Consider the following 72,089-nt stretch of genomic DNA (forward strand, 5'->3'; position numbering starts at 1 on the left):
TCGTTTTTTCCCTTTCGATAGTTACTGAGAGCCGGCTTCTTTTCCATCGCCGTCATCCAATAAGTCCTCTCCGCCTCTCTGACCTTCCGCTTAACGCTCCTTGTTGCCATATCGCCCGCAGTGCTAGCCGTATATTTACTGGTGAGCCCCCTAGTTCTTTTTCTCCACTGCGTCTCAACACTTTTTCTATACAAATACCTGAAAACCTTCTCTGCCCATCTACTCTTCTTCATATTCCTCAGCCTCTCTTCGAATCTCATTTTGCACTGAGCTTCCCTCACTTCAAAGCCTGTCCATCCCATATCACTCTTTACAGCCTCATTTATCGTCTTCCCGTGAGGGCCCAACGCGAGGCGGCCCACCGTCCTTTGATTTACATCCATTCCTGATTGTACCTCTGACTGCAAGCACATCACTGAGTTCCAAAATATAAGCCCCGGGACCATCACACCCTTCCACAGCCCTCGAAGCACCTCGTACCTATTGTATCCCCATAAAGCTCTGTGCTTCATAATTGCAGCATTCCTCTTTCCCTTTGCTACCGATGCTTTCTCTTGTACCTCCATATATCTATCCCCCTCATTTACCCATACTTCGAGGTACTTGTACTCGCTTACCCTCGGTATTTTTAGCCTGTATTAAAACCGCATGGTCTTCGTGATCATTGAATACCATCAATCCACATTTCGTTGCACTAAATTCTAGTCCTAGAGCCTCACATTCCCTTCCGCATATATCTGTCAGTCGCTGTATATCATCTTGACTGCCCGCAAATAAGACAATATCATCAGCATAAAATACACCTGGAAGCTTCTGCTCAACCATCGTGCCGACCTGTTTGTCTGGCAAATTAAATCCAATGTTGCTACCTTCTAGCGCTTTTTCCATCACCATGTAGAGCATGAATAGGACATCCCTGTCTCACCCCTTGCTAATTTCAACGCGGTCCTTGCTACTTATTCCTTCCCATGCTATACAAACTGTATTTTCTCGGTATATTTCCCTCAAAAGCTGTATACAGTCGTCACCTATGCCCACTTCTTTCACTATATCCCACAAAATTTCCTGATTAACGTTGTCATACGCCTCGGTGATATCCAGATAAGCTACGTATAAGGGCCTGTTTTCTATTTTCGGTATTTCTATACACTGGGTAAGAACAAACAGATTATCGTCTAACCGCCTGTCGATTCGAAATTCATTCTGAAGTTCTCCCAAAATATCATTTTGTTCTACCCACGTTTCTATTTTTAATTTCAGTGCATGCATCGCCAACCTGTATAGCACCGATGTAATGGTTAGCGGTCTATACGAGTGAATGTTATCCTTTTCTCCCCTGCCTTTATAGATTAAGTTCATTCTAATGCAACTTCAGATCATGCAGTTGGGGAATATGGCATCGGCTCTAGAAATGCCAGAGGGGAGCTACTAGTAGAGTTCGCAGAACGCAATAATTTACGGATCTTGAATACCTTCTACAGAAAACGGACTACTCGTAAGTGGACGTGGAGGAGTCCTAATGGCGAAAATAAAATGAAATAGACTTCATAATGTGCGACCACCCGGGCATTATACAGGATGTGGAAGTAGTTAACAAGATCCGATGCAGTGACCATAGAATGGTAAGATCTAGAATTCAACTAGACGTGAGGAAGGAACGGCAGAAACTGATACGCAAGAAGAAGCCGATTAATGAACTAGCTCTGCGAGGGAAAGTACAAGAATTCAGAGTTTCACTTCAGAATAGGTACGCGGCTTTAACCGAGGAAACCGACCTTAGCGTTGGCGCAATGAATGATAATCTGACTAGTATCATTAAGGAGTGTGCAGTGGAAGTCGGGGGTACAGTCGTTAGAGAGGACACTGGTAAGCTATCCCAAGAGACGAAAAACCTCATTAAGAAACGTCAAGCTATGAAAGCCTCAAATGCAACAGACAAAATAGAGCTGGCGGAGCTTTCGAAGTTGATCAATAGGCGTAAAGTAGCCGACATAAGAAAGTATAATATGGAGAGAATTGAGCATGCTCTAAAGAACGGAAGAAGCCTCAAAGCTACGAAGACAAAACTGTGCATAGGCAAAAATCAGATGTATGCATTAAGGGACAAGGATGGCAAGGTCACAACCAATATGGATAGAATAGTTGAGGTAGCGGAAGAGTTCTACAGAGATCTGTACAGCAGCCGAGACAGTCAGGATGATAATGTAAGAAGCAGTAATATCCCAGAGGAATCAGACATCCCACCAGTATTAACAGGAGAAGTAAAGAAAGCCCTAAAGGGAATGCAAAGAGGCAAAGCCGCTGGTGAGGATCAGGTAACATCAGACCTGCTGAAAGACGGTGGAGAGATTATGTTAGAGAAACTGGCCACCCTGTATACGAATTGTCTCTCGACAGGGAGGATACCAGAATCTTGGAGGAATGCCAATATCATCTTGATCCATAAGAAAGGGGACGTCAAGGACCTGAAAAATTACAGGCCCATCAGCTTACTGTCCGTTGTCTACAAGCTATTCACAAAAGTAATTGCTAACAGAATTAATAGGACATTAGAGTTTAATCAACCAAGGGACCAGGCAGGATTTCGTACAGGCTTCTCAACAATAGACCATATTCATACTATCAATCAGGTGATAGAGAAATGCTCGGAATACAACCAACCCCTATACATAGCCTTCATAGATTACGAGAAGGCATTTGATTCGGTGGAGACATCAGCAGTCATGCAAGCACTGCGGAATCAGGGCATCGAAGAAGCCTATATAAACATAATGGAAGACATCTACAGCGCATCCACAGCCACTATAGTCCTTCATAAAGAAAGCGACAGAATCCCAATAAAGAAGGGCGTACGACAGGGAGACACGATCTCTCCAATGCTATTCACCGCGTGTTTACAGGAGGTTTTCAGGGCCCTAGATTGGGAAGAATTAGGGATAAGAGTTAATGGAGAGTATCTCAGTAACCTGCGATTCGCGGATGACATTGCATTGATGAGTAACGCGGAAGACGAATTACAGCTCATGATTACTGAACTGGATACGGAAAGTAGAAGAGTAGGTCTGAAAATTAATATGCATAAAACTAAAGTAATGTGGAACAATCTTGGCAGAGAACAGCGCTTTGCGATAGGTGGCGAGACGCTGGAAGTTGTAAAGGAGTACGTCTACTTAGGACAGGTAGTAACCGCGGAGCCGAACCATGAGAGTGAAATAACTAGGAGAATAAGGATGGGATGGGGCTCATTCAGCAAGCACTATCAAATCATGAATGGTAGTCTACCACTATCCCTCAAGAGGAAGGTATATAACAGCTGCATCTTACCGGTACTTACCTACGGAGCAGAAACCTGGAGACTTACAAAGAGGGTTCAACTTAAATTGAGGAAGACGCAGCGAGCGATGGAAAGGAAAATGATAGGTGTAACCTTAAGAGACAGGAAGAGAGCAGAGTGGGTCAGGGAACAAACGGGGGTTAAGGATATCATAGTTGAAATTAAGAAGAAGAAATGGATATGAGCCGGCCACGTAGCACGTCGGCAGGATAACCGGTGGTCATTAAGGGTAACTGACTGGATTCCAAGAGATGGCAAACGCGTGAGGGGGAGACAAAAAATTAGGTGGGTAGATGAGATTAAGAAGTTTGCAGGTATAACGTGGCAGCAGAAAGCACAGGACCGAGTTGATTGGCGGAACATGGGAGAGGCCTTTGCCCTGCAGTGGGCGTAGACAGGCTGATGATGATGATGATGATGATGATGATGACTTTTTCGCCAACTGTCTGGTATTTCCCTCTCCTGTAAGCACTTTTCTACGGCTTTCAGCAGTGCTTCTTTAGTGTTATGTGCGAGCTCGTTAATGAGGCTGGCGGGAACCCCATCTAAGCCCGGAGCAGTGCGCTTAGGAATTTTTCCTTCGGCCTTCTTCCACTTGAAATTCTCTAGGACTACATCTTCGTTGGTTGCACTCCTTTGTCAGCTAACCGGCCGTACTTTGGCGTTATACGGCGTAGCTTCAAGGTCTCAAATGTGCGGCAATGCTTGATGACGTCAGCGACCAAAGCGAGACTGTCCTTGCCGATGAAGCAGTTGTACACATCCTCGGCAACGCCTCTCAGAAGGTGCCCAACTTGGTCCTCTTCAGACATTTGATGACTCATTGACTTGCATAACTTGAGGATCACCTCTATGTACGTAGTACAGGTCTTATCTAGCATTTGAGCACGCTGAAGCAATGTCTGCTCTGCCCGCTTTCTTTACGTGGTCGAATCTACGAAGCACTCTGTGATTTCAGAAGCGAAGGGATCTCAGGTCATTAGTCATTCTTCGCGGTTTTCGAACCACAACAGCGCAGTGTCTGTGAGGAAGAGAGAGACATACTCTAGCTGAGCCGTGGGATTGCAGCTGTTCCAATTGCTCACACGCTTGTAGTGGGTGAGCCATTCCTCCACGTTCTCGCCGGGGTTTCTTGAGAAACACCATGGCTACACCTGGCGCATCCAGGCGCCGGTTGTCCGTGACAGAAGAGTCGAAGATGACTTTGGGTCACCGTTAATGGACATCGGGATCTCCGATAGTGTTGGAGGCAGTCGAACGAGGCGTCGGCTTCGGCGTAGACATAGCGGTACCTGCTCCGTCGTCTTGGTCGCACTACCCAGCCCTCCAACCAGAAAACTGTTGCGGTTAAGGTTTAAGTATGGTTATTTACAGGAGAGGTTGATGGTCGGGTAATGATGGCGTCGGCAGACTGCACCAACTCACGTCTTCTTCCTCTCCTCCTTGCCTGGTTTATACTCGTTGCAAATATATATATATATAATGTGAGCATGTGCGTGCGTAGTGAAGTTCGAATGGCGCACACTTTTCTGCGTGCACTGCGAAGTTATTTCCTTTCCGCCGGCCTTGTCCAGAGCTTGGATCCAAGATGCTACGCGCCAGATATCACATCCTCAGTGCGCGGTGATTGAAATATTTTTTTCGACGAATGGCGAGAAAGACACGGACAGGCGCAAACTTCAAGTGAACTCGTTAGCAAGGATTTTTTTGTTTTTTGCGCTTGTGTGGCTTTTTACATCGCCGCAACTCTGATCTTCTGGCAGACTGTTAAGGCTATCACGCGCTTCGGCTGTCATAACGTGTGGTGCTAGGAACAATAATAATTCTTGGTGTTTAACGTCCCAAAATCATGGCATGAGTTTCAGGTACGCCGTAGTGGAGGGCTTCCGAAATTTTTAAACACCTGGGGTTCTTTAACGTGTACATAAATGTGACGCTAACAGGAGTATCTAGATTGAGAACCGCTTTAAACTAGGGCAGCTATCCATACACGTCTGAGTACGGCCTCACACCAGTAGACGTCTGCAGCGGTGTATTGACTGCAATGCCAGCTGCCGGAAAGTAGACGTCCCGATCGTCCTCTCCTTTCTGCTCTACTGCATCATATGGAGCGAGTCTTCCCTGGATACTCGGATTAGTTCGCTGGGTAAGGTCGTTTGTCTGGGTATGGAACGCGAATTCGTAGTGGTGCTGGACACATTCTTGTGTAGGTTCCTTCCTAGTTTCAGGCTGCAAAATGTTGCTCACATCAGAAATGCTGTTCAGATCAGATAGATGTTGATCGGATATCAATGCCTTAGGCAAGCGATGTCTTCGCTTTTCTCTGCTGTGAGGGTTCGCTTTTCCCTGCTGTGTCTTGTGACCCGGCCGTTGGTGAGCAAGTCAAATGCATTTTGTAATTCTACCTTAGGAGTGATACAGAATAATGAAGTGGTTTTCAGAGATTGTACGAATAGTTACAATATTACGTTGCATTAACAATCATTGTTGTCAGCCCAAAAACGCCAAAATTCGCTTTTCTGAAAATCTTTGTGCTGATCACAGTGGACGATTGGGCCAGTAGGTGATTCATGATCGACTTTGTCCTTGCTGGAGTGCAAAGTTGAAAGAGGCTGCGCCTACAGCACACGAATGGAGAGCTTCACGAGAGCATCCAGGCCATTAGAGTAACCTGTTGGTGTACCTGTGCCAACAAGATTCAAGACAATCAGCTCCAGCATATGAGTCAGTCGAGTGTGGAAAAAAAAGAAAGAAAGAAAAAGAAGAAATGCAATAGGTTAGATAGGTGCCTTTTTTTGCGCGGAATAGACGGCAGATCTAGAGGTTATTGCACAACACGTCGCTCGTATGTGTTCTACTATACGTTCATTTCTAACAAAAAAAACTAACCAAGTGCACATTTCCCGGTGTACAAGATCATATTTGAACGACGCTATCATTTTTGCACACCCGCTTCGACGGCGCCAAGCTTGCGGTGGCAGCCACATTTCATTAGGAACGAAATGAAAACAGATAAACACTATCTTTAACTTCGTTGTTTTTTTACTGTCATTCCTAGCGTTCTCAAACTTATCTAGTTTTAATTTGAGGTAACGCAAGGAGCAAACGAGCAACACCTAAGTGGTACACCAAAGGAAATTCGCTTATTATGCAACGACAATATCCTGTTCGTACCCAAGCATAATGCTTCCCGCTAGCTGGAAAAGAAACACGGAAAGCAGCATGCTGCTCCACAAGCTCACCGGTACGGCAGCGCAAGAAACTAAACAAACGAACGAATAAAAAAACACGATTCTCTTTATGCATCGCCGGCCCTGATCGCGGGTGCATCTATAGCGGCCAGACTTTTGGCACGGTACGTCTAGAAAAACTGCCGATTCATTGCCAGTTGTCGCCGTCGAGATAACGCCGACACACAGCGCTCTCTTTTCTGCGCACTGAGGTGAAGCGACAGTCTCGGGGTGTTGGTACCGTTTCTTTTGATTCTCTTTTATTTAGTGCCGCGTCACTACATACGTCTTGGTGGGACTTTTGAATTCTTTAAGGTCGATACGCCACGTGGTGTCGTTCACGCGAACTAGGCCGCCGGATTTTGCATTGAAACACTCTTTCTGGCTGCTGGCGAACAACAAATAGTTCATTTGACGCTGTTTTAAATGGTAACTTCAAGAACCGTGTTCGATTGCTATCAGTGTCCCTTCAGTTGACATAAAGCAAATAAATAACCCTCGCATTTTGCACTTTTATGCGCCTGTGGCCGAGAACGCGAGGCTTACAAAAAGGGGTTCAACTTAAGTAGAGGATGATACAGCGAGCCATGGAAAGAAAGAGTGACAGATGTAACCTCAAGGGATAACAACCGAACATATATATAGAGGGTCAGGAAAAAAAACGGCTGCTCGGGACCTCGTATAAGCCGAAATCAAGAAAAATTCGGCAGATCCCACGTACCGTGAGAGTCGATGTTATGCGAAGCATGCGGCGGGAAGGTGACTGTGGCGTATTTTTTACAGAGCGAAACGTTACGATGTGACGCTAAAGATTTGTATAAATTTGTATAAATACGCACACATATACGTTGCGAGCCGCATGTGTTATATAACCAGTTTACAGTTATTGGGTAACGCTGCCAACGGCAATGTGCGCATTACCAACACCAGAAGCAGTGAGCTGATATGTAGTGCTTGTCCTTATGATGGAGAACGTAAGTACGTTTCACGAACCCGTGAGCACGTGTGGAAGGGGTTCCTAACAGTTCTTCAACAAGGTCATCATCACCGCAGTCAGTGAACACCAGCAGATGGTCATGACTTGTTATTGATCAGGTCGTGATCGCGGTGACGAGGGGTCCATGTGCAGTGAAGTATGACGCATAGTACAGCTGTTGGAAATCGAGGATGCCTCGGTCATTTTGTCGACAAATTGTCTGTCGATAGAGCCGGCGACATGTCAGAACCTGAAGCCTGAAGTCTCCCTTCGCGTTGGTGAGGTATAGGCCGTCGAGGCTGGTAGGCCTGGATAGTGCTACGTAGACCAACATCAGTGGATGGCGCTTGTCGTATACGTAGACTACCTGGGCGTATGTGGCCTACGGAGCCTACTCTACAAAGCGGCTGTCAGTCAATCTGGCATCATCCTCGGTCAGCATGAGGCCATCGCCCAGCCACGCAAGAAATGAAGAGGACACTGTGTCGTTCTGGCGGCCTAAGTGCACTTTCCGGTGCGATGATGTGAATAGCATACGTAACTTTCGTTAATGTATTCCTCCGGTGTCGAGCAGTGATTCAGTATAGCTTGCTGAATCATATGAATACAAATGTAGTCTTTATTAGACTGCTATAAAAGCGGAGCCGACTCTGGAACAACAGACGTTAATCTGATATGAGGCCTGTATCGTAGGAGTACACATCATAGGAGTATCATGTAGTGTTTATTGCTTTCTTGCAAATTAGATAGCCGGCACCATAACCACAATTGACGTTGCACCTACATTACGCCTGCATGGGCAGTGTTTCCAAACCAGTTTATATACCTGGAGTGGCTCTGTGGTAGAATACCTGATTGCGACGCAGAACGCATGCTTGGGTTCGATTCCTGCTAGGATCCTAATTTTCATTCTTTCCATTCGTCGGGTCAACGCTGCCGACGTCGGTTTTTCTTAACGCTCCCCCATTCAAGTTACTAATGTCTGTTCTCGCCGTTCCTGGGTAGATAGAAACTGTCAATCACCTGTGGTGCATACCCGTACACCGCGGCCCATGGTAAACGGGTATGTGCCACACGTGTCGAGAGGAAAGGGTTTCACGACGTAAGCGACAGGATTATCGAGTTATTCGTGTCATGATCCGACAGTCATATTCGTCAAATCTTCTTACCCTCCCATGCCAATTTTGGTCTACACCAAGTTAAGGAGGCGATCATGAGAGCACCCAGACGTCGGCGGCTAGATAGATAGATAGATAGATAGATAGATAGATAGATAGATAGATAGATAGATAGATAGATAGATAGATAGATAGATAGATAGATAGATAGATAGATAGATAGATAGATAGATAGATAGATAGATAGATAGATAGATAGATAGATAGATAGATAGATAGATAGATAGATAGATAGATAGATAGATAGATAGATAGATAGATAGATAGATAGAAGTGGGCGTAGTCAAGCTGATCAGCATGGTGATTTTGATGATGTGCGTTACATATTGTGCAATCACGAAAAAATATCCAACTACATTAATCACATTTTGTATCCCCTTTTAAATTTGTAGATAACTTTAGCGTGGCTGTATACAGGCCTAAAATTGCGCGCTCTAAGGCGGTTAAAACATACAAGTAGTAAGATCATGGGGGCGACGTGAACAGTGTGTAAATGGAATGGATGGCTCTGCTCGTAATGATAAAACTATGGTGGAGATACATGGCATAGGCACGAGTGTCTCGTCAACGCCTTTCAGTCCAAGGGCCGCGATGCAGGTACTTTTTGTTTGTAACTCCCGCAGCAGCGACCTCTATTGAGAGGTCGTGCTGTGGATTTCCTGGGTATATCACGTAAAAACTACGCACGTCGTTAAAAAACGCGAGCAATGAATCATATTTAAAAAGCGGATCCCTTCCGATGAACATGGAAGGACGCAGTGGAAATTGCTGTCCGTAGGGTAATTAAAAGTGCTTCTTTCTCATAGCGTCTAATTTTTTTGCACTGAATGAGGATGTGAAACACCGTAAGTGGCTCTCCACATTTCTCACACTTGGGCGGATCCCCACCGGACAAAAGGTGTACATGTGTGCTGTGTGTGTGACCGATACGTAGCCGACAGAGTGTTACATCTGTGCGGCATGTTTTTGATGTCGGTGGCCAGTCACCGAGGTAAGGCTTGAATACATGTAATTTATTATGCCGTTGGTCCGATGTACGCTGCCAGTAATCCGTCAGCTTTTTTTCGCAGGAAGGGTTTCAGGTCAATTGCGGGGAGATCTATAGATGATTGCGGAGAGTTTGCATGCAATAATGTTGCAAATGTATCTGCCAATTCGTTTCCCTAGATTTCACAGTGCCCTGGCACCCAGCATAAAACTACATGCTGTTTGGAAGAGTAAATGGCGCACAGGAGGGAGTATAGCAAGCAATGAGAGGGCTGTGTACTTTCTGATAGTTTTTAAAGTTTTCACGACGCTTAACGAATCCGTGTATATGACTGCATTACATATTCCCATTTCTTTAATGTGCTTTGCTGCCGCCAGTATTGCGTAAGCCTCCGCTGTGAAGACGCTTGTGCTTGAGGGAAGAACACCAGCATCCGAAAAAGATGGGCCTATCGCTGCGTAGGACACACCTGCGTGAGACTTGGACGCGTCAGTGAAAAATTCGAGACAGGTGTATTTGTGTGTCAGTTCACGGAAGTACATCTGAATGTGTACAGGTGGGGCATACTTTGTGACATCTACGGAAGATGTGTCACAATCTACAACCTGCCATTTCCATGGCTGGGTGTGTGAAGATGGAGCCATTAAGTGGTGATCGAGCAATCAGACGCCTTTTTCTTCAGCTAGTGCTCGCACATGCAGCCAGAAGAGCTTTTTCACAGCGGATTGGTTATGAAAGAGCTGGCAGGTGGATATGTCATTTACGACAGGATATGTGGGATGGTCTGTGCTTGCATTTGTTTCAAAGAATACGTAAAAGATAGGTACGATCTTTGTATATGTGGCGACCATTCGTCCGATTCCGCGTAAAAGCTTTCCAAGAGGCTTGTTCTAAAGGCACCCGTAGCAAGGCGAATGCCTAAATGGTGGACAGGATCCAGCGTCTTCAAGGCTGTTGGTGTCGCAGACTAGTATGCTATCGCCCCATAGTCTAGACGAGTGCGTATGAGGCTTTTATGGAGGCTCATGAGACATTTTCTGTCGCTTCCCCAAGCTGTGCGGGACAGCACCTTTAAGATGTTCATGACCTTCAGGCATTTCTCCTTATTGTACTCAATGTGTTGTAAAGCGTGAGCTTCGTGTCTAAAATTAGACCTAAAAATTTGTGTTCTCTTTTAACATCTATATGGGGATCGGGGTGGAGGCCTCTCTTCCTAGAGAACAAAACGCAGGAGGTCTTTTGTGGATTCAGATGGAAACCGTTCTCGTCTGCCCATTTGCAGACCTCCTTGACACAGAGCTGAACCTGTCGCTCGCATAATGAGAGATTACAGGATTTAAAACCTATTTGTAAATGATCAACGTATGTTTAATAAAACATGTTACGTGGGACGTACGAACACAGGGAATTCATTTTACTAATAAAAAGTGTGCGAATGAGGGCACCGTCCTGTGGCACTCCAGTTTCTTGCACAAACGGTCGAGACAAAACATTGCCCACTCGAACACGGAATGTGCGATTGGACAGACAGCTCTCGGTCATATTTAGCTTATTACCACGTATACCTAAGTGTTACAGGCCTCTCAATATTCATAACCGCCCCGTGGTATGGTATGCCTTCTCCATGTCAAGGGACAGACATAGAAAAAAGTGCTTATGAACAAAAGCCTCGCGGATTTGTGCCTCTATGCGAATGAGATGGTCGGTGGTGGACCGACCCTCTCGGAATCCGCCCTGATATGGGTCAAGGAGTTTGTTTGATTCAAGGAAATGTATAGTCGGCAGTTTATCACGTTTTGAAATAGTTTGCAGAGGCAGCTAGTCAGGGCTATAGGCCTGAAACTCAAAACGCAAGATGGATCCTTGCCCTCTTTCAGGATAGGTATTATTATGGCCTCTTTCCACGCGGAGGGAATCTCGCCGGAAGACGATACAGCGTTGTACAGGCAGACGAGAGTTTTTTGTGTTTCATGGAGTTAGTGTTTCAGCCTTTGATATATAACACGGTCAGAGCCTGGGGCACATTTGCTGCAGCAGTTTAGCGCTGCCTGCAGCTCAGCTAAGTGGAATGGTTCGCTGTATGGTTCTTGTTTTGCACATTTCACTTCTAGTTTTTGTCTTTCTATTCTCTCTTTGTACCGTTTGATTGTATCTGAATAGTGCGATGAGCTGGATGCGTGCTCAAAGTGACCACCCAGGAAGTTTGCTTGGTTTGCTCCTGGGCTTTCTTGATCGACCGGAAAAAATGAGCGCGCAATTAGCACGTTGTTGAAAGTAGCGCAGTTAGATGTCATTTCAACACGCCTACATACGCCTCAATGACATTTTCACAATTAGGTGAGTACTCGTTGAGGTACAAATATAATTATGACTAATTAATTAAACGTTATTAACGAAAGAAGTAGCAGTGGCTACTCCAGTGCCCTAGGAACAATATGCAGTAGGTTTTCTTCGAGTAACGCGGCACCTCTTTAAATCGCGCTGCTTGCTGGCTTAGACACCCTGTGTGTGTGTGTGTGTGTGTGTGTGTGTGTGTGTGTGTGTGTGCGTGTGTGTGTGTGTGTGTGTGTGTGTGTGTGTGTGTGTGTGTGTGTGTGTGTGTGTGTGTGTGTGTGTGTGTGTGTGTGCGTGCGTGCGTGTGTGTGTGTGTGCGCGCGCGCGCGCGCGCGCGCGCGTGTGTGTGTGTGTGTGTGTGTGTGTGTGTGTGTGTGTGTGTGTGTGCGTGTGTGTGTGTGTGTGTGTGTGTGTGTGTGTGTGTGTGTGTGTGTGTGTGTGTGTGTGTGTGTGTGTGTGTCTGTGTCTGTGTCTGTGTGTGTAGACTGATTCCGCTGCAAAGTTGGGGCATCGAGCAGCACAAAAACCCGATGAAGTAATGTCGCAGACAAATAGCGTGACCCGCGTGCAAGGAAGGGCATCGGCAAGCTTGGTACACATATATCCTAGTTATATATCGCGCACAAGACAACACGTGTAAAATAAAGACGTGTAATGATCATAGCAAGACTTTTGCTTAGTGCGCTACAAAAGCTAAAATGCAGAAAATATTCTAGTACTCGATAGACAACGCCAGAGTGTTGAGATGCACGCGGCAACAATGGTAATTCGCGATCGGTGCATCTTATGTGATTCGGTTTCAAGTGTATTTTCTATGCATCATTTCTTGTCCATGAACTTATACAATTTATTTTGCCTTGCGCTCTTCTTGAGCGTGGGTGCATTCACACCTGATACCACAATTAAGGCCACAGGATAAGATTGGCGGTCAGAGAAAACGCGGCATTGGTACGCAAGGGAAAGCGAGCGGCAAAACTCATGTGCTCAGTCCACTGAGCTTATGACACAGCGTCGTGTACATTTTTTCAGAGGATCTAAGCACTATATTGTAACATAGTGATATCTCCCTTCATTGAGCATAATCTCAGTTACTACTGGGCGTGCTGCCTGCAAATAGCAGGCGACATAAAACTTAAGTTAAACGCGGCCGGTAGTTCAAAGCTTTTCAACTGTACCCAGTGCGTTTTTTCATTGCCAAGTTGCCGTTTTTAATTTTCTGCCCAGCTTCAGCCTTGACTAGAAATCTATTTTACGACTGATATGTACATCAAAGCTCCTATCACAGATTGATGTTTTACACAGGCAAGATTGAAAGTGCGTTCGCGGTATATAAAGAGCACAAGATGTATAAAACGTCATTTTTTAGAGGTTGTATAGCTCACAAATTTGGGTAAGAGAATTCATTCGTGTGAAGACATCTTTTCATTAAGGCATTCTAACGCATGCCGCTAAAAACTGCTCAATCATTTTAGCGAACAACACCAAGGTACTTAGTTAACCCCTCAAGGGCGCAATAAACAAAAAAAAAATGTTCCGGAATTGTCAATCTTTTTATGACGCGAAATGTTTCAGCAACGTGTTCAAAAGCGAAACATATTTGCGCCAACAGTTCACGGCAGATAATATTCCTTTATTGGTCATTCCTCAATCGGTCATGTATTATCCGATACCTATGGCATTTAAGGTGTATTCTGCTATAAATTCCGGCAATTACAGAAAGTAACGACTGCGTTTGAATTGCCGTGCACAAAATCCACTATTCCTCGAATGTTCACTTGAAACTTGATGAGGCTATCATTTGTGTGCTAGCACGAGAACTCCATGAGAACGCCGGACGGATGTGGCCATGTTTGTTTATAATGAGTGGGAAACACAAGGCACTCATTCCCCCCTCTAGTGCGCAAACTCTCATTGAATAAAAGCGCCACTGACGGAATCCGTGCCGCCATCTATGTTTTAACAGAAAAGCTACATTTGACAAGCTAGGTTCGCCAATAGCCAATAGTACACTGCGGAAGATCCATGAAATCCTATTGTCGTCATAAGCAATATAGTGGCGAGTGGTCATGACGACCTTAGGTCGTCATAAGCCCTTAAAGAGAGCACGACACAGTCACCCGACAATTTGCAGTTATCAACGCAGAATAGAAGTAGAGGGCCTATTGCGCCTATATATACATGAATAATACACTGTGCATGTTTTTCACTGCGAAATAAGCTCTAGGAGTCACCACCTATGAACCCCGCCCACCGCTGGCGACCGCGATTTTGCCATTGCGTGTGTGACGTCATGAGCTGCATGCAGCGGAGCCGTCGTCTTCTACGAAAGTTTCAGCCGCTGAAAATTGTTCACTTTCAATGCAAAGCTGAAAAAAGCTGAACTAACTCGATTTCACGCAGAGCTGGCCGCAGTAAACATCGTTCGCCGAATGCAGACGCTCGCACCGCAAGCAGATTGTACCGTCACGGCTCCCGAATGCGCCAGTGTTAGCGCACTCTCAGGGGGTGAACGCAGGATGTCGTAGATGTCTACAGCAGAATCATCGCACATTGAAGGAGGATTCCAAGAATCAAGTTAATACGTTCAGCCCATCATGAAAAGCTAATTTTGTATTCAGTGTATTTAGGTAATGGCACAACCCACTAGAGAGTCACACGTTGGACTGCTGGAATGCTGAGCGTCCGATAATCGCACCATCAGTCGATGTAGTGTTGACACCGCTGATTTATATGGTTTTGCTTTGGTGCTACTCTATCGTACAGTGAATACATTAAGAGCGCTGTATCTGACTCAAGGGGAATGTTTAATCAGTATTGCTTGTTTTGGATGAAACTTCTTTTCCAATAAGACAGATATTTCATGGATTGCATAATTACCAACGTTGTGTTATTTGCACTTTGAGGGCTTTATTGCTTTATGACACTAATAATGACAAGTTTTTACAATGCACGAAGGCGGCTTCAGAAGACCATCAAGAAACAACACAAGAAACCACATTCTCTTATCTAATATATGAAACATTTGAGGCTGGTCCTGATCACCTTAAGCAGCCACGGAAGCATTGTATGTGTTGTCGCAACTGCGATTCCAAATGGTGTACATCGGCATACCCATTGTCAAATATTTAAAGGAAAAGTAGCAACACGCTGGTACATAGTTAACAAATTGCTCCGTCACCCATAGTTCATAGCCTGCAATATGAAGATCGTTCAGATTAGTTCGGTAGTCTCAATAATGTCTTTCAAATGTCAAGACTGTTAGAAGGATTAGTCAAAGGCATGTTTTGTAGTGCACAAATTATAAAGCACACGTGAGCCAATGTGCAATTCACACGATTTGCTATCTTTTCTCTGTGTCGACGGAATGGGTGAAATGTGTTGCATGATTGATTTATATTGACAGAAGCTCAATGGTGCATCTTGACGCTATGAGGCAGCACTTAATTAGAGCAGCGATACCAGAATTTGTAAGAGACATGTACGTATGAATTCAACTAAATCACTTCGTAATGAGGTCAATTATTTCAAGAAAGAGATAGATTGCCCCCATTCATGAGTATCCATGACATTGCTCGTAAAAACGCTTACTTAATCCTATGTACTATTTTACAGACAACAGATATCCTTTCAATACGCTACCTCCAAGTCGCCGTCACTATTAGAAAAAAATCTGGCACAATTATTATCAGCACCTGGTCTTAAGAATGTGGCTCAAAAATTGTCACGCTCCTGTATAAGTAAATTTATTGAATTAGATGCACATGTTTGGTGCACTATTGTTGCGCTAGCGACTAAATTGAGCCTGCTAAACTGCTATTTTTTTTTATTGTGCGAAACAGCAACATAGGTTTTGCATGCGCTCCATTCTATCGAAGAGTGGACATTCAGACTGAATAGCGTATCGGAACAAGGCATGAGTTAATTCACTTCCACAAGCTGTTTATTTAGATTTGCACTGTCAGATTTCGTTTTCCAATATTGAACGAGAATATTAAAATATATAGGTCTGTATAAAAATGTCCATGTACATTTTTGGGTGAGCGCAATTATGCATGCTAAAACATGCATATTCAACCACTGTGTTAGCTAGTTCTACTCCCAATAAAAGAAAGTGTGAGCACCTACCTCCAGTAATATTCCCGTTTGAGCCAATGGCTTTGGGAGCATAGAATATATTGCAAGCGTTTTCAGCAGAGAATACAAGGGCGTCTACAAAACTTTCGTTCGTTTCACCTGTGAACATAAAAAAGTTTAGTGCCTTCGTAACATCAAAAAAATGTTACAGATCATCAGGGCATATTTTGTAAAAATTTTTCTACATTGTAGATAGTTGAACGATTTTTCATTCTTGAGCCATATTTCACGTTCTTGATGCTTTGAAAGTTGGTGAGGTTGTTTAATATTTCCGCCGTTTCTTTGAGAAATCTGCTTCATTCGCCTTTTTTTTTTCAAATACTGTTGCCTGCATTCCGAAAAAGGGGGAACTTATTTGTGGTATGCCCATCTTTCTTCCCTTGCTTTTCGTATGATTCTCGTAGCAACCAGTTATCAGCACAGATTATGTAAATTAAAAAACTGAAGCACTCTAACATTCCCAGCACATTATCCCTTTGTTGGATGCATTGCGGGTCGGCACAGTTAATTTTACCAGCATGTTCTTTTTCGCGTGGTCGTTCTTAATTTTATCTAATGCATAGTATTTCCAGCTGAATTTATGTGAGGACATCCTGCTGAGGCACACAGCTTCACTGCGTGCACATTGTACCAAATATCCGGCTTTGAGCTCTTCGGTTGCCAATATATGAAAATGATGCTCATTCTAATCACTGTAGTCTCCTCTTCTTTTTATATGTAGAAGCGCACAATGATGATTTTTTGTTTCGTCTTGCGCATGGCCTAAATAAGCACTGCATTATCACCATTCACTTATTAAGACTCACAGTAATAAACCAAAAGATGTGGTTACACCTATTAGGTTGTATGCAGCATATATATATATATATATATATATATATATGTGTGTGTGTGTGTGTGTGTGTGTGTGTGTGTGTGTGTGTGTGTGTGTGTGTGTGTGTGTGTGTGTGTGTGTGTGTGTGTGTGTGTGTATGGGTCATTCTATGCCAAATTATTCAGCGTTTTTCGGACCATCGCCAATATTGCTGAAAAAATTTCCACTTTTCTCTTGAAGTTCGCAACTCGTTCTGCTCGTTTATTTTTGTTGCCAAAAATTTTCCCGCCTATTTGTGAAAATCTATAGTTTTGCGCTGACTGAGCTAAAGGGCATCAAACAACAATTTTTTTCAAAGGACGTATAGGGGATGCACTCGATAAAGTGGTATTTCCGGCAAGCTAATGAAGTGATGTAACTGTAAAAAGAATGACTTATTTATGTACATACATTCTTCGAGAGCTTTTCGCACGAGCAAAATTGAATAAAGTCGCAAAGTTTGATATTTCTTTTGCCAGGAACAAGGCAAACTCAAAGGGTAGAAATGAATTCTATACTGGTGGCCTGTTCGACATACTACAAAAGAGAAATAATTTAGACGCTGAAGGTGTAGCAGATCGTCTGAAAAAAATTGCGAATATCACTTTTTTTAATAAAAGCTCTGTATTCAGCGTTAAAAAACTTGCCTTGGTGTTCAGACTAAAACTATGCTCTATACTTCATTTGAAAGCTCTATGTATTAGTTAAACATAGGGAAAGTTACAAAAGGGTATTGTTTTTTTCAACTTGAGAAATAATATTTTGAAAATTTGTATCTCCGCCAGCTTTTCGCTGACGTAACTGAAGCGGCATGAAGCATTCGCAACAGCAATCTTCAGCCCATGCCCACTGACCTGGGATGCAGACATCAAACATGGTGCTGTCTATAAAGCAACCCCATTTCCTTTTCCATTTCACGCTATCTTAATCCTTTAACCTGTAGAAACCAGTTCGGGCATCTATGCTACTGCTGATATATATGTACAGCAAGTATACTTTTGAGATCGCGTTGTGCGAACGCATTCAGCAGATTACAAGATGCTGCGCAGATGCATACCATGTGTATATAACTGAATAAGTCTTATGGAGTGCAGATATTCAACATTTCATTCAAGAGTGATATTGGGATTTTATGGCACTTGTGAAATGGCTGAATGCATTTTTTCCCTGCTTTCCTGTTATATTTCCTGGTTCTTCTTTTGTTATGTTTTCCTGTTCCTGTTCCTGTTATTGTTTTTCTGTTATGTTTCACCACTGACTGTTGAGTATTGGGCTATGCAGTGAAGGCACATGTCTCAGAGTTTAGGACATGGGCTTTCAAAAAGAATGGACCAAGTGGTACATATGACACACCAGTATTCTCTCATGATGCGTCAGCCAAGTATTCAGAGCACAAGCACCTTGCCTGTAGTCAAATGAAGCAATATCTGGCGTTTATGAGGAAGTGTGGCTTGTGATGTCCACAAGCAACAGCATCGACTCTATGAGCCACCGTGCCATGATGGCAACGGTGTCGTTCCAGAGCCATAAGCGCATATTAAAAAGCGTCTGATGATTATTTCCAGATGCCAAACGAAAGGTTGACATGCAGTAGGTCTGCCTGAACCCATGTCACTTACTATTGAATGATAATTACAATCATTCTGCTCGCTTACCCTTAGAAAATGTACAACAAATGAGTATAACTAGTGCTCATCAAGTGACCCAATTTAAGTGGCTATGGTGTCACAGCGGCAACATGAAGGCATATCTAGTGACGCTGATGTGATTCCAAGTATAGGCTCGCAGTCGTATTTATTGTGAAAGCACTGGGTGCGAGAGGGGTGCTGGTGTTGGACGCAATCGAGCCTCTTCAGGACACCAGGTGTAGCTGAGATATGCACTGGGGCACTATGTGAAATCGTGTGCGTGTGAGCCTGTTGCACAGATTTATGCGGCTATTATTTTCGCTACCCCATGTCGAATGTTACAGAAGCTTTCATACGGACGTGTACAATTTTTGCATTGTTGCTCAAAAAGTGGCCGATATCTTGTGTTTCTGCCTGCCCTGGTCCGCCAACTAGAACATAAAGTGCTTTTTCTTTCATTCAGAAGACTTTGTTGCTTTAGAAAATGCGACTCATCGAAGCGCCTATCAACTTGTTCGGAGGAAACAAAATTAATCCAAAATAAAGAGCAACTCTCATTGGTAATAGATATCGTGTACCAGAGCATAAACTGCACGAGAGCAACATTATTACCTATGAAGGTGGTGCCATATCTTGAGTTTACAATGAGTAACAGAAACGTCCTTACCTTGCGTCTCGTACTTCACGGCATTTTCTATCGTGTAATTGTACATCTTAACTGCAGTCAAGGTTTCTAATGAAGTGCGCCTGAAAATATATAGTAGTACAGATGAAATGCCACTTCCCCATGAAGACCAGGGAGTGATTCTCCAAAATATCTAAATTCATCCCAGGTGTGGCATTTTGTAATAACCCACGCACGTTCTAGAAAGTGGTCAGCCTGGAAACCGTGTAATATAATTGCAGGTTATCTGCTACTCAATCAGAAGGGAAATTTCTCCTGGAAGAATGCAGATGATGGCAGGCGGTTCGAAAGATTCTTCAATGGTATTCTATTTTTATTTTGTGACCTCTTTGCAATTTGGCCAATAGATAATACTTAAACGTTGGTATTTTGTGGGAGTCAGAAGAAGGCTGCGAGCTTTGAAGAAAGCGCAAACGTTTTACAGCGAAACCTGTTCCGAGATCACAAGGGCCGTTTTTGGCGCCGTAGTCTGCCACCGCCGCCGCCGCCGCCACCGCTGGTGTCCGTAACCACTCTCACGCGAAATGAGAAAAAAAGAATAACAAAAATATCTAGGATGGAACGAGGTTCTAACTTGAGCGCTGTGCGTGGGAGCCCAGTATCCTACCTCAGAGCAATGCCGGTGCTTCAAACTGCTTTGCAAAAAGACTCTATACAGGCTTCATATAGTGACGGAACCACATTAACATTTGTAATGTAGTGTGGTAGAAGAGTAAAATAAAACCCAGGCGTTACACAATGTGAATTCTGTAACCTGGTGTCACCCAATGCGAATTGCGCAACGCTTTGGCTGTTGAATGCTTCCAACCCATTACAGAGGGCTCTGCCATAATTCTTCAGCGTCATCAGCCACAGCATCAACAAAGTGCACATAATGTCTTACAGGTGTTCAGCGGGTACCACGGTTCTCCACAAAATGACGAAAAATGGCATAGTGGCTGCTTCCCTATTTCACAAAAATTATCATGATTTATAGCGTAGTGGGTTCCTCGCAAGCGCACTTCTATTTGTTGCCAAGGAAGCCCATAAGGCTCCCATGATCACTTTTCTCAGGGTCTCAATAAAGTTATTTCTCTCTCTCTCTCTCTCTTTATCATGTTAACGTATGTTATTAAACGTGGTGGGATTGTTAACAATGCGAATTACGTAACCAGTGAGTCGTTTAGAGCTTCCAATCCATTACAAAGAGCTCAGCCATAATTCTTCATCATCATCAAGCGTCGCATCAACAAAGTGAACATAATACCTTACAGATGGTACCTCGCTTCTCCGCAGAATGACGAATAATCTCGTGGTGGGTGCTTCCCAACTTCATCAAAATTATGATTTGTGGCGTAGTGGATACTCGAGCAAGACTTTGATTCGGGCGATGTGGTACATGCTTAGCTGGGAAAAAACAGCGCAATAAAGGACGAGGACGCAGGAACACAGTAGACTGGACGAGCGCTGAATAGTGAGCGCTGTTAGTACGCTGAATAGTGTACGCTGGATACGCTGTTAGTGTACTTGTATTATTAGCCACAAGAGAATTCATAACGGGCTCTAGAAATGCCGCTTTTCCAGCTTTCAGTGTGACTATGTTCCGCTTTCCGCGCTGGCATGGGTTTTTTTTCTTGCATGTGGACAAGTGCGCAAAGATACCGCCAGAAAAACCGGGAAAAGATGTCGCCAATACATTGAGCTCTACGGTGTGAGGCACACGTGCCGTTGTGAAATCTTGGTTTCTTATAATCATGCAGTGCGTGAGCTGATACAAGGAAGTGCAGGCCAGGATCAATTGGAGACCATTAGAACAGACATTCTTCCAGCAGGAGGAGGAGGAAGAAAGGAAAGGAAGCGAAGGCAGGGACGTCAACCAGACGGGCGTCCGGTTTGCTACCCTACACTGGGGAAAGGAATGAAGGGATGAAAAAAGTCACAGTTTCGCCGCAACGGCGAAGCAATGAATGCGATAGCAATACATTGTAATTTAACGCGAAGAACGGAAAGCAGCTCGAAATTGCCAGCGCGTCGCTCGAGCCCAAAGGACGCACGGAAAGAACGCACACAGGACGAGCGCGAACTAATGCGTCACAGCTCGACATTTGAAGCGCACTGCTCAAACATAAAGCAGGACGCATGAAACGAACGAACAGGTACACACAAGACGAGCGCGAACTAATTGTCACAGTTGCTACTTATTTCTGTTTGAACAGCGCGCTCCTTTCGCAAACGCGGCCGCGGCAGCGATCGAAGCGAAGCACCCCACCGGCCGCCCCTTCTTTCCTCGAGATAAGCGCACGAAAGCGACCACGCCCTGTAGAGCAAAGAGCAACAGCGTTCGCAGGAGCGGGGCGACGATCTTTACAGCACGCCACACGCGCGCACATCGCGCCATCTATGTGACCACTAAGAAATCATGCTGAATTACATGGTGTATATAAATAGCTCGCCGTTAGAAGGCTGAAAGACTGTGCTGTCGTGGCATAACATGTAACGCGGCGGGCTGCAAAGCGAGAGGTCGCCCGTTCGATTCCGCGCGTCAGAAAGAATTTCTGAATTATTTTTGCTTTATGGCTTTTCTCTACATATACATACTGATACATATACGGTGAATGACGGCGACGGGGACGAAAGAACATTGAAGAAAGCACTGTCAGCGTACATATGCGCCTGTCCACTGCACACCTACAAGCAGTCGCTTAAATTGGTCGATTTTAAAAATAGTAGCAATGCTCGCGTCACTTTGCAGGCCTGCGACGCGTAGGGCCACAATACGAGGATCTTCTCTTCGGAAAACGGCCTGTCGTCTTGATTGTTCAGCGCACTACGCAGAACGTTTCGTTCGTTCACAAAACGTCCACAAAAACACAGTAGATGTTCTATGGTTTCGTCGCTATTACACGAGTCGCGTCTGGAGGTGCCTTCTATTCCTATGCGACATCTAACCACAGGTAGCACAGTAAAGTTGCGCCACGGCGGGAAAGATGCGATGGAACTTGGAGTTTCCTCGATAGGTCTAGTTTATGCAGGCGCCGGTTCCAGACACTGGGGTCGCTCAACCAAGTTTGCGACATTGTGTCAGCGAACGAATGAGTACCCCTTGCAGCGTCTTTCATCGACAAGGGTATTGGGGCTGTCTGGGCAATCTCGTAGGTGGACCCGGCAGTATCATCAGCGAGATTGTTACCCACAATGCCACAATGTCCCGGCAGCCATTGCAACACAACGTCATGTCCATTCGATAAAGCTTGGTGAAGAATTTATCTCGTTTCGCTTACTAACTGCTCATGCACCCTTCGTCGTAATGCTGATTGGAGACTCTGAAGGGATGCCTTAGAGTCGCAAAAGACAGCCCACTTTTGAGGTTGGGCGTCCGCGATATAAAGGATAGCAGCACGTAAGGCGGCAAGCTCCGCTGCTGTCGATGTCGTCCTGTGGGACACCCTGAGCTTGACAATCACTTGGCAGGCCGGAATAACAGCAGCACCTGTGAGCTGTCGGCTAAGACCGAGTCATCGGTGTAAATGTGCGTCCTTTGGCCGTACTCCTCGATGAGTAATGAGAATATCGCCTTTCGTAGGACCACCGTTCAATGACGGATCTTCATCTTTATTCCCGGAATTGTGGGGCGTACCTGTGGTTGTAGGCACCATAAAGGCGAGAGTGGTCTTCCTGCTGGAGTAGAGCCCGACGCAAGGCATTCTCTATGAGTCGAAATAATTCTTGGAAACGTGTATTGTGATCTCCTTAGTGGCGATGCAGCAATATGATGACCCGGATCTCGGCAGAGGTCTCTAATATGCGCTCTTAAATTGTCAGTGGTGATGTATGCTGGAATCGGATGCTCTCTTGCGATCGTAATTGTCCCGTGAGTTGAGGTGCAGCCTGGTAATCCTCAGTACGTGCCTAATGCCCGGCCTTGCAAACTTTCGAGGGTGCGGATGTTCGTTTTGCATGTATTTGCCAGCATCAGCAAGCTTTAGCGTAAAAATCTCAGAAACAGTGCTCTGTACAGGTGCATCATGGAACGTATCCATGTGCCCCAACTTTTCCCGCAGAGATACCGCATTATGTAAACGATGCAAATTAGTCTTGTCTTCAGGTAAGCGCAGTGGGCGCTCCAGGAAGGCCCCTGTCAATAATCACAGCTAGGAAACGATGGTTCTGGTATGACATATTTGGGACATTCATAACAGGATATGTTATCGCCTTGCATGTAAACGCGACCAACGCGCATTTCTTGGTAGCGACAGAAAGACCCTATCTACCGATATATGGGCAGGCTAAGGTGGCAACCTGCTGGACTCTCTCGCGCGCTTGCAGACGGGTCACAGCCGCAGAACAAAGGCAACTATCGTCAGCATATATTATAAGCTCACGAATGCCCTCAAACGGTCAAACAAAGGGGGGCTCAATACACCGCCCTGTGGGACGCCACGGGAAGTATAGTGGTTGGCGGTGGGATCATCTTCTGTCTACACAAAGAAGGACCTTCTCCTCAATAATCGCGGATCCACTGAGACATCTGACCGCCAATTCCGACAGCCTCCAGGGACTCGAGTATCGCGTCATGTGTTACGTTGTCGTACGCCCCTTTCACATCGAGAAATAGCGCCAGTGATGCGCGCTTGACGCACTTTTGTTGCTGGACAAAGGTTGTGAGGTCAATTACGGTCAAAGCCCGTCATGCAGATTGGGTACACATTGTAGCGTTCTAGATACTATTCTAGGCGTAGAAGTATCATCCTTTCCACGACTCCCTACGCAACTTCCCAGGACAATCGGGCGAAATGATGTTATATCGAAGGGTAACATTCCTGGTCTAGATAGTAGCACAGGCCTACTTTTCTTCCATTGCTAAGGAACAATACCCGTATGCCATGAGCGGTAATAACTCAACAGCTTTCCTCTCGCCTCTTCTTCAAGGTTGGCTAAAGCGGCTTAGGTGATGCCATCAGGCCATGGTGAAGATCATCGTCGGGAAGCCGCCAAAGATGTGTTAAGTTCTTTCATAGTGAAATCTTTGTTCATTTCTGGGATCAAGGGCTCAGGCAAAACACTGAACTGCGGAAGCGGACACAGTGCACACACCAGCAATTCGCGCACCAAAATCATTCGTCATTTCGAGTTGGGTGCGGCCTAGATGTAAGGCTAAATCCATGAAAGGATGCCTTTGTTGCGGAGTCGAGCGCACGCCACGAATAGTGTTCCAGATGCGCGAAAATGGCTTGCGACTATCCAATGACTCGCATGATAATTTCCAGTGCTTCTGTTCAAGTTTGTCCAAACAGCGCTGGACTTTTCTCTGTATGCGCCGTGCCAGCCTCAAATCACATGTTGCCTTCGTGCATCTGTATCTCCTTTCTGCCCTTTGGTGAAGCGCACACAATTTCTCCAGTTCAACATCAAACTCTGAACCGTTGCCGGCAAACGGGAGCAGGCAGGAAGCTTCTCTAATTTCCTCTTTGATAACATCATCTAATATGTGGCCAAGGTCTCTTCGGCATGCATTTTGTGAGACGCTGAAATTTTGGCCAATCGATTTTTCGCATCGCATTCCTAAGGGAGGAGTTGGTAAGACCTCTGATTTGCACATGAGTGGGAATGTGGTCACTCCCATGTGTTTCAATGTCTTAAAACCCCTGGACTTGCTACCGGAAGCATCTGGATACCAAGATCAAATCTAGGCGACTGCTGTACGTAACACCCCGCAGGTATGTAGGACTGCCATCATTTATGAAACACAGGTCGTGCTTAGAGGCGAATGACATGAAGTTTCTTCCTTTAGCGTTGATCGTCAAGCTACCCCAGAGTAAGTGATGCGCGTGGAAGTCACCAGTTACAGCCCAAGGGCCACTAGTTGCGGGCAATATGTCTCGCAGTCTGTCCTGTTCAAATCGTCCGGGTGGTGATATGTTGACACCAATAAGTGTGAATGACACTTTTTCCCTTCTTGCGCGTAAACAGACATATTGATTGTCATCACGTGGTTGAACTGCGTGGTGAACATACGTAAAATACGTGCGAATGTATACAACCACCTTGCTGCGTTCCTCGCACGTTGAAGAAACAAAAGCTTTGTACCCTCATAGTTTAAGAGGTTTTTCTACGTTTGGTTCGCAGATAACAATTACGGGGATCCGATTCGTGAATGCGTACTGTCGGAATGATGAGATGTGGGACCTAAGGCATCTCGAGTTCCACTCTAGAGTCGAAGCTTGTCTAACCTCGTTGCGAAATGACAGGGTTGGACGAGCCATGGTTTCTATTGGAGGCTTGAAATACTGGATTTAGAACATCCAGTACTTGTAGTGCACTCTGAGCCAGCGGTGATTTCATGTTGCTGCAGAGCATTCACAGGGCATCTAGCAACGTTCGAAACATTGTGATGACTTCTTTGACCTCCTCAGGCAGCTTTTCGGTGGCTGGCTTGGAGGTTATGGCTGTCGATGTGAACTTGCAACTTGCAGGTGGCCGTGACTTCGGCAATGTAGGCCAAACTGACTCAACAGCACCAATTATCTTCGTTGGTTTGTTGGTCGCGCTGGCCACCTTCAGTCTTTGAGGCAAGGGCGGTAGAGAAGAAGGGTGGTGAAGGGGCGCTGCCGGTGCAGAGTATGCGGCATTCTTTAAAGAACTGCGGCGACGATGTCGCCTCTTTCTGACAGTCTGGGCAGCCTCCCCATGCGAAGAATAGCGTCTCGCCATTTCTTTTACTACTGCTATTTCCATTTGATTTCTTGGGCATTCTTTTGACGAAGCTTCTTGCGACCTATGGCAATTCGAACATTTTAGGATAGTTGCTTTGCAGTCAACCGCGGAATGGGTCTCAGCGCAAAGAGAACACACCGTCTTATTTTCGCATATTCTTCTCCCGTGGTCCAGCCTCATGCAGTTATGACACTGTAGTGGCTTTTGTATGAAAGCTCACACAGGACTTCAAAAATGGCCCACCTTTACGTGCGAAGGAAGAGAGTCGTCCCTGAACACTATCCTTAAGCAGCCTGAGTTGCGCAAACGCAGTACTTTTGGGATGGCGCTGGCTTCGTTTGTCGGCTTGATATGAATATCGATGTCGGAGCTGGGGATGGCAATATCCACGTTGTAGATGACTCCAGTGACGACGTTAGAGCCCACCGGAATATAGGAACGAACCTTCATTCCATCCAGCTCGTTGACCTTGCGCAGTCTGTTATGTGCGGCAGCATTTGAAACGTCGATCGCCAGCACGTTCTTGCGCGTGCTCATTCTGATGTCCGTGATCTAATTTGGCACCAGTCCTGCCAGCACCACCGAAGCAGTTTGCCTGTTGAGGCGCTTCTTGTTGCCATCGGGTAACTCAGGGACAAAAAGGATGGTGTTGGTCACGGGTCTCCTTTGCGCTCTCTTATTCAACGTACTCGATGACGAAAACGTTCTGGTGTTCCGCCTCGTTGCCTTACGGCTCGTTACAAGCTCAAAGTCGTCGTCGGAAGGTTCCTCACTGCTCAGTGTGCGGACATTGGTGCCCTCGCTGTCAGAGCCGCTATAGGGGCCCTTGCGCTTCCCGGATGCGGCCGCCGCCGAGGCCACCAAACTTGGCAGACGTCGGTGGTGTTCCACGTGCATCGCCGACGAACACAGAAGCGATGTTCGCGAAGTGCGCGTATATTTAGGCGGAAAAAGGCAGGAGATACTCAAACAACGTTCTGCCAATCAGACACTTCGTCGTCATTTTTAAATGCGAAGCATTTCTTAGCGAAATTCAGCGACTTTGACCGTATCTATCTATCTATCTATCTATCTATCTATCTATCTATCTATCTATCTATCTATCTATCTATCTATCTATCTATCTATCTATCTATCTATCTATCTATCTATCTATCTATCTATCTATCTATCTGTCTGTCTATCTATCTATCTAGCCGCCTACGACTTTCTGCTCTACTGGCCGTTTCTTAATCGGATGTATAGCAAAATGGGTGCGTCATAACATGGCCTTATAACGAACACAAATGACAGGTCATATCATGAAAATCATGACACGCATGTCTTAAACAGCATAATTTACATTCCACGGCCTTTGGGCTCTTGCGGCCGTTCCGTTATTTTAATTATACGAAAATTGGTACGGCGTGACAAGAGTTCATGACGAACATAATGACATGTCCTAACATGCAAATGATGACACGTATATCATATGCAGCCTGATTTACATGACATGGTCTCGGGGCGCTCGCGGCCGTTTAAATGAAGGGATATATACGAAAACTGGTATGACGAGACATTTCTGAATGACGAATATAACTGACACGTGGTAACATGAAAATCACGATATGCATGTAATGTACGACATGATTTACCTACCACGCTCATGGCGTACTCGTTGTCATTTCGCTAGATTGATATACACCAAAATTGGTATTGTGCGATGTGACTACATGAAGAACATGAATAACAGGTGATAGCATGAAAAGCACCACATCCATGACATGTATGTCATGCTTTACGTGCCGCGCCCATGGTGTATTCGCGGCCGTTTTGCTTGCATGACATACACCAAAATTGGTATTGCGCGACACCACCGTATGACAAACGTAAGTGAGAGGTGGTAACATGAAAAACATGACATGCAAGTCACGTACGACCTGATTTACATGCCACGCTCATGGTGCGCTAGCGGCTGTTTCAGTAGATTGATGTACATCAAATTTGGTACTGCGCGATGTGTCTGTATGAAGAACATGAATAACAGTTGGTAAGATGAAATTCATGATGTGCATGTCACGATTTACATGCCACGCTCATGATCAATTCGCGGCTGCTTCGCTAGCTTGATGTGCACCAAAATTGGTATTGCGCGAAGGGGCTGTATGACGAACGTAAATGAGACGTGGTAACATGAAAATCATGACATGCACGACATCATTTACGTGACATGCTCATGACGCACTCGTGGCTGTTTCGCTTGCTTGATATACACCAAAATTGGTATTGCGCGACGCGACTGCATGACGAACATGAATAACAGGTGGTAACATGAAAACCGTGACATGATGCCATGTATATCACGATTTACATGCCGCGCTAATGGTGCACTTGCGGCCGTTACGCTAGCTTGATATACACCAAAATTGGTATTACGCGACGCGACTGTGTTACGAACTATTCCGCAACAGAAAAGGAGTGCCTGGCCATCATCTGGGCTACATCGAAGTTTCGCTCCTACATCTACGGCCAGCCTTTCAAAGTTGTGAGCGACCACCACGCCTTGTGTTGGCTAGCCAACTTGAAAGACCCTTCAGGTCGGCTCGCACGGTGGAGCCTAAGACTTCAAGAATTCGACATTACCGTCGTTTACAAGTCCGGAAGAAAACACTCCGACGCCGACTGCTTGTCTCGTGCCCCCGTCGACGCACCGCCGCCGGATGACCACGATGATGACTGCTTCTTGGGAACCATAAGTGCCGACGACTTCGCTGAACGACAGCAAGCCGACCCGGAACTCAGGGGCCTTGTGGAATACCTCAATGGTAGGACCGCCGTTGTTCCGAAAGTATTCAGGCGGGGATTGCCGTCATTTCTCTTGAAAAAGGACGTCCTCGTAAAGAAGAACTTCTCTCCGGCCCGGGCCAACTACCTTATCGTTGTACCTTCGGCACTGCGACCAGAAGTTCTGCAGGCCCTGCAGGACGACCCGACGGCTGGCCACCTCGGCTTTTCCCGCACGCTCTCGAGGATACAGGAAAAATACCACTGGCCACGCCTTCCTGCCGACGTCGCCCACTACGTTAAGACTTGCCGAGATTGCCAGCGACGGAAGACACCGCCATCTAGGCCAGCGGGACTTCTGCAGCCAATTGAACCACCTCACCGGCCGTTCCAGCAAATCGGGATGGACCTACTGGGGCCGTTCGCGACGTCGACCTCCGGCAACAAGTGAATCGTCGCAGCAACTGACTACCCCACCCGCTACGCCGAGACAACGGCCTTGCCCAAAGGCAGTGCCGCCGAGGTAGCCAAGTTCTTCGTGGAGAACATCGTCTTGCGTCATGGCGCCCCAGAGGTCCTCATCACAGACAGAGGTAACGCATTTACTGCGGACCTAACTCAGGCGATCTTCAAATACAGCGAGACGAGCCACCGCCGCACCACCGCCTACCACCCACAGACCAATGTCCTCACCGAACGCCTAAATAAGACGATCGCCGACATGCTGGCCACGTACGTCGACGTTGAGCACAAGACGTGGGACGCCGTCCTTCCGTACGTGACCTTCGCTTACAACACCGCCGTCCAAGAAACGACGCAGATGACGCCGTACATGTTGGTCTAAGGAAGAATCCCGGCGACGACGCTCGACGCCATGCTACCGAACGTCACCGACGAAGAAAACCTCGACGCCGCCGCTTACTTACAACGTGCCGAAGAAGCTCGACAGCTCGCCCGCCTGCGCATCAAGACCGAGCAGTACACCGACAGCCATCGCTACAATCTTCGATGATGGTTCGTGGAATACCAGCCCGGCGACCGTGTTTGAGTTTGGACGCCGATACGCCGACGTGGGCTTAGCGAAAAACTCCTTCGGCGATACTTCGGGCCAGACAAGGTTCTTCGACGTCTCGGTGCTGTTGACTACGAGGTCATCCCGGACGGCATTACAAACTCCCAGCGACGCCGCGCACGACCTAAAGTCGTCCATGTCGTACGCATTAAGCCGTTTTTTGCGCGTTAGCGAACCTGGGGACACTTTTACCTTTGTTATTTATTTATGTATGCACTGCCGACGCGCTTGACCACTTGTCAGTTGATCGGCGGTCGACGCTTTGTTCGCCGCTATCAGTTCATTGCTGCAGCTGGAGTTTCATTTTCGCGGCCACAAGTTGGGCCTAATAAAGAGTTTCATCTCGGACGTGCTGACTGCTGCCTTCGTCGACGTCACGACCACTTCACACTATATCGCATGTTTGCCATGCACGCATGCATGCACAATCTGGTATACGCCATGCCAATGAAACGCATAGTCTGGTATATACAATGCATGACCTATCGCTTATGTTCATCACGCACTCGTGTCGTGCCATACCAATTTTAGTATATATCCAGTTAACAAAACGGCCGGAAGCGCACCATGACAGTGGCATGTAAATCATACCGTACGTGACATGCACAACATGATTCGCATGTTAAGACCTCTCATTGATGTTAAGACCTCTCATTTATACAGTCACATCGCGCAATATCAATTTTGGTGTATATCAAACGAGCGAAATGGCCGCGAGTGCACCATGAGTATAGCATGTAAATCGTGCCATATATGACATGCCTATCACGGTTTTACATGTTACCACCTGTCACTAATGTTCATCATACAGTCACATCGCGCAATACCAGTTTTGGTGTATAACAAGCTAGCGAAACGGCCGCAATGCACCATGAGCGTAGCACGTAAATCATGACATACATGGCATGCATGTCATGATTTTCATGTTACCGCTTGTTATTCATGTTCTTCATACAGTCACATCGCGCAATACCAATTTTGGTGCATATCAATCTAGCGAAACGGCCACGAGTGCGCCATGAGCATGGCATGTAAACCATGTCGTACATAACATGCATGTCATTATTTTCATGTTACCACGTGTCAGCTATGTTCGTCATACTGAAATGTCTCGTCATACCAGTTTCCGTATGTATCCCTTCATTTAAACGGCCGCGAGCGCCCGAGACCATGTCATGTAATTCATGCTACACATGACATACATGTCATGATTTGCATGTTAGGACATGTCATTATGTTCGTCATGAACTCTTGTCACGCCGCACCAATTTTCGTATATATGAAATAACGGAACGGCCGCAAGAGCCCAAAGGCCGTGGAATGTAAATCATGCTGTTTATGACATGCGTGTCATGATTTTCATGATATGACCTGTCATTTATGTTTGTAATAAGGCCGTGTTATGACACACCAATTTTGGTATACATCCGATTAATAAAACGGCCAGTAGAGCACAAAGTCGTAGGCGGCTAGATAGATAGATAGATAGATAGATAGATAGATAGATAGATAGATAGATAGATAGATAGATAGATAGATAGATAGATAGATAGATAGATAGATAGATAGATAGACAGACAGACAGACAGACAGACAGACAGACAGACAGACAGACAGACAGACAGACAGACAGACAGACAGACAGACAGACAGACAGATAGATAGATAGATAGATAGATAGATAGATAGATAGATAGATAGATAGATAGATAGATAGATAGATAGATAGATAGATAGATAGATAGATAGATAGATAGATAGATAGATAGATAGATAGATAGATACGCTCAAAGTCACGAAAGTTCGCTAAGAAATGCTTCGCATTTAAAAGCTGCCTAGGGTGAACGCGATTAAACCGGGTTTATCGAGCGATATAGCTTGTGAGCCCCACGGCTCGGTGGCCTCGCCTCTCCTCCTTATTCCTCCCTTCTGGGTCTGGCGAAGCGATAGCCAGAGAGCGTCATGGCCGGCGCGACAAAGACACGCGATGAGCGTTGAATGAAGCACGGGATCGACGCGCTCACGCGGCGGAGAAACGTGCGTGCGAACTCATTGCCGTATCGCATTCTTGCTTTAGGCAAGGACGCCGTGAAGTGTACCCTCTTCAACTACACGCCCCGAAGGGTCCTGACGTATAGGGCAAACCCGCACCGTGGAGGGGCGGTGAGGTGCTGGGCGTTGCCGCTGAGTTCGAAGAAGAAACTCGTAACGCGATTGTAGACCTCTCCGCTCTGCCATTCACGCCGCCTTGAGTTCCCGTTGCTTTTCACGCACGCTGCACGCGCTATACCCGTGTTTTCGTGAATTTCATTCTTCGTCAGGCGTTTTAAAGAGATCCGCATGACTGAGGACTCCTCTGGTAGCAGCAATGTGGCGAACGAGCAGCGCCTACTCAGCATTGTTGGAGATACGGAGCAGGTAACAGCAGACGACATTGTCCTGGTCTGGACGAGGTGCTTGTTGCATAACGAAATACTTCTGACGCTACCGAAAACAAGGAAGAAACACAAGAGAACAGAAGGGGCCAGACTCCCTACATTTGCCCTAAGAGACAGGATTTGCTGTTTCCAACAAAATATATCTGCTACAAATCCGTGTTGCCTCTGTTTGCCACCACGCATTTCCATCTACTCTGCGTAAGTACACAAAACATATCACCGCACAACACAAATATGAAATATGTGCACACGCCTTTCACTCGTACGTCCTCTCTCATCTAGACAGAGGCAGCAGCGTAAATGCAAGGTAGTACGGAGTCAACATACATATTTCAAGTAGTTATATATTGTGTACTAAATCAGGGAAGAAACAGCTTAGTGTCTCTAAATAGGAGCACGTATGTCATTTATTTACCACCAATGACAAGGTCATTTTTTTGGAACTACATATTGCGGATGGCCTCCTTTTACATCAATGCATTGTTGCAAACGCTTCTTGAAGTCGCACACGCGCCTGTGTAGGTCCTCTTGAGTGGCTGCAACTTCGTCATCGAATGGCTTCCGATTATCATGAGCGGCTTGTCATCAATTTGAAATATGGAAGTTGGCTCCGCGTCGCACTGTGTATAGCGTCGTCAATCGTTATTACCAATGAAAAGACGGAAGTTTCACTCACTGTAGTCATTTCTGCTTCGATTCTGGCACAACAAAGACGGGGACGTGTATCACCCAGATATTCGATTGATCAGTGCAGTTGATAAGCAGGAATGAACTCTCTTTATATCCGATGCTTCGTGCAGATACTGATATTCTCTTCACGCGTGAACTCCGACCATGCACTGCTAACGCATGCAACAAAATTTGTTTACCTTGCTCAGTGCACTTCCGTTAAGCAATCCTGTCGCCTGGTCTTTTGGTGACAACTATGCGGCGATGAGTAGAATCTTACGGATGGAATCAACACCATCGTGTTTACAATGCTGTTATGGCAGTTACCAACGCAGCAGAGTTACTAGTACTCCGTCTGGGTGACATCGCAAAACGAGAGGCGTTTCACACACAGCGCGAGCTTCGCAAATGCGTCAAACCAAGGAAAGCGGCGGCCTCGTACCCAGCGGCTTAACTTCGCTTTCTCTGGTAGGGGAATGACAAGTGCTGGCGTCGGTGGAGAAACTTGTGTGGGTCTCTGCTATTGCACGTTGAGATGAGCGTTGACGTTAGATGCAGCTAACAGCTCTGACGGCGGCGACATGAAATATTTACCTTGAGCCATTGTTTCTTTTGTCGCTAACGCGCTACCCTAGCGTTTCGCTGTAGTCTTTCGCTGGCGTTGAGCTTGGCTGAGCTTGAAGGTTAAATTGTTCCAGGCAGGCGTTTTCTGCTTTTGTACCGAGAGCAGTACAGCTATTGCTCTACTATGTGGATATATTGGCATGGAGATTAGAGGCCGGCAGTGCGTGTGTTCTAGAACTCTGTTAAACGATTTTAGAGGCAGTTACGTATTGTGCAGACCAGGCGGTGCAATAAAGTTACAGGTAAGGGTCGATTTCAAGTATTGCCCCTGGATACATTCATATTCTGCAACTCTGCACGCATTTCACGGAAACCTGTTGATTACTTCCTATGGTAACTGGCCCTTTTCATTTATCATGCCATCTCATCTTTACAATGCCGTTCTCCGTAGCTGTTTAGCGTTTTGTCTTTCATTCTGGTATTAAAGGGCAATTCAGACCATTTTATCTATAAGAAAATTGAAGGTGTGATGAGTATGCGCGAGAGTCTCTGCTTTTGCCCGTAGTCTCAAATGAAAACCTAATTTCGGTTGCGGGTCCGTGACGCGTATTCACACCGCTCGTAATACTTCGTAATCCGAAGAACCCACGTATTTTATCTCATACATAACTTTTCATACGCTTAGCATACTCTCTAAGTCTATTTAAAGAGTTCTCACTCCTAAATCTGGCCTGATTTGTTCGTTATACCAGTCAGTGTGTGCAAAGGAGGATGTACTAATTCAAGTATTTAATGGTCAGTATTGGAACTCCTCTAAGCAAAAACTTCCTTTTAGGATAATTCGGCATTTATGGATGCCTGTCATGTGAGGTTGCTGGCGCCATTAAGCGCCAGGAACACCTAAAATTGATTCCCTCTAATGTGCTCACTGTGAAGTTCTAAATTCCTAAATTGGTCGTTACAATGTTGTTGATGTTTATTTTTTCTTTTTTTTTTGTTAGCCTGATTGGTTGAAGCTCTACACATTGTGGGATTGCGTGCGCAACACATTGTCTTCAAAGCGGCGCCTCGGTTCATGACATGTTTAAGTGTGCAGCGGCGAGATGAGTGTGGGAGAGGGCACTTTTCCACTCCCGTAGCCATTTGCGTCCTGCTCCCTGGCTGAACGCGAGAAGCCCCGTTTCCTTCCTTACCCTTTTCTGGGGAGGCTCCTCTGCAGACCCCAAGGAACGCGCTACGGCTTTTGCGGCCTCGTTGCCTTTCGCCTTGGGTAGCCGTGACGAACACAGCTCAATCGAGTCGGGGCCGTCAACCTCTGCGCACCCCCGGCCTTTTGCGTACGACTTTGCACTGCGGCCCTAAGGTGTTAAGCCACGAGAGATGAGCACGAGCATTATTGCTCTCTCGTGTGATGTTACGAACGGCTATGGATAGCGACATGGCCGGCGCTATTGTGCGCGCTGCTGTCGACACACTTGTCACTCATAAGGCTTCCCCTTAGGCCGGCGCTTGGAGGAAGGCACGGAGTGCGGCATCTTTCGGGAGCTTATGCCCGCTTGGTCAGGCAAGCATAGAATGCAGCCGCAGGCGGCTTCTGAATGGAACAACGGTGAAGCCTTGGACAACTCTTTCTAGCGCGGTGTAGTCGGCATGGGACAGTGCCTCTGTCGAGTTTCTCACCAAACCGCTGAATTCCTTATTCCGAACGCAGCCGTGCAAGTTTGTACGAGTTCAAGGGAGCCGTCCGTCTTCCGCTCGAGGTCAGCGACCCTACCCCCCATACCACCCTTTCGGAAATTCACCGTCGCCGTCGGGGCGTGCAACTTCGATTGTGTGGTTCATGGCCTTCTTGCTGGATTCAGAACATCGGGTCGTCGAGCCATCCGATTGGCGGGAGCTGCGGACACCGGTTGCCTCAGTGCCTCAGTGTTGTCTGACTTGTGGCTATATAAGCTAAAGACCTATGTACATTTCTCGTCTCTTCTCTATCCTCTTGATCTGATGTCAACAAACCTACGTCTTTCCGTACGAGCGGCTCTCCTCTCTGCAAGGGATGGGTCCTGTGACGAAGGCCAGCTACCAAACATGACCGGCTGGACCCGAGCCACAACAGTGCTTTCTATTTTGTTGCTTTTTTTACGTTGTCGTGCGGAACTTCTCCACCGCTTCGTTTTGCCTATACGATATTGTTGCGTACCAATGGTGGTGCCTTGACACATTAAAACTGTGACAGGCAAATACCTCGTCTGTGTTCCCACTGGCCTGAAACCTACCGCGGTCGCGACTCAATGCGAACCACGGGTTTCGGGTCCAGCTCTAAGTGATAGGGCTGCTGCGTAGTGCTAGTAGAGAGTGACGGACACTCCGCTAGCGCTTGGTGCGACCCAAAGACGGGACAGATTCGCACGCGCGGATCTGTTTGTTAAATAGCAACCGCTATAACATTGTCATAATCTGTTGTCTTCTGGTGAAATCCTCTGTAAGTTAGTTCAAGCAATAGTTATCAATCAACCTTTACTACATTTTCTATCTGAAAAATTCGGCAGATCCCACGCACTGTGGGTATCGATGTAATGCGGAGCAGCCACCAAAGAGCTGCATACATCGCCTTGTTTGTATTTGAGCCAAATGAAATCTTTCATGCCATGGCATCTAGTCCACCATATATCACGTGTTTGCCATGCACGCATGCATGCACGATCTAGTGTACACCATGCCAATGAAACACATACTCTGGTATATAAATGCATGACCTGTCGTTTATGTTCAACACGCACTCGTGTCATGCCATGCCAATTTTGGTATATATCACGTTAACAAAACCGCCGGAAGCGCACCATGACAGTGGCACGTAAATGATACCGTACATGACATGCATAACATGATTCGCGTGTTAAGACCTCTCATTTATGTTCGTCATACAGTCACATCGCGCAATACAAATTTTGGTGTATATCAAAGGAGCGAAATGGCCGCGAGTGCACCATGAGTAGAGCGTGTAAATCATGCCATACATGACATGAATATTATGGTTTTTCATGTTACCACCTGTCACTAATGTTCATCATACAGTCACATCACGCAATACCAGTTTTGGTGTATATCAAGCTATCGAAACGGACGCGAATGCACCATGAGCGTGGTATGTAAGTCATGACATACATGGCATGCATGTCATAGTTTTCATGTTACCACCTGTTATTCATGTTCTTCATACAGTCACATCGCGCAATAACAATTTTGGTGCATATCAATCTAGCAAAACGGCCACGAGTGCGCCATGAGTATGGCATGTAAATCATGTCCTACGTTTCATGCATGTCATGATTATCATGTTATCACCTTTCATTTACGTTCGTCATGCAGTGGCGTCGCGCAATACCAATTTTGGTGTATACCAACCTAGCGAAACGGCCGGGAATGCACAATGAGTGCGGCATGTAAATCATGACATACATAACCTGCATGTCATGATTTCCATGTTACCACCTCTCATTTACGTTCGTCATGCAGTCGCGTCGCGCAATACCAATTTTGGTGTGTCAAGCAAGCGAAACGGCACGAGTGCGTCATGAGCATGACATGTAAATTATGTCGCGCATGTCACGCATGTCATGATTTTCATGTTACCACGTCTCATTTACCGTAGTCGTACAGTCGCAACCCGCAATAGCAATTTTGGTGTACATCGAGCTAGCGAAGCGGCGCGAATGCATCATGAGCGTGGCAATTAAATCATGACATACATGACATGCATGTCATGATTTTCATCTTACCAACTGTCATTCATGTTCTTCATACGGTCACATCGCGCAATACCAGTTTTGGTGTATATCAATCTACTGAAACTGACGCTAGCGCATCATAAGCGTGGCATGTAAATCAGGTCGTACATGACTTGCATGTGATGATTTGCATGTTACCACGTCTCACTTACGTTCGTCATACAGTTGTGTCGCGCAACACCAATTTTGGTGCATATCGCGCAAGCCAAACGGACGCGAATGCACCATGAGCATGGCATGTAAATCATGACATACATGACATGCATGTCATGGTTTTCATCTTACTAACTGTCATTCATATTCTTCATACAGTCACATCGCGCAATACCAATTTTGGTGTATGTCAATCTACTGAAACTGCCGCTAGCGCATCATGAGCGTGGCACGTAAATGAGGTCGTACATGACTTGCATGTCATGATTTTCATGTTACCACGTGTCACTTACGTTCGACATACAGTCGTGTCACGTAACACCAATTTTGGTGTACATCACGCAAGCGAAACGGACTCGAATGCACCATGAGCGTGTCATGTAAATCATGACATACATGTCATGGATGTCATGGTTTTCGTGCTACCACCTCTTATACATGTTCTTCATAAAGTCACATCGCACGATACCAATTTTGGTGTATATCAATCTAGCGAAACGGCCGCGAGTGCGCCGTGAGCGTGGCATGTAAATCATTTCATACATGACATGGATGTCATGGTTTTCGTGCTGCCACCTGTTATTCATGTTCTTCATAAAGTCACATCGCACAATACCAATTTTGGTGTATATCAATCTAGCGAAACGGCCGCGAGTGCGCCATGAGCGTGGCATGTAAATCGTGTCATACATGACATGCATATCATGATTTTCATGTTACCACGTGTCAGTTATGTTCGTCATACTGAAATGTCTCGTCATACCAGTTTTCGTATGTATCCCTTCATTTAAACGGCCGCGAGCGCCCCGAGACCGTGTCATGTAATTCATGCTGCACATGACATGCGTGTCATGATTTGCATGTTAGGACCTGTCATTGTGTTCGTCCTGAACTCTTGTCACGCCGTAGCAATTTTGGTATATATGAAATTAACGGAATGGCCGCAAGAGCCCAAAGGTCGTGGAATGTAAATCATGCTGTTCATGACATGCGTGTCATGATTTTCATGATATGACCTGTCATTTATGTTCGTGATAAGGCCATGTTATGACACACCAATTTTGGTATACATCCGATTAACGGAACGGCCAGGGAGCCCGAAGGCCGTGGAATGTAAATCATGCTGTTCATGACATGCGTGTCATGATTTTCATGATGTGACCTGTCATTTTTGTTCGTAATAAGGCCATGTTATGACACACCAATTTTGGTGTACATCTGATTAACGAAACGGCCAGGAGAGCACAAAGTCGTAGGCGGCTAGATAGATAGATAGATAGATAGATAGATAGATAGATAGATAGATAGATAGATAGATAGATAGATAGATAGATAGATAGATAGATAGATAGATAGATAGATAGATAGATAGATAGATAGATAGATAGATAGATAGATACGCTCAAAGTCACAGAAGTTCGCTAAGAAATGCTTCGCATTTAATAATGCAAGTTTGCAGCGCACGCATGATTATTGTTTAGCTAAAGGCATTACATACAGAAAAGCTTAAGTAACATTTATTGTTCGGGGTGCCAAGTGCAATTTTTTCAATATGTAAACAGAACGGCTTATGTGGCCACTATAGTGAGAGGAATAATTTCTGTTATTACACATAGTCAGTGTTGGCAGTAACGCGTTAGAAGTAACGGCGTTACCAGTAACGCGTTACTTTTTTCAGTAACTTAGTAACGTACACGTTACTATTTCGGAACTGTAACGGGTAACGTACTTTCGTTACCATTTTTCGGTAACGTGAGGTGTCACGTTACTCGTTACTTTTAATTTCATTTATCCTCGCAAACTTACACAAAATTATTTAGTCTTGTAGGAGCGTCTTTCTCAGAGCTCGCCCCGACGTTATTTTGACCCTGCGGGGCGCACTTCTGTCGGCCCGCCAAACGTTGCAAAGCGAACCCGCGCGGGGTCCTTTTTGCGCGGGGGAAATTGCAATAGGAAGCAAATTGCCGAAATATATAATGGATCTGCTATAGTTTCGGCAACCTTGCTATCGAGGTTCAAGTTGTCGTTGCTTGTCGATGAAGCGAAGCGTAATGCGGTCCTCGTAACCGTCAAAGGCAAACTGTCGAGATCTGCTCGGCTTGCGGACATCAAGACTCGATGTGAGCTCCAGCACAACGGAGGATGACTTCTTCGGAAATGCCTTCTGAACGTAATCGCCAACTGTAGATGAGTGACTGTCTCGGTACCTTTGATGCCGCATGGCAACGTCATGAGCGGGCTCAAGGAAAACTTTCCGCGCGCTCACCAGCTCTTCCTTAAAGTGAATACAGGAGTGGCTTGCGTTCGTCGAGCTCCTATTCAGCGTAGGTGCGGACGTATTCGCTAATAAACGAGCCTAGCTGTCCGATTAAAGCTTTGAAACGCAGCTGTTGCTTATATTCAGCGGTTTGTAGTTACCTTAGGAAAGTGTTCCTGCAATACTCTAGCACTGTTCATAAACTTTGTATTCAGAACTAGTTTTTCTTGCTATTTGCAACTGCGCCTACGTTTCTGGTTAGTGAACTCCTGAGCAAGCGAGGCCGACCTTGAACACTTCCACATACGCAGTCGCAATATTTGAGGCAAGTACAGGTCATATTGATAAAAAAACTTGTTTGTGTGCGCAAAATTCCCCCCCCCCTTCCCAGATTTATGCCATTTAAGCATTCCTTTATTGCTACAAAATCAGCGCATCAATTTTGGTAGTACAGGCACGCATTTATAAGTACTGTAGGCTTGTTCAGTGGTGCTTTCATTCGGAGTGCGTTGATGATGAAATGAATCACTTTGTGTTTAATGACCCATTACGAAAATAGCTTCCCCATGTGCCACGGGGTTAGAAGCCATCCCATGTAACTGTACAGGTAACTTTATGCCACTATATTACTGCGAAGATACGGCAGATTTGTGCAAATTGTCCTAGTTTATTCAGTATTTCGGGTAAAATTTTTGCTTGGGCGACAAATTTAATGCTACATGTGAATAGGAGGTTTATAAAGTTGCTATTGTAGGTTATTGAGGTGAAGACGCACTGATTAATATTTCTGACTATGGTAACGGCACAAGTAACGTCCGTTACTTTTTTTTCGATAACGGTAACGGTAACGCGTTAACGTTTTTTATGGGTAACTCAGGGCGGTAACGCGTTACTTTTTCTTTAGCGTAACGAGTAACGTATTTAGTTACTTTTTTTCGGTATCGCATACAACACTGCACATAGTGCAAGGTGTAATATCCTACACATCCACAATGACTAATTTATTACATCTTTCACAGTTACGGGGCAAGGAGGATCAGAGTATACTGACGGTACTGCACGTGATGTTTCTGCGCAGTTGCAAAAAAAAAACAAAAAAATTACTTACAATGCAATACTTGATGAGTTCTTAAATCTTATTGTAGCATTGATGCTTTTCTTGTCTTCTGACACGTTGTATCCCTTAATGAACACACAAGTGAAGTTTCGGCCCCATACGTCGTCATTGTTGTATGTCGCGTTTGTTAAATAGTACGTAGAATTTAGGTATCTCTTTATACTCTAAAAAAAATAACATTTTTATTTAGTGAAAACAACATATTTAGCACTGTGCATAGCTCCCAGTTCTATATTTAGGGCGCTTCGTAATACCCTTGCAATAAATCAGCACTGCAGATCCAGTGTTAACATTCCTTATTGTTGTTGCAAAAATATTTATAAGAAGAAAACTGCAGGGCATGATCTGGAGTCGTATTCTCTCGCTAGAGATGCATGGAAAAATGCTTATTAGGGATATGTTTTATGTTACGACATTGCTCTATGCTCATATTCACGAAAGTTCTAAAATCAAAAAACTTCATAAAGACGCAATTGCCGAAATCTAATACGCTTAAGCCTAACAAACCTGTACAAGCTAATATACTTACATTTCTGCAGTGGATGTGGTAATTAAACTAGAACTGTCACTACACACCACATTTCCCGGCAATGAACTATATGAGTCTCTAGGGCTCTAGGTGTAATATTTCGGAACTCGTAAATATGAGATAAACATCGAAATACTCTTACTAGGCAGAAACCTTTCATGTGCTGTGTATTCGAACAGGCAATCGCTCTCATAGTTGACTTCACACGCACTTGTTATTCAGTACATAGTCTTAAGTTTTCGTTTTTATAAAGGGCTTCCTGTGCAATTTGGGAAGGTATACGTGAGCCACAGTTATTTTCGTCATAAATTCGTTTTCAAAAATTAGCTGCCAGCATTGTGCTACCCCTACAATGTTCTCATTGCGCTCTCACCTTCTTGGCACGTAACTTGGGTAGCACCATGGAGGGCACACGCTGAGTAATTAGGCAAACTTTTGCTGGTTGGTTTACGCGCGTTCCAACATGTACATGATCAGGCTTCTAATGCTTAATAAATCTGAGCGAATCCTTATTAAATCTCTCTCTCTCTCTCTCTCTCTCTCATATATATATATATATATATATATATATATATATATATATATATATATATATATATATACATATATATATATATATATATATATATATATATATATATATATATATATATATATATATATATATATATATATATATATATATACAGAGAGTGAGAGTGAGAACTTCAGACGCAGCAGCGGTGAAATGTTACCTGCGCTCCACATGACCTTTAGCCCTGAAGCATGCAAAAGTTAGTTGTCTTTATCACATAACCTACACTAACACCTTTGCTACACGCACAAAATGAGTATAGGCAGTTACGTCAAAGCCCGGAAGCACGTCTTTATTACAAGGGGCAGATTATGGCTGCTTAGGGGTAGGAGCGTGTCACTACGAGATGATGGTTCTTGCCGATTGTGATGAAGGAACGATTTCATACGATGAGTAACGTTGGATTCACATAGCAGTGAGCACCCTTAGGCCACATGTACTGTATAAACAAGATGCACTGACATTAATGCACGCTGCTTAGCTTCCGTGGTGGCCTCGGTACAAATCTCTTCCTGCAGGATAGGGAGCGAGCCGTAATCTACGTGCACGCCATTCTGCGTGCAGGAATCTTCCAGTACACAGAATACACAGCGGTACCAGATAAAGCACAATAAATGCTACCCTTCATACAAAACAATATTGGAGTATCAATCAGATCCCATTCAGCTGCGCCACATCATATGTTCGACAATCTCGACTAAGCATCAACACTGGGCTGACACAACACGACTCCGACATCCGGAGTTCAGCACTCACTAATTTGGTTGAACATTGCATTTCATGCGGCTGCACCCCATTCTTTGCAGACACAAAAAATTTGCGTCAGAACATGTGAATTGCGGAACGATTGGTTCTTTTAAAGGCTCACCCATTACTAAGCGCTCATACATATTTAATCATCATCAGCAGCAAAAGTACCAACAAAGTGAGCATCTCCGTAGGTTCGCGTGTTGCTTTACGGATGTGAAGTGGGCTCTTCGTTGATTCGCAAAAGGAAGAATTATGGCGTAGTGGGCAATTAGCAACTGTACTTGCAGTAGACAATCTAGGATAGCTTGAAACAGCAAATGTTATGCGCACATTCGTTCGTTTTCTTACGGCACGGTTGAGGCATGCACCGTGAACCGGAGCAGGCTAGCAATTAAAAATGTGGGAGCGCACGGGGCCCGATTACGCTATCGCGTTTTACTCTTGAAAGCGAAGCTCAAGCGTCCTTCAAGGTTTTATTACTTTTTGCGGTTGGTGGTGTTTTCTGTGTAGTCAATGAAGTCCACCGTCAGAGTGCGTCTTTGTTAATGAGGATATAAGTACATTTCGTTTTTTGTAATACACCAGTTTAGTTTGTGCTCGTGGTGTCTTTTTTTTTTCGTCCATGTTCGCCGCAGCCAAATATGAATCAGTGCGAAAGCACCGGACTCTCAGTACTTTTGCTACGTAAACACTTCTTCGTACTGCACTAAACCGAACCGAAACGCCAAGAAATTCTACCAATCCTCTCAGCCACAGAAACTACGTCCAGACATTCCCCCACACATATGGAACGACCGCCCAACCTCCACAGTCGACACCTTCCTCGCAGTCCGCATATTTTTCACATCTTAAAAGAGGCTACGAGAGGAATTTATGTTTATGTTGTGAGCACCTTTAATGTTTGCCTCACTGCAAAGATCGCAGTCTGTCGCTGACCTAAACTCCATGAAGCCACATTCGAAATGGTCAAACACTTCTTTAGCCTATTTCCTTAGTGTATTAGTGTAAGCCTTCTTTAAGTAATGAGATGAATGTGGCTTTTTCCTACGATGCCACAATCTACTCAGGAAACCACATGGCATAAAAAGTGGGAGCGTTGTCATTGTAACGGGATGCAGAAACTTGTTCGTCTACTGCATCACACGGCCACCATATTGCGCTAAGGCTGCTCAAGAAACGCGAGATATCTTAATTTGCCGCCAGTCCGCCATCCTATGGAGCTTGCTGCCCTCATATAAAGTTGGTAGACAGAGACAACAGGCGATTTCAGACAAGCTTCGGGCGCTTAATCCTGGTCTACGTGATTCCTGGAACTGAGGGTGTCTTGCCTCCACCGGGGGGCCTTAATGTCCTAGCACCCATCAGCAGCTCAACCTCAAGAATAGAGCTCTGCCATTCAAGGATACACGAGAGAGTAGCCAAGGTAACGACCAAAATCCTTGTTTAAACAATGCGAATGTATAGCTGAGAGCTTTGGGAAATATCCAGCATTCCATCTTATTACACCTAACGACCCCACACATCCACTCCCTCTAGCCAATGCAGATATTGAGACATATGTAGTTTGATATTGAACGTATGATATTGACTCAGCTGCCATGTACCAGCTGATTCCATTTCATGCCTGTCAACTTCTTAATTTCGTCACTTCATCTAACCATCTGCCACCCTCAATCATGCTTCCCATTTGTTGCTATCCATTCAGTCGCTTTAAATGACAAATCGGTAAACTGCCATTCATGCTCAGGAAACACTGAAGTTTCCGACACTAAGCGTTCTTCTTTAAAGTATCATAAGCAATGACCATGGCTGTAACAGCCAAAATATGTATTGACGGGCGCGCAAACCTTGTAGCAAACAATGAACCTTGAATAGAAATGGAACAACTATATTATATTATGAAAACAAGTGTCAGATCATAAAATTTACCTTCTTAATAAGAAGCAATGACAAACGGGGAAATTGTTTTTACCTGCCACGCGTCTTGGCTTTTACCAAATCTCTCTTCATCCATCCATTCTTTTTTCTGGTCATCATCCTTTTGGCAAAGAGCCACACCAAGGACCAGGATAAGGCCAAGATGTTTCATACTGAGAGCCTGCAGAATACTCTTATTGCAGGATGCGGTTTTATGCTTATATGGCACCCTTTTTTAACATTGACCGTTGGGTTAGACGTCAATGGTTCTAAGTAACACATTATCCTCAAGGTATTACTTGAAGAACGAATTGACATTTTATTTTTCTACGTGTACAAGTACAAACGCAGAAACAATACACAGATACATCTTTCTTCCCTGCAGCCGCTCATTCTTTATGTATAAGAATGGCAAACGAAGAGAAGGCTATCATTATTTCTCTTTGTCTTTATACTTAGTTTGTCGGGTGCCCCTCAAACGGGCACTGACACCTTTTTTCGAAGGCGAGTTTGCTCTGCCATACAAATCTCCTGCATACAGAGAGGCCCCTGAGCAAGTGTGAAGCTCAGCATATGCTGATAAGATATTTAATTTTTATGTTAAAATCACTTTTTCCATGGCGCACCTGCAGACATCGACGCTAGCTTGACGTCAGGCTACAGTAATAATTCTGATGACTTCAGGCAGCGGTCTGTCTAATTGTGACGACGTCAAGTACGAAAACTTCCAAGATGGCCGCTTGTGCGTCACCAACACATTCAAAATGGGCGCTTTTGCGTCACCAACGGAGCCACTGTGTGGAGCGGCCGTGGAAACGTCACTATATATTGTGCGAGCACGGGACGAGAAGCTCATACCGTGTTGTGACGTCAGGGTACAATAAAAACGGAAACTAGCTTTTAAAAACATACTGTAATTACTTTTTCGGGGTCCACTCGCGCTTTTCTAGGGTCTTGATGGCTTGGCCTTTCATTTGCCGCAAAATAACAACTAAACATTTTCGTGCCAGTACCCCTTTAACAAAGTAGAGCAGGAAACGTTGCCTTGCAAGACGAGTAAACATTATTTCCAGTAATTTAAACGTTCACATGCAGCGAAACTTATTATAGGTCACCGAATCTTTTCGCGTCGTACAAAAAAAAAGTCAGGCGCAGGTGAGCGTACAGAAATGCGGCCCTCGCGGGTGCGCCGGTCGGATGCGTATCCGCTGTTTTCCAATAATTGATGCTCTCTCGAATGTGGGCTTGTCGTAGATAAGCCGTTTCTGATATGGCAATCCCATCTTTTATCGAGGTCAGTTGTCATTTAACGATGCCACATTTTATTGTTCTCTAGATATGAACAGATTACCTTCGTTGTTGCCTGTAGCAACTGGTGTTGTAATCCTAAGCACGTGGAGAAAAGCCCAATGTCTGGCATGTAAGAAGGCAGCAGTGAGGAGGGAGCAGTGCGTAATGCGATAGATAGATAGAAAGGAAGACAGAATAAAAGAAAAAGGAAATAAACAATGCAAGAAAAAAAGTTACACTTTCGCCTCAAGGGCGAAGCAATGAATGCGATAGCGAGAAATTAGAATGTCACAGGAAGAACGGCAAGCAGCTAGAAACTTGTTGCGCACTGCTCAAGCACAAAGGACGCAGGAAAAAAATACACTTGCAGCGCGCTGCTCAAACAAAAGACGGACGCTCGAAAAGAACGCATAGGTATGCCCAGGACGAGCGCGAACCTTCACAGTGGTTACTTCCACTAGCTGCTGCTTTGGCACTTCATTATCCCCACTTTGGCACTACTTTGGCTCACTCCTTTGGAAAATGCTGCCGCTGGAGCGAGTGACTTGACCATCCTGCTGTGTCTATCTTCAACTCAAACTTTTCGGTGAAAGCACAATTCCTACAAAATTTCCCAAGAGATAATCACTCGAGCACGCTCGACCAAACCCTGTATGTCAAAGTACACGTCGGAGGCGCACATCCCAACTCCGGCGAAACACTAGAGAGCTTTAGAATTGGTTACCCAAGAAATTTGCGAGCCTGCAGGACGCATGCGCAGAACACAAGCCAACCTCGGACTTGCGCTCGCGTTGTCCCAAAACCCTGCAGCGCCCTCCTTCGGGGGGAGGGGGGGGGGCACGAAACCGGAGAGTGCGTCCCCTAAAGACCGCACTTGGCAGGGGCCCGTGAAGCCACGGCTTGCGTTCCCTGTGGGCGTCGATTATGGTCACTAAAATAAAACTTCATTTGGGTCAAATTGCTACATATTCCTGAGGCTAAAATTACAGCGCAAACGCACTTCTTTGTCCTTCGCACTTATCCTTTACTTCTTTGTCCCTGCACCCATCTAGAGATGATTTCATGTCTTCGCGTTCCAAATGCACTATCATCCTTGTTACACGTTTTGGTTTAGAGCTATTGTTGTGTGCGCACGTGCAGTAAGGTTGCCTTGGGCTTATATATGCATTTTTGTGTTAATCTAATAATGCCCGGTGTCCTACATATAGGACGCTTCTTTGATGCACTCTAACATTGCTATTTCTTTAGCTGATGACCAGCGCCACTAACAGCACATCAAGTAGCCATCAATTTCAACGTGTGCAAGCCTAGACATTGCTTACTTTTCATGCTGCCACGTGCCGACCGCTTTCTCCGGGCAAACGTGTGCTTTGTGCGAAAGACTCATGGAGAGGAAGAAGTGCACGTGAAACGCCGACCGCTTTCTCCGGAGAAACGCGTGCTCTGTATGAAAGACGTCATGGAGTGGAAGAAGTGCAATGTCGGTGTGCACGTGAAATGTTTCAAGTCTTCCCAGACCCGCAAATAGCACCCCTAGTGCCCAGAGTCCTATATGTATAGGACGGCTTGAAAAACAATGTTACATTTCCCTCACAGTAAATAACGAACTTGTGCTTTCTTTTGAGGGTAGAAGTACACTTTTTGTGAATAAAAATATTTGTTTTGTCATTTTTTCTGAGTTTGGGAATATATGGGTTAAAAATAAAGCAGTTGTTAGTGAGCGCTTGTGTCGTACGTTTTCTTTCTTTGTGGGTGTCTTGTGCGTTTGCGCAGAAATTTTAGCCTCAGAATTCTGGTCACGGTGTGCATTCTGGTTCAGCCACCTCCTTTCTTCCCTCCTTTGGCGTAAGCCTACAAGGGCCAAAGCGTTCCCATTAGCTCGCGCCAGGCACCACGAGCCACGGTACGCTCTTCCTATACCCTGGCCGACTGGCCACGAGTGGTGTGGTACTACAATCCCAAAATGGAAAATTAGCGTGGGTCGCCAGCAATACCACGCAAACACAGCGCGGGCAACGATGCAGCGCGTCTCCTCATAATTTTAATTTCGCCACGTGTGGCATCCCGTGTTTCACCCAACCCCACGTGCGTTTGTTATAATAATGATATCTGGGGTTGAACATACTGAAACCACGATGTGATTATGAGAGGCGCCGTTGTGGAAGGCCCCAGAAAATTGTACCACCTGAGATTCTTTAGCGTGCACCTAAATCTAAGTACACGGGCCTCAAACATTTCCGCCTCCATCGAGCGTACGTTTGTACTCTGCAGTTAGTATCCTGGAGAACGACTTGAAGTGGTTCAATAAAACTTCTTCTCGGGCTAGTTGGTGTTGTATCCCAGGCGTCATATTTTTAGGGGCGAAGCTCCTTAAAGCGGCACCCGTTCGTCCCCGTCGTAGTGCGTAACCAGTCTTAACGCTAGTACCAAATCTTGACCTCCAAGGTGGTGCCGGTGGGAGATTTCTCCTGTGCGTTGTTGAAGAATAAAAAATTCGCAGCGTGCGCGTTAACTAAAAGCCGAATTCTTCTGTCTCTCATTCCCCATTAGCAGCCATTGGCGTGTTCCAGTAGGAAACGTTAGTAGAAGTAGAAGTGTAAGTGTTAGCTAAAAGCCGACTTCTTCTGTCTCTCATTGCCATTAGCAGCCATTGTTTACCTCCAAGGTAGTGCCTGGTGAGATTTCTCCTGTGCGTGATTAAACAATAAAAATTTTGTTCAAAACGCCGTTGATTGATGGAATAAACCAACGAAAGATGCCAGATGTTTTCTAAAAGGAAAACGAAAAGACGCCAGATGTTTCTAAAGCAAAACGAAAAGACGCCAGCTGCTTAACGAAAGACGCCAGATGTTTCTAAAGCAAAACGAAAAGACGCCAGCTGCTTAACGAAAGACGCCAGATGTTTCTCCTCTCCTACGGTTTGCGCTAAAAATATGACGTCTGGGACTTGAAGTGATTTTAACTCTTCGACGGGTTGACCTTTCTCATTAGCACGATCATTGTTATGCGTGTTGTTTATATTTTGTGTGTTGAATATGTATGTCTGTGACATGAAATTGAAAACTATGGGTAATAAAGAGAAAAAAAGACGCGTGGCGTAATTGTCTAAGCCAGCGCGTTGAGGAGTGTGGGGTCGCCGGTTCGAATCTCCGGTCACGTGTCTCTCATTTTTTCTTCTCAATTATTTTTATTTGTGGCTTTTATATTTATATACATATACGGGACATGACGGCGAGGGCCGAAATCCGCCGAGAGTGCCCATATAATTGTTATCGCAATAATAAAGAAAGAAAGAAAGAAAGAAAGAAAAGAGAGAAAGGAAGAAAGAAAGAAAAGAAGAAAATTAGAGCGCAAAGCTTTGCCTGCCCCGATTTTCCCGATATCGGAAGGGCTCCTCAATTTTTACAATGTTTAAAACGCTAATCGGAAGTACGTTGCAGCCTACTGATATACTTAGCATTTGCACAATTTCAGTGTAAGCCCACCTCTGATATTTACACTCATATACAAAAAGCATGGTTGCCCCCTCTGTCACAGAAATCGGTATAACAAGAAAGGGAGGCGTATATTCACAGGAGTATAGTTGATTGTTTATTGGACATTGATGTATGAGAGCGCCCACAATGTATATTGGGGTTTGGCAGCTATAACATCGGTCCACGTGAATGCACCCACGTTTACGCTCGCGTGTACGTCGCTGCACCTAAAGCTGATACTACCGAAGTGCCCCCTGTGGGCGCTCGTTTGTGTCATGTCGCAGTACTTCACTTCACCGATCCCAAATGGCGACACCACCCTCCGCCAACGAAGATCACCATGGAACGGCTGCCTGAGATGTATAAAGAGCATTTATTAAGCCTCATGGATGAGAGCCGGTGGCGCAGTGGTTCAAATGCTCGGCGCCTATCTTAGGAGACTGAGAGGTCGTGGGCTCGACTTCCAGATCATCCAAATCGACGAAATTTTTCCTCTGGTCTTTCTTTGTCGTCTCTTTGTGTGAGTTTTGCCAACGTCACATCCGTGACGGAAATGATGTGAGTGAAGCCTTGGTTGGCTCCGGCATAAAGCATTTTAGCTTTAAAATCGCGCTTCTGAACTGCAACAACAAATCCCCACTGCGCAGGTTGAATTTCCATTTGAGGCATAATGCTAGGGGCCCGTGTTCTTAGACTTACGCACATGTTAGAGAACCTCAGGTGGTTGAAATTTCTGGAGCCCTTCACTACGGCATCCCAAATCATCTCGTGGTTCGAGGACGTAGAACCCTGCAAGTTATTATTATTATTAAGTGCAAAAACATACAACTTTCTTGTCAAGTTCTGCCACTATATAATGTAGGCCGGATAGTTTGTATTATATGTATTCGCTTACCGCTTGCATCACATTCGTGCTTGTCATTCCAGATAAACTTCCACATAAATTATTTATTTCACACCAAGGCTTGCTTAAGCCTTGGTGTGGATTCCAAGAGATGGATTCGGTTGATCTGAAAAATTATCTTAAAACAGCGCCGCACAATAGGAAGAGAGCACAGAATAACACATGAGCACAAGTCTCTTAACCCTTTCAGACGCTACCTATGAAGAACTATCGGTAAATGTGTCATACCATCATCATCATCATCAGCCTGTCTACGCCCACTGCAGGACAAAGGCCTCTCCCATGTTCCGCCAATCAACCCGGTCCTGTGCTTTCTGCTGCCACATTATACCGGCAAACTTCTTAATCTCATCTACCCACCTAATTTTCTGTCTCCCCCTCACGCGTTTGCCATCTCTTGGAATCCAGTCAGTTACCCTTAATGACCACCGGTTATCCTGCCGACGTGCTACGGGCCCGCCCATATCCATTTCTTCTTCTTGATTTCAACTATGATGTCCTTAACCCCCGTTTGTTCCCTGACCCACTCTGCTCTCTTCCTGTCTCTTAAGGTTACACCTATAATTTTCGTTTCCATCGCTCGCTGCGTCGTCCTCAATTTAAGTGTCATACCAATACAACGTTATTTCGAGACACTCAATATTCTATTGCAACAAAAATAATGCTACGACATGTTCATTCATACGAGTTATAGTAACTAATTGTAATTAGGTTTTAATTAAATATCGATATATCCTGAAGTCATTGATGCTCTATTTTGGCATAAACAGAATGAAATCTTAAGCTAGAAATATAGTGCAAATTTATTTTTGGTTATGTTCACTTTGAACAAAGAAAAATTACACTTTCAACATGGCTCGCAGGAGGCCCGTCGACCAACTCGTCAAACGTGGTAGTGCCTTCGGGAAATTGATCATATGCAACAGTAAACCGCAAAGTGAAGTAAAATGAAGACAAATTTAGTATAAGGCAGGTTCAATTGATCCAAAGCTCGATATATTTTGCTCCTTCTTAGCCTCTAGTTGACACAATTAGCAAAAACAAGTGGTGTACACAGTTGTGTACATAGCGTGTCAAAGGGTTAAAGCAAGTCTCTTAAAGCAAGTTTACTGACACGTGCAAGCCATTCATATACCTACGCGTGATTATGAAAAAAAAACGACAAATATTTGGCCATTCACAAATGCATGCTGATCCCACGCACTATGGGAATCGATGTTGTCCGAAACAATTGCCAATGCCGCATTGCTTGGCAATCACCGAAGCGTTTAAAGTGCGTAGTCTTGTGCATGAGGGGAGTTTATCTGGCACGTGGACAACCGTGTTACGCCCAAAGGGCAGCTAAGATCCGTCGTAACATTGGCTATCACCTTTCAGCGATACGTCAGTTTCATCGCGGGGAAATGGATGCTGTGGCACGCTGACATGCACGTCATAATTATGGTTCGTTGGCACAATACTTCGGCGTGACGCAACGCTACGCTGTAAGATATAGACATGGTATTACGTATGTAATGTTAGTTACATTGCTCTACGAGAGGATACGCTACTGCAGCCAACATAACGCAACACTGCGCGCTCGACAGTTATTAGTGATCGCAGAACTCCTGTTCCTGTTGCCTGGATGAACACGTGATGTCATTCTCGCTATTTTTTCAGTAAGCGAATGTTTACGGCACTATCTATTTTCCATGCTATTTGTTGAATCCTCAGGAAATTCATCACGGGAAGCAAATATTCGCGCTATAACTGTATTGTGGATCATTAAAACAAAAACTATATAATGCGTCCTTCTACGACCCGTAACTTTCGTTATATTCTCGTGCTATGTAAGCTGATCAGCTGCATCGACGAAAAGGTGGGCCAGCACAGTATGGCTGCAAAAAATCACCTGCGTACGTTGGCACATAGGGTTCCATAGGTGAATTGTTCATTTTGACAATATCATCCCCTACTGCTGTCTGCGCAGGTGGAACGCTGGAGAACAGCTTTTAGATGCGAAGCAGCTTATGACGGGGGCTTTGTCCCTCCCTCCCTCCTTCCCGCGGCGTCCACCCCCACTGCGCATACGCGGCTCCTCCCCCCCGCTCCTCTAGGAATCCTCTACTCTACGGAGCGGAGCGCACGTGCATCCCCACTGCGCATGCGTGTCCCCTCCCCCTCTCTTCTCTAGCAATCCTCTACTCTACGAAGCGGCGCACACGACAGGTGGTGCGACAGCTGCATACTCCGCTTGGGGCGCCACGGTAGTTACGCGGTATGAAAACGACGGAGCGCGCGCGCCTCATTCTCTTTCTAGTGCAGCGCCGCGATGAGCGCTCGGGCCGCGGCCGCGAAACGGTAGCGGCGACGTGGAGTTCCCGAACTTCGGGCTCGCGAAGCCTATAGGAAACTTGAACGGCGGCAAGCAGACCCTGAACTCCGGGCTCGGGAAGCCGAATCAAAACATCAACGTCAAGCGGTGGATCTCGAGGCGGCGCGTCAATGCGAAGCCGAATCGAACCGTCAACGCCGAGCGGCGCTGCTTCGCATCCACGCATGGTTTTCCTTAGCCGGAGATGGTGTAATTTTTCACGGTCCATATCGCTTATTTTTTTATTCTAAACACAAGAGTATGCCACATGTGAGCGTAGTGAGGGGCTCTAACTTGATCAGCGCACTGCAAGTGCGAAAAAGTTACACAAGCTACAAATGACAAAAAGGTTACTGGCGGCTGTCATTACGTCAACAGCCTCTCCACATAAAGGCGATACAGCAATCCAACTACGGCTTTTATGAGTGGTGCGTCTAATTAAAGCAGTGCATGCCAAAAAAAAGATTTCATCCTTGGCATTCTTGTGAGCACAGGCGATTTCCTTTCCAAAATTGATTGAACTTGTAACAAGGATGCTGAAATCAAGCGCACTGGCAATCGCCACGGCACACAGTGCACGGTGCACAGAGCTCGGGTACTTCATGAAAAAAAAAATGTGTAGACAGATTCGATTGCGCGAATTTGTCGTTTTTAAACACTTACCTTTGCTTTAATACCGTCATGTGGTTTACGTTATGGTTTTACAGAAGTGAATTCTGCGAACTTTTGTATGTTTTTCACTGTCAATTGCACCTTCATCGTCGTTGTATAGCAATTCAGACTGCTGTTTATGTCATAAACTTGCAGAGAATTCATACATGGCCCCTCCAGAAAGGGAATTGGGCAGATTATGAGTATTTGTGTGTGTTTTCGCGGTAGACGCACAATGTCAGTATACCATATATATATATATATATATATATATATATATATATATATATATATATATATATATATATATATATATATATATATATCTTTGAATGCTATCCAAAGGAATAGATTTGTCTCAATATACTATTCTGAAATCACCAACCAGAATATACGATACGCACTCTCGATGCTCGGGCCAGTCCGCTGTCAGCCAAAGCCTAGGTGTTTGTTTTTTTTTCATAGTCTCCAGATTATTCCTAGGTCAACGCGCACAGATCACAAGAAATATCCTCGTTGAGAAAATTAACGTGCAAGGAAAGCGTATTCTCTTTTATTTCCGTAATATTTATTTTCGTATTCTCCTTTACTACTTCAATGGTGCAGGACCGACGCTTGCACTGCTAATACAATTATTGTCGTATGACGGTTTATTAAAGGGCCTCCCACCAGGTTTGACAATTTTGAGCTAACGAGCGCAATGCATACACTGAGCGTTCACGATCACGTCTGCCAAAATTTGCAACGCTACGCGCCGCGGAAATGGGTCAAATTTCAATGTGAACGCTGCTTGCCCTTCCTCTCGCGGGCGCGCGCTTTAGAGAATGAGGGGATGACATACATGAGAAAATGGCCCTACGTAGATGGTAGTGCTGTGACGCCGCTCCTCTACGTAGACGACTGTGCTCTGACGTCGTCAACAGTAGCACGTGACACTGCGATAATTATTTGACACGACATGTGTAGTTTCTGTAATTTGTTGCTTGAACAGATCAATAAAACTTGAGAGAAATAATGAGACACACAAAGGGAATTCGTGCGTCTTTTTCATTTTCTGTTTCGTGAATTGCAGCGAGATGCGGGGCTAATGTGCCTCCCTTTCCCATGCGTTCGTGCACCCGCGGTTAGCGCATCGAGCAGACGCCAGCCCTGGAAACGAAAGTAATGTTCTGGCGCGTTCGAGCACTCATTATGCTCATTTATTCTACCGCGTCTCAGTAAACGTTAATGCGGCACTGACTCATGATACCACCACTCTCGTGCCCGTACAAATGTCTCAACTTTCATGCTCGTCCCGCAGAAACAGGCAGTGCACCACAGAGAACGCCGACAAAACGCCCACGGCCGCTACATAAAAACAAAGGTAGCGGCCGCGCAACGCCGCTCGCGTGCTCGGGCTGGCTCGGGCACGTCATGCGCACGTGACCATGCATGCGCATGACGTGTTAATGCGTATGTGTCAAGTGAAGAGGGCAGGGAAGGGATTTGACTTGCGAAGGCTACACGGGGCGAGTGGCAAGGGTTTGAAACTCGCCTCCTCGCATCATGGTTTCGTGCCGCTACAAATTATTGTTTTTCTCAGCTCGTGATGAACCGATTTGAAAAATTTTTGCGGCATACTGCTCTTCATTCGGCACACAACTTCCAGCGTCTAACTAAAATTTGCTATGTGGCCTGGTGAGGGGCCCTTTAACAACGTACTGACGACTTGTGCTGTCGAAGTAGCGCCGGTCCAACAGGAACGCAGATCACGCGCACAGCAACAGCCGACCGAGCGTGGCTCTTCCTCCTCTTCACTACAATTGCCCCCGGGAGAGAAGATGAGCCATCCTGGCGTCTTAAAGGGCCCCTCACCAGGCCACATAGCAAATTTTAGTTAGACGCTGGAAGTTGTTGTGTGCCGAATGAGTATGCCGCAAGAATTTTTCAAGTCGGTTCATTACGAGCTGAGAAAAACAATAATTTGTAGCGGCACGAAACCACGATGCGAGGAGGCGAGTTTCAAACCCTTGCCACTCGGCCCGTGTAGCCTTAGCAAGCCAAATCCCGTCCCTGCCCTCTTCACTTTACACATACGCATGAACACGTCATGCGCATGTATGGTCACGTGCGCATGACGTGCCCGAGCCAGCCCGAGCACGCGAGCGGCGTTGCACGGCCGCTACCTTTTTTTTTTATGTAGCGGCCATGGGCGTTTTGTCGGCGTTCTTGGTGGTGTACTGCCTGTTTCTGCGGGACGGGCATGAAAGTTGAGACATTTGTACGGGCACGGAGTGGCGGCATCATGAGCCAGTGCCACAATAATGTTTACTTGGACGCGGTAGAATAAATGAGCATAATGAGTGCTCGAACGCGCCAGAACATTACTTTCGTTTCCCGTTCTGGCGTCTGCTCGATGCGCTAACCGCGGGGACACGAACGCATGGGAAAGGGAGGCACACTAGCCCCGCATCTCGCTGCAATTCACGAAAAAAAGATGAAAAAGACGCACACATTCCCTTTGTGTGCCTCATTATTTCTCTCAAGTTTTATTATACTATTCAAGCAACAAATTACACAAACTGCACATGTCGTGTCAAATAATTATCGCAGTGTCACGTGCTACTGTTGGCGACGTCAGAGCACAGTCGTCTACGTATAGGAGCGACGCCACAGCACTACCGCCTACGTAGGGCCATTTTCTCATGTACGTCATTCCCTCATTCTCTAAAGCGCGCGCCCGCGAGAGGAAGGGCAAGCAGCGTTCACCTTGAAATTTGACCCATTTCCGCGGCGCGTAGCGTTGCAAAATTTGGCAGACGTGATCGGGAACGCCCAGTGTATGCATTGCGCTCGTTAGCTCAAAATTGTCAAACCTGGTGAGGGGCCCTTTAAGGCGTAGGCGGGGTCATAGTATGGCTTAAGTCTACTGACATGAACCGTGTCACGACCACGATGTCTGAGGTCGTGGGGTGGTGTCAAGGGTCAACTATGTAGTTGACAGGGGACGTGCGGCCTTTGATGCGGTAGGGACCATCGTAGCGCGCAAGAAACTTGTTTGAAAGCCCAGGGATGTGAGGTGGGATCCACCATAGAGTTTCCTAAAATTAACTAGAGGGGACTCTGGCGCTGCGATCGTTCAGCTACCATGGGAATGAGGGGTAGTACACAAATTTGCCTAGTCTTCGTGCTTGAGGGTTCAAACGTACTTGTGGCTTTGTTTATTGTGCTTACTGTGTTTTGGCGTTCGTTTCGGATAAAAGAATAGACCGTTGTGAACTTCGTGACCAGGTTTGATTTGGTTAGCCTAAAAAAGTTAAAGTGGTGAAGTGGAACTGCTGACTTTTGCTGAATTTAGTTTTGCGACAAAGCGGATGCAGCCGACGCGGAGCCAAACGGAGCCGAAAGAACGAAGTTTAGACAAATTTGTGTACTACCCATCATTCCCATGCTGGCTGAAGCGTCATGCGTTGCAGCTCCCATAGACACTAGCGCCAGAGTTCCTTCTAGTAAGTATTGTAGGAAACTCTATGGGATCCACAACCAAACGAGAGAACCAGTCGGGAAGTCTGGCGCAGACGCGTCGTTGTCATGTCGCAGTTTTTCGCGACCTTGAGCGGCGGTTGTAAGTTTACGAGCGAGCTGCCTGCAGTCCTCTGCGTATCGCGCCGCTTCAGACACCGGCGTGCATTCGGAAGCGTCGGGTCGGTATGGAAGCAATGTGTCCATGGTGCAAGAGGGCTCTCGTCCGTACAACAGCAAAAACGGCGAAAAGCCTGTGGTAGCTTGTGAGGCAGTATTGTACGCGTAAGTGACAAATGGCAAGACAGCGTCCCAGTTAATGTGATCCGACGCGACGTACATAGTTATCATGTCACCGAGTGTGCGGTTGAACCTCTCCGTCAAGCCGTTCATTTGCGGGTGGTAGGCTGTAGACTAGCGGTGAACGATGCTGCATTCAGCGAGAAGGGCTTGTATGACGTCGGAGAGGAAGACGCGCCCTCTGTCGCTGAGCAGTTCTCGTGGTGCTCTATGTCGAAGTACGAAATTCCGCAGAATGAATAATGCAACCTCTCGAGCGCTGGCGGCTGGGAGTGCTGCAGTCTCGGCATAGCGCGTCAAATGATCGACACCGACAATTATCCATCTGTTACCCAAGGAACTGCAGGGAAGTGGGCCGTATAGGTCTATGCCGACGCGATCAAAGGGACGAGCAGGGCAGGGTAGCGGCTGTAACTCGCTGGAAGGGCGTTGGTGAACTTTAGCCGCTGGCACGCCGTGCATGCGCCAATATACTGGCAGACAAAGTGATACATTCCCCGCCAGTAGAAACGTTGTCTTAGCCGAGTATACGTTTTCAGAACGCCGGCGTGACCATGGTGAGGAGCAGCATGGAACTAAGCGCAAATGTCAGACCGCATGTGCCGTGGTATCACGAGCAGCCATTTGCGACCATCAGGCATGTAATTTCTGCGGTAAAGGATGTTGTCGCGCACAGTAAAGTGGGCGGCTTGGCGACAAAGCGTTCTAGAAGCTGTGGCCCATGGATTCTGCAGGAAGTTTAGGACAGTTGAAAGCAGAAGATCCTTTCGCCGTTCAACAGGCATATCCGTGACGTCGATGGTTGACATAGTTTCGAAGAGCGTTGATGGGGAAGCTACATCCGAAGTTATCGGCGATCGAGGTAGCGCATCGGCGTCAGAGTGCTTCCTGCCCGATCTGTAGACAACGCGAATGTCATACTCTTGTAAGCGAAGCGCCCATCGGCCGAGGCGACCTGACGGATCTTTCAGCGAAGAAAGCCAGCAAAGGGCGTGGTGGTCGGTGACAACGTCGAAAGCACGACCATATATGTATGGACGGAATTTGCCGAGAGCCCAAATGATGGCCAAACACTCTTTTTCTGTCATAGAATAGTTCGCTTCGGCCTTTTTTAAAGTGCGACTGGCATAGGCGACGACGTACTCGTCGTAGCCGTCTTTCCGCTGAGCGAGGACTGCACCAAGTCCGATGCCGCTAGCGTCCGTATGGATCTCCGTAGGTGCTGTGGGGTCATAATGTCGAAGGATAGGCGGTGAAGTGAGTAGGCGACGTAGTTGTTTGAAGGCTTCGTCGCACGTGGTTGACCAAGAGGACATACCGTTACTAGCCGTAAGCAAATTCGTCAGTGGTGGTATGATGGCTGCAAAATTACGTACAAAACGCCGGAAATACGAGCAGAGGCCTACAAAGCTGCGGAGCGCCTTAAGGGTTGTGGGCTTGGGAAACTCGGCGACGGCGCGAAGCTTGGCTGGGTCAGGAAGCACACCATCCTTCGATACAACGTGTCCCAATATTGTTAGCTTGCGGGCGGCGAAACGGCACTTTTTGATGTTGAGCTGGAGGCCGGCAGTGGTGAGGCAGGTCAGTATCCCACGCAAGCGAACAAGGTGCGTCGGAAAATCTGATGAAAGCACGACAATGTCGTCAAGATAGCACAGACATGTTTTCCACTTGTAGTTACGAAGGATGGTGTCCATCATGCGCTCGAAAGTAGCGGGCGCATTGCAGAGCCCAAAAGGCATTACGTTAAATTCGTATAAGCCATCGGGCGTCACGAAAGCTGTCTTCTCGCAGTCACCATCAGCCATCGGCACTTGCCAATAGCCAGACATCTAAAGAAGAGTAGTACTCCGCTCCTTGCAAGCAGTCGAGTGCGTCATCTATACGAGGCAGCGGGTAGACGTCTTTACGAGTGATCTTATTTAGCCGACGGTAATCCACACAGAAGCGTATTGACCCGTCCTTCTTGCGTACTAGCACCCCAGGTGACGCCCAAGGACTGTGGGAAGGGCGAATGACGCCACGCTGCAGCATTTCATTGACTTGCTCGTTAATCACTTTACGCTCGGCTGCCGACACACGGTATGGTCCCTGGCGTAATGGAGGATGAGAACCTGTGTGGACGCTGCGAATGACGTTCTCCGTACGGCCCAAGCGAGGTTGATCGCAATCAAACGATAAGCGAAAATTCTGCAGAAGCTCGAGTACTTGCATGCGGTACGGAGGTGGCAGGTCGGCATCCAAGACAGACTCAAAGATGTCTGATGAAGGCGGAGTTGATGATGATGCAGAAGACGTGCGCTTAACGGTAGAAGTAAGGGCGTCGAGCTCATAACAAGGCGTGTCATCCGAAGTCTCGATGATGTGAAACGGATCAACAGGATGAACATGACCAAGAGATTCTCCTCGAAGCAAGGTCACGGGGTGCTGAAACGGATTGCACACAAGCATAACCGATGATCTTGATGCAGTAGTCAGGACGACAAACGGGAGAAAGACAGCCCGGCGACGCAGAAAAATAGGCGATGGCGTAAAAAGGACGGTAGCATCTGGCGCGGTGGAGCAAGAGACGGGCACAAGCATTGACATTGCGGGGGGTATGTCCGTGTCGGACACAACAGTGAGTTTTTGAGCTGTACTTTTAGAAAGGTCAGGCAATGCATCGTCAGAGAACGGGAAGAGCGCCACCTCGGCCCGGGCACAGTCAATGATGGCACGATGCTGAGACAAGAAGTCCCAGCCGAGGATGATGTCGTGTGAGCATGAAGAGAGCACAAGGAATTTGACGATATAGAGCGCGCCGTCAATAGCCACCCTAGCGGTGCATGCAGCAACCGGTGCTACGTGCTGCGTACTTGCGCTGCGCAGTAGCATGCCGGAGAACGGCGTTGTGACCTTACGTAATTTTCTAATAATGTTCTCGTCCATGACTGAAATCGCAGCCCCAGTGTCAATAAGCGTAGTTGCGGCAGTTCCTTCTACTATGACGTCGAGTAAATTGCGTGGTGACTGTGCAGGCCTTGTAGAAGTCGCGAAGCTGGCAGTTCGTGCCTGCGGAACTGCAGCAACTAGTTTCCCTCGCTAGGTGACTGCCGACTACGTAAGGGTGAAGGCGAGCGACGACGGGGTGACGGGGAGCGATGGTTGCTGAAAGGTCGTCGTGGAGGCGGCGAAAAGTCGGAGCAGATACGCGTGGCATGGTCGTCAGTAGCGTGTGGGTAGCCGTATCCGGGCGTTGCGGCAGCTTGATGCGCAGGTGACATGCGACGGTTGTAGAAGCGCGCCACATGGCCGGCGAAACCGCAAGCGAAGCATATGGGCCGGTTGTCGCGTGTGCGCCAGGGATTCTGAGCATATTGACTTCGAGTTGGTATTGGAGGAGGCGCAGGAGGCTGGGATGTTCGCGGGTGCATTGCTTCAGAGTAGGCGAAGGTCGGAGGCGGAGGTCGTGCCGCGACCGCGGCATAGGTCAGAGGTGCAGCAACGGGCAAACATGGCTGGGTCAAAGGTACCGATTCGGCAAGTTGCTCGCGGGTAGCTCTCCTGATGGGAGTAGCCAGCGATGCGTCGGGTTGTAGGGGTCGATCTCTCAGAGGCAGCATAGAGAGTTGGCGCGCCACCTCCTCCCGAATAAAGTCTTTGATTTGGCTAGAGAGCGATGCAGCGGGCGACGGGTAGGAGGCTAGCGTGAGGCTCGAGAGTGGTTCAGCAGCTGCGACAGCGCTGCGTGCAAGGACCCTTTGTCGACGCAGCTCATCGAAACTCTGGCAAAGAGTAACGACGTCCGCGACTGAAGCAGGGTTCCGCGCAAGAAGCATCTGAAATGCCTCGTCCTCGACACCTTTGAGGATATGTTTCACTTTCTCCTCTTCGCTCATGGAGGCATTGACGCGGGAGCAAATGTTTACGACATCCTCGATGTACCTCGTATACGTCTCACCGGGCTGTTGAGCACGCTGCCGTAGACGTTGTTCAGCGCGCAGCTTTCGTAAAGTCGGGCGGCCGAAGACGTCTGCGATCGCTGTCTTGAATTCAGACCAGGTATGGAGCTCGCGCTCGTGGTTGTGAAACCAGAGGTTGGCGACGTCAGAAAGATAGAAGATGACGACACGGAGTTTGGCCGGGTCATCCCAGTTGTTGGTCTCACTGACGCGCTCATAGGTGGAAAGCCAATCTTCCACGTCAGCCTCACCGGTTCCGCTAAAGATAGGAGTGTCACGGTACCGCTGAATGGGGCCGCTGGAGCTGGAAGCCGCGGCGGTGTCGGGCTGACTGGTGGCAATGTCGGTCATCGCAGCGGTTGAAGCAGCGGGCAACGTTCGGTTGCGAAGTTCCAGGTTGAGGTCAGGGATTGCAGCAACCTCCACCAGACGTCGTATGGCGGTTTATTAACAACGTACTGACGACTTGTACAGTCGAAGTGGCGCCGGTCCAACAGGAACGCAGATCACGCGCACAGCAACAGCCGACCGAGCGTGGCTTCTTCCTCCTCTTCACTACATTATGATCAACTTCTTTACTTTTTTATGTAAATCTTAATTAGAATAACTGGTATAAGAGAGGCTGCTGCGAATAGTCGCACTGTCACTGTTAGTATACCCAAATAGGAAATGAATTTGCAGCGTTTGTAGCGAATCGGACCTCGAAGGCAATACTGGCACTGAATACTTTAGCAGTACTACCAAAACTTCGCTGAGGAATACCAGGGCATAAGATTGTACATTTCATCTTCACTGATGAATGCTAACTTCAGCATGGAAGAATAGAATCTTTATCGAGGTGGTAATTCATGATGAAGAAAATACGCCTGAAGTTGAAGTGTGAAGAGAAGAAGACCTGTGGCCATGTCGTTTTGTGGCCTTTTTTGTCTTGTCTCACGTTAATTTCGCGCTTATTATTTTTTTGCGAATTTCTGCAGTAGGCAAATAACTGACTGGGGCTGAATATTTCCCAATAGCGTCACAAGGGCCTATGCTACGGAATATTTCTCCCGCTGTTTGGCAGCGTTTGACCCAATCTGATCATACTATGTAGGAGATATCTTCCTCCTGGGGTTCTCCTCGACGACCCATTGCAAGCCAACACGTCATGGTTCCACAAGTAAAAAACACCCCTACTCCCAATGTGCGAATAAACAATATCCGCGATACAGACAACAATCCTTCAACATTGAACATCCCAGCGACTAGGACAACGTTTTGAGGCTCGAAATTACATATTTTCAATGAAGCTACTGCAGAGTGACTCATATGAAGGCTGTAGACTAATGACCTTTTTCTGATCACTTAAATATCACTAGGCATGAAAAATCACGTACACCACACCTGATCAGTGAGAAATCTTTATGGAACGCATCCTGCGTAGGTACCCTACGTAAGCAATTTGGTGACGCATACGTCAACATCTTTTAACATCTGAGGGGTCAATTAACGACTGCGACATTAACCACCATCTCAGAGGATGCCACTACACCTAGATGCTACCGACGAAAAATCAAGCTTAGAAAGCTTCGGGTAAAGACATTCAAATAAATATCGTAGCAACAAGCATCGCTTCGCTGAACATAATTTAATCACAGTTTCGCAAAAGCTAAGCTTGGACTTTGACCACCTCTCGACATCCACGTCATCCTTTCTCTTCACATTTTAAATCGTACGGCAGAACATTTCATATATTTCGCCCTTCCTTGGTTGCCATGCCAAATGACGAGTAAAGGAGAGAAAAAATAAAAAGGAATATCAGGGACCTGGTGCCGTTGTAACTCTATGCAAGGAAGTCACAATGATCGCAATGAAACTTCTCTTACTCTTCCTCTGACGAACGAACCTGAAGCATATCTCGGGAAGTTGAGAAATGCTTAAACACTGTGTAATTGTCATCTTTTCAACGTGGCCTCTAAAGACATTTTAGAAATAACTAAACATATCGTAATAATTATGTTCTCGATGAGGTCTACACCACTGCCACAAAGAGACGGGAAAAACGCAGTCCTGACATACTCGTAAATGACTTTCTTTTAAAACTGAAAAAGCTTGCTTCCCTATGTGAACCTGGACTGTGAATAGTGTCCATAGATGCACGAGTAAGTGCAAATGATAATTCTGCCACACAATGTTCCAAATAGCACTCTCCAGCTGTAGCCGCTTGATCTGCGACGACTCTGTAGCCACGAGCTCAACGGTGCCAGATTTTCCTCATCAGCCATTTTTGCCCAGAAAGGAAGGGGCGATGGGCATGAGCATATTTATTTACGGAGTGGCTAAGGAGAGTCGCCCGTAGTCCAGGGTACCTTGAGCTCGTGCACTGTCCTTGGTGCTAGCAACCAGTCTTAGGTGATCGTCAAAGTTGGACCAGGCTAGGGCTCTCTGCCAAAGCTCGTGGGTGGGGTAAGAGACCTTCCCACCGGTCCTAGCAGTTCAACACTATGTTTGAAATGGTTCATGTTTTCAGTAGCTCTACTTATTACTCGGGAGTAAATATGGCACGCAAGCTGACTTGCATCACTCGATCAGATATGCAGACATGTGTGATCGACGCTCTGCTAATGCTGCATCCGCCGACAAATCTTGGTGGACACGAAATGCGACCTACACTAGCTAAATAAGAGTAGAGGTACGATGGCTGATCTCTCTTGCGTAGGAAACGAGCATTTATCGGTCCAATGGTAACATGAATTCATTATTGGATGTGCGGGGGGGGAGCGGCGTCCAACAAAACGGAGTAGTTATTACACTCGTATATGTTGTAATAATGTGCTCCGCCGAGGTAAATTACCGCTAATATGTAGCATAATGCACTTCGTGTCACTGTTCCTTGACGGAGTCGCAATAGCTCACTACAGCGGGAGAAAACGATACAGGAAGCGCTCGCGCCATAAAGTCTACGGCACTACGTGGCTTACTTGTTTTCGCGAATCGGATGTTTTGTGTTCGACGCCTGGGAATGGCGTAGGTTCGCTACCGCTACCGGCATTTCCCGTCTGCATTTCTTGTTGATTTTTATTGTGTCCTGTGCACGTGCCCTTTTACGGAAGCCGTTTCTGCGACGTCAATGACTTCAGCGGATTCTTGGTAGACTCAGGCATGAAATACTTTCACGTCGAAAGTTCAGCAGCCTGTGTGTTTGTTGTGCGTGCGTGTGTTTGTGAATATGTGCGTACGCGCGTGTGTGCGTGTGTGCGCGTGTACGCGCGTGTGTGACTGTGTGCGTGTGAGCTGTTCTAGCTGAACTGTTCCAGATGCGCGTAGAGGCATACTGCAGACATCGATCGTGACGTCTGTTAAACAATCCCGGGTTCTGGAGAAGCAGACTTTGTTGTTAGTGGTGTATTGAACGGCGAATGCATCTCTCTTTGGCTGTCGCCCCTATTTTGTTCACCAGTTCTTGGCGGTAGTAGCGATCGCACTTCCATTGTCGAATAAAGTTACCGATACAAATTTCGAATGACGCAACCAAGTCGCGAGATGTGGTCGTCAACGAACGCGAAGTCTTTAACTTTTCAGGGGCGAAGCACCTTAAGACCTCACGATGTCCGTCCGTCCGCTGTAGTCTACAGTCGAAGTGCAGGTGCAAACCAGCTGTGCATAAACCGTCTACAGAGCGAGCATAGCGCGCATATGGTTTAACAATGGACCATAAACATCATACTCACTATGCGTTGCATGCACGATACACGATGATACACGATAGAGCGCTGCAGTGAAAATGAGTGTATATAGGGGCGTTCCAGACCACACATTCTCTTTCTGCCATGGACGACCGGAAACGCACTCTCGCCCACGAAAGGCAATGTCGACGCAGACAGCGAGCTACCACCAGGGGGACGTGCATAGACCTTGCCTCTGCCAACTTCAGGCTAAATCCGATCGAAGAACCATTGTCTTTACATTTCGCGGACCACAAAGCAGTAATGATGAAGGGAAAACATAATCCACAACACAACACCACATACCATTTACGACCACTAAACATTGTATATAACTGTACGCGCGCGTTGTCACTCATTCACATGCGCGAGTGACCAATGTCACGGGAGATTCACGGTTACCGAATGATCCCCTGTGCTTCGCCCACTCATCATCATTCACTTCATTGATATGCGTGCATTTTTTAGGCACACATTATATCGCGTGAGAGGTTTAGGGCGTCTGCAAAAACTGTCGCAGTTATTAGTAGACAACTTTGGAAGGAGAGCTGCTCTACCTCCTGTTGACATTTGCGCAGCAAAAAACACCAGGCCTGCGCGGAAAGCGCAGCACAGTCACAGCGAAAGCTCGAAGAGCGGCATTTCTAGAGCCCGTTATAAACTATCTTGTGGCTACTGATACAAGTACACTAGGAACGTGCCCACTACGCCACAAATCATAATTTTTGTGAAGTTGGGAAGCACCCACCACGACATTATTCGCCATTCTGCGGAGAAGCGAGGTACCATCTGTAAGGCATTATGTGCACTTTGTAGATGCGACGGTTCATGACGATGAAGAATTATGGCTGAACCCTTTGTAATGGGTTGTAAGCTTTGAACGGCCTACTAGTTACGTAATTCCCATTGTGTGACGCCCGGTCGTTATTTAACTCTCCCACCACGCTTTATAACATACACTAACGTGAGAAAGAGATAGGGAGAGGGAATTAACTTTATTGAGACCCTGAGGAAATGGATCATGGGAGCCGTATGGGCTTCCTTGGCAACCAATAGAAGTGCACTTGCGAGAAACCTACTACGCTATAAAACATTTTTTGTGAAGTAGGGAAGCAGCCACTATGCAATTTTTCGTCATTCTGCGGAGAACCGTGGTAGGCATTATGTTCACTTTTTTGATGCTGTGGCTGATGACGATGAAGTATTAATGGCAGATCCCTTTGTAATGGGTTGGAAGCATTCAACAACCTTCTCCTTGCGCAATTCGCATTGTGTGAGGCCTGGTTGCAGAATTGGCGTTGTGTGACTCCTGGTTGTTATTTTACTCTTCTACCACGCTACATTACATATGTTAATGTGGTTCCTTCCCGACATGAAGCCTGTCTAGGGTCTTTTTGGAGCGCAGTTTCAAGCACCGGCATGGCTCCGAGGTAGAACACTGGGCTGCCACGCAGAGGCCCGAGTTCGAACCTCGTTACAACCTGGAATTTTTTTCTTATTTCGTTTTTTTTTCTTATTTCGAGCGATAGTGGTTACGGACGCCGGCGGCGGCGGCGGCGGACACCATGGCGCCAAAAACGGCCCTTGTTATGATCTCATAACATCTTTCGCTCTAAAAGAGAGGCTTTGGCAGATGTACAAAACAGCGGCTTATGCGCTGATCAACCGACTCACATATGACGCATTGCTTTGTGTGTCATGCTACCTATGATACCGCGAGAGATGTGCTTTGTTTATTTGACGGCGCTGTTACGTGCCGAATAACACAATTAGAAACAAACAGTAATTATTTAAGTATTTTGACTGAAGAAAACAATCATTCCTTGAAGCACATCATAACTTGAATTAATCGAATCGTTCCTTAGAACTGCTCTGCTATTAGATGCGAAGTATCTTAAGGTCGAGCTCAATCCGGCGGTGGTGGTGGTGGTGGTGTGCGGCGTGACCACCCTTACTGCGCATGCGCATACCCTCTCTACACACCTCCTCTCCACTCACCATCTCCCATTCCCCTCTCCACTTTCCCTCTCCCCTTCCCCTCCCCACATTCCCTCGCCACTATCCCTCTCCACATTCCCTCTCCCCTCCCCCTCTCCACTTTCCCTCTCCCGTCCCCCTTTCCACTCTTCCTCTGAAACGCGGGCTAGACATGCCGAAATTCTCTCCTGCGCAACGCCGCGATGAGCTCGAGCGCATGCGCGTCCCCTCCCCTTCTCTCTCCTCTCCTACGCTGCCCCCCTCGCGCCCGCCTGTCGACCGCGTTCCCCGCTCGCCCTGTGAGAATTAACGGCCAGGCTAGATGGAAGATACGACGCGCGTAGCGTCCCTCTTCGCGTTCCACGACGCGAGGTCGGTAGCATGCCCAACGAACGCCAACGGAACGCAATCGTGCAAGTGCTCCGTCTTCGCATCGCCTCATTATCCCCTTTAGCGGGAGATGGTGTAATTTTTTTTTAACACTTACAACAATAGTAAATAGATTTTGAGCATTTGTATTGTTTTCCTCTTGTGCGGAGAACCGAATTTTATGTTATGGATTATGCAGCATGTAACAGGATCTATATATATATTGCAGCGGGTATAAGCCGAGCAAGAAGGAGAGAAGAAAGACGTGAATTGGTGCAGTCTACCCACGCCATCATTAACTGGCTATCAACCTCCCCTGTAAATAACCATACTTAAACCTTAACCGTAACAGTTTTGTGGTGGAAGAGCTGGGTAGTGTGACCAAGACGACGGAACCGCTGCCGCTAGGTGTACGGCTAAGCCGACGCCTCGGTCGATTGCCTCCAACACTACCGGAGATCCCGATGTCCAACAACGGCGACCCATCTTCGACTCCTCCGTCACAGACAACCGGCGCCTGGATGCGCCAGATGTAGCCATGGCCTTTCTCAAGAAAATCCGGCGAGAACGTGGAGGAATGCCTCAACCAATACAAGCGTGTGAGCATTTGCAACGGCTGCAATCCCACGGCTCAGATAGAGCATGTCGCTCTCTTCCTGAGAGACACTGCATGCTGTGGTTTGAAAACTGCGATGAATCACTAATGACCTGAGATCCCTTCGCTTCTGAAATCATAGAATGCTTCAGAGATTCGACAACAAAAATAAAGCGGGCAGAGCAGACATTCCTTCAGCGTGCTCAAGTCCCAGGTAAGACCTGTACTACGTACATAGAGGTGATCCTCGAGTTGTGCAAGACGATCAATCATCTAATCGCCGAAAAGGCGTTACCGATGATGTGTACAACTACTTCATCGGCAAGGACAGTCTCCCTTTGGTCGCTGACGCCATCGAGCATTGCCGCACATTTCAGACCTTGAAGCTACGCCGTGCCACGCCAAAGTTTGGTCGGTTAGCTAACGTGGCATTGGTTGCAAGCGTCGAGGACAGCTACAGTTTCCAGTTTGACTTTGCCGCAACTGTACAGCAAATTGTCCGCAAAGAAGGATGACACAACAGATCAGGGAACGCCGAACACCTCGGTTGCGCTTATAGCGCCCATAAGCGACCTCATGAACCTCCATCGGCTATATTCTTGCTGTCGGCCGTGTCCGGCGTTGCAGGCTGTCAAGTCGATCAGCAGCGACAGCACCGACGTTCCTTACCCGATGACATGACGCACGACCAACGCGCTCGTAGGGATACGACCACGAATTGGCTCATACCCGTTGCAATATATACATGAACACCTGTGTTCGACATTCGGTTTTCGAGACACCGCATCCGAATGGCACTAGGTAACTTTTTGAGATGCTCAAAAATGCAAATATAGGTGCAGCTATTGTGATCTAGAGCAGAGCTGGTCGCATGACTCTGATTCCACGGGGAAATTTACTTGACTTTTACGCAGTCATCGCAGAAACCACCTTAAGCAAGAAAATGAAATCTTGAAAATATTACACCAGCTTTTCCAGCATGAATTCTCCAATTTTTGTGTTTATTTGTGAAATAATCATCACGGAATCGTATTGAAGAATGCAACAAAACGAGGAAGATGGTGAAAAAATGCGTAAATTGGGTACAATGATTGCAAAGATGCTTCTACACGCAATGATCAATCCGCGCATTGGGCAACGGACACCTGCCATTAAAATAAAATCAGCGTAACTTCTCCATGGCAGAGTGGTACTACATGGACAGCACGTTCGACACGCCTTTTTTGGGTCGAAACACCTTCCGATGCCGTTGAAAAAAGATGCCATAGCCTGACAACTAATGGACCATATAAGACAGCAGGTATCCTACCTTCACGTTCTATCTGCCAAAAATCCTTTGTTCAAAACGGTGCAACAGCGTGATTATTAGCTTGCAATAAAACAGGAAAATTTCTTTGTTCAGGAAATGTGTTAGGCTACTCGATCGAACTTTCAAATGCCTATAGGCATAGGGGAAGACGGGAAACGCTCGGTTTCTCAGAAGCTGGAAATCAAACAAACGAAACCACGTGCTTTAGGATGAACAACAACTATACTAGCACTGAAAGGCATAGAGTTTAAACGCATATGGATACGGTCACTTCTTGCAGCTGTTTGTATAGGAGCATGTTGAAGTAGCAAAAAAGCTTACAGTTCTGCTTACAGATTCAATGAGCCAAGTATTCGATGCTAAGAGATCAAGCTCGCCTTGCTTGTTCGCCTCAGGTTTATGACTAACGTGGCGTTCGTGCACTATATATATATATATATATATATATATATATATATATATATATATATATATATATATATATATATATATATATATTACGCGCACAAGAAACAGGAAAGGTACAAAGAGGGTGATTAATCAGCACAGAGGCAAGAATTCCGCCGCTTCTCTCGCTCACCTCTTGCAGGGACACTTCGTAACAATATATATATATATATATATATATATTGTAGCGAAGCGTTGGAAGCCTCTAATGGGTCGCCCTCTCGAGCGCTTACTAGTGGGTCGTCCTCTTCCGCTCTTCTGGGACAGCACGCTCCTCGCGCTCAGAGTCGGCACCCCGTCTTGACTGTCGCAGTCGTTTATCGTCGCCGAGTGCCCGCTAATAAACGTCTTTATAATTTGGTGGAGGTGCTGGGCTTTCACAACAACTTCGGCCCTCATTCGATGCCCCTGGCTCTTCGATCCCGTACCCTGCCGCCTACGATGCCTCAAGACGCCTCCCAGCAAACGGCCCCGCCTACACCGACCTCCTGCCCAGGTGTGCCTCGTATCCGCGACCCTCCGGTCTTCACTGGCGCAGATGGCACCGACGTGGAGGACTGGCTCGCGATTTACGAGCGCGTGAGTGTCCCCAATAAATGGGACGAGGCAGGAAAGCTGACTAACCTCGTTTTCTACGTCGCGGGTGTGGCGGGCTTGTGGTACAACAACCACGCATCAGATTTTACAACGTGGTCCGACTTCAAGACCGCCATTATCAATGTGTTTGGCCGCCCTGCCGTTCGTAAGCTGCAGGCCGAACAGCGCTTACGTGAACGCGCTCAGCAGGCCGGTGAATCATTCACCAGTTACATTGAAGACGTCCTCGATTTCTGTAAGAAAGCCGACGCCACCATGTCCGAATCAGACAAGATCCGGCACATCATGAAAGGCATCGACGACGACGCCTTCACCATGCTGCTCGCCAAGAACCCCAGCACAGTGGCTGAGGTCATAACGCTCTGCCAAAGCTATGAGGAGCTGCGCCGGCAGCGATCGATGACCCGTCGCTCTCCATCACGCGACGCCGAGCTCGCTGGCTTGTCGACCATATCCGACCACTCCGCGTTGCTCGCAGAGATGAAGACATTCGTGCGCGAGGAAATCGCGCGCCAATTCTCTCTGCTGGACTTTGCTCGCCCGCAGTACGTCCAACAGCCGTCGACCACCCTTCTGCCTCCGCTCCGTCGAGCAATTGAGCAAGAAATCGCAGAGGTCATGCCCGAGTACCACCAGCACCGTACGGCTCCTGCACCCTTGAGTTACGCCCAAGTGGTCGCAAGAACGCCCCCAGCAATCCCTACGGCTGCCCCACACATTTACGCCGAAGCCTCCGCTCGACCTCATTCTTTCGAAGCGGATGTGCCGGTAACCTGCGCCGACGTCACGCACAGGCCACGACTGCAGCCCACCGTCCAGTCCTATCAGTTGCCGCCCCGTCAATCCCGTCCTGCACCATGGGCGGGCCCTGCCCCAGCGAACCGATGGCGCACACCTGACAACCGCCCCATATGCTTCGCATGCGGTTACGCCGGCCACGTGGCGCGGTATTGCAATCGCGTGCAGCCGCCTAGAGTCGCGTCGCCTGCCACCAGCCCGGCGAACCGCCCATATTACGACCCACCTACGCCACTGTCGCCGACGTCTCGCCCCGCTCCATCTACCCGCCGTTCCCCGTCACCACGACGCCGCTCGCTGTCACCGATGCGGCCACGTCTGTCCCACGAGACCAGGAAAACTAGTCGTCGCAGTCCACGAGGCAAGGGCTGCGATGCTGTCGAACTGCGAAAGCCCTCAGCGAAGCCCATCGAACGTGATAGACGTGTTTGTGGACGGTGTTCGTGCATCTGCCCTTATCGACACTGGAGCCGCCGTATCCGTTATGGACGCAAAGCTCAGCCGAATACTGCGAAAAGTGACGACGCCACTTTCCGGGCTCTCCCTCCGTACAGCCAGCGCCCAAAGCATTCAGCCTACAGCGGTATGCACAGCCCGCGTCATGATTAAGGACGCTATGTACGCCGTCGAATTGATCATAATTCCTGCATGCTCTCACGACGTCATCCTCGGATGGGATTTTCTCTCCCGCCACGACGCCGTAATTCATTGCGCACCCGCCGAAATAGAGCTCTCACCATTCTCTAATTTGACGCCGGCAGACAGTCCATCGGCTGCGAGCAAGATACTCGTCAAAGACGACATAAAAGTGCCTGCAAACTCGTCAACGGCGGTGTCAGTCTACTGCGCCAGCCTATCCGACACCGTTGCACTCCTCTCGCCATATGACCGTGTTTGCACGAGGAAAGGCTTGCTGGTGCCTTTCGCGACCGTTCAAGTCACCCAGGGCAGCACCTCTATTTATGTAATCAACCCCTCCCCGTACAGTGTTACGTTGGTGCGAGGGGAATGTCTGGGCAGCGTAGAACCCCTCGAAGACGCACAAGTTATGGACGAGCCCGATGATTCGCACGGCCGAAGTTCGAGCACGCTCAGTGCTGTTTCGACGTCTGGTTCATCACACGCTGACGTATTTGGTTCCTACATAGCTGACAACCTTACGCAGGTCCAGCGTTCCCAGCTTTTGGACCTGTTGGAAGAATTTCGCCCTTCTTTCGATGTCGCTCAAACTTCTCTCGGCCGCACGTCGGCCGTTA

The 72,089-nt window shown here is 46.7% G+C and overlaps 1 protein-coding gene across 1 annotated transcript; it reads right to left on the bottom strand.

The window, feature by feature from the left end:
• Positions 1–14,928: 14,928 nt before the first annotated feature.
• Positions 14,929–44,811, bottom strand: LOC119402737 (male-specific histamine-binding salivary protein-like). Its single transcript, XM_037669824.1, has 5 exons — positions 44,677–44,811; positions 40,843–41,015; positions 19,323–19,402; positions 16,166–16,273; positions 14,929–15,232 (listed from the first exon to the last, which is right to left on the bottom strand). The coding sequence occupies exons 1-5, from the start codon at positions 44,791–44,793 to the stop codon at positions 15,084–15,086; spliced, it is 627 nt and encodes a 208-aa protein (XP_037525752.1). The 5' UTR covers positions 44,794–44,811; the 3' UTR covers positions 14,929–15,083.
• Positions 44,812–72,089: the final 27,278 nt, after the last annotated feature.

This window comes from Rhipicephalus sanguineus, chromosome 8, assembly GCF_013339695.2.
Source record: "Rhipicephalus sanguineus isolate Rsan-2018 chromosome 8, BIME_Rsan_1.4, whole genome shotgun sequence".
Taxonomy (NCBI): Eukaryota; Metazoa; Arthropoda; class Arachnida; order Ixodida; family Ixodidae; genus Rhipicephalus; species Rhipicephalus sanguineus.

Coding starts and splice junctions, on each gene's coding strand:
- LOC119402737 (XM_037669824.1), bottom strand. CDS start 44,793: ATGAAACATCTTGGCCTTATCCTGGTCCTTGGTGTGGCTCTTTGCCAA. Junction 41,016..44,676: donor AAAGCCAAGACGCGTGGCAG/GTAAAAACAATT, acceptor TATTTTTTTTAG/AGTATAAAGAGATACCTAAA. Junction 19,403..40,842: donor AACTCATCAAGTATTGCATT/GTAAGTAATTTT, acceptor ATATATTTTCAG/GCGCACTTCATTAGAAACCT.